Source organism: Gopherus flavomarginatus, chromosome 1 (genome assembly GCF_025201925.1).
Source record: "Gopherus flavomarginatus isolate rGopFla2 chromosome 1, rGopFla2.mat.asm, whole genome shotgun sequence".
Classification (NCBI taxonomy): Eukaryota; Metazoa; Chordata; order Testudines; family Testudinidae; genus Gopherus; species Gopherus flavomarginatus.
In genome coordinates, this window is record NC_066617.1 from 11,765,356 (window position 1) to 11,837,444 (window position 72,089).

The window sequence follows — 72,089 nt, forward strand, 5'->3', positions numbered from 1 at the left end:
TCCATTACTTGCGGCATTAAAGGAAATGAATTTTGTTAGTCTCTTTGGAAAAATCATTATCATAGAATCACAGAACATCAAGGTTGGAAGGGACCTCAGGAGGTCATCTAGTCCAACTCCCTGCTCAAAGCAGGACCAATTTCCAACTAAATCATCCCAGCCAGGGCTTTGTCAAGCCTGACCTTAAAAACCTCTAAGGAAGGAGATTCCACCACCTTTCTAGATAACCCATTCCAGTGCTTCACCATCCTCCTAGTGAAAAAGTTTTTCCTAATATCCAATCTAAACCTCCCCCACTGCAATTTGAGACCATTACTCCTTGTTCTTTCACCTGCTACCACTGAGAACAGTCTAGATCCATCCTCTTTGGAACTCCCTTTCAGGTAGTTAAAAGCAGGATGTTCTGCACCCTAGCAAAACTTCCACCTTGCACCCCTGCCCTGAGGTGCTCCCCCACCGGGGCAGCTCCCCCCCTCCACCCTGAGGCGCCCCCCCCCACGGCAGCTCCCCACCCTGAGGTGCCCCCCTTGTGGCAGCTCCCCACCCCCCACCCTCTGCCCTGAGGCAACCCCCCCGCCCCAGCTCACCTCTGCTCTGCACACAAGCACGAGCACCCCTAGCACGCCGTTGCTGCTTCACTTTGCCTGCCTCCCAGGCTTGCAACGCCTAAGCTGATTGGTGCCACAAGCCTGGGAGGCGGAAGAAGTGAAGTAGCTCACGCCTGCTCCGCTTCCTCCCTGAGCGTGCCATCGCTGCTTCACTTCTTCTGCCTCCCAGGCTTGTGGCGCCAATCAGCTTAGGTGCCACAAGCTTGGGAGGTGGGAGAAGTGAAGCAGCCATGGCGTGCTTGGGTAGGAGGCGGGGTAGGGGTGAGCTGGGACAGGGAGTTCCCCTGCGTGCTGCCCCCCCCTTACTTGTTGCAGGCAGCCATCCCTGCTCTTCCCTGCCCCAGCTCCCTCCGCCTAAATGCCGGTGGTGACCGGGGCTGCCGAAGATCTGACCACCGCGGTCGCTGCCAAAGAAAATGGCATCCCCCAAATCCTAGCACCCTAGACGACCACCTAGGTCGCTTAAATGGTTGCACCGGCCCTGAATGTCCCTACTTATACAGCCCAAAATGCTATTAGCCTTCTTGGCAACAAGGGCACACTGTTGACTCATATCTAGCTTCTCGTCCAGTGTAACCCCGGGTCCTTTTCTGCAGAACTGCTGCCAAGCCATTTGGTCCACAGTCTGTAGCAGTGCATGGGATTCTTCCATCCTAAGTGCAGCACTCTGCACTTGTCCTTGTTGAACCTCATCAGATTTCTTTTGGCCCAATCCTCTAATTTGTCTAGGTCCCTCTATAGCCTATCCCTACCCTCCAGCATATCTGCCACTCCTCTCACTTTAGTATCATCTGCAAATTTGCTGAGAGTACAGTCCACGCCATCGTCCAGATCATTAATGAAGATATTGGACAAAACTGGCCCCAGGACCGACCCTTGGGTCACTCCGCTTGAAACCGGCTGCCAACTAGACATGGAGCCATTGGTCACTACCCGTTGAGCCCGACAATCTAGCCAGCTTTCTATCCACCTTATAGTCCAGCTTCTGCAGACAGTTTTGAGGTTCTAAGATAAATCTTGGGAAGGCATGACTAAGAATATCCAGATTCAGGAATCCTTCTGTGACCTCTCTGGCTTCAGAGTTCGATCATGGAAATACCATGGATTCCTCCTGACACCTGCTCACAACTCCAACATGATCAACAACCATGAACCATGGAAGATTGTAAAGGATGAAGTGGGTAGGATTCAACCTGGAGAGCCCCAGAAATATCTTGGAGAAAAGGTGAACCACTGGGTAGGTCTTACAAAATCTGACAAAAGATTAAAATAAATGTTAAGGATAAATAAAGCACCTCTCAGATCAACCCAGAAGGTCCAAGCCCTCACAATCTGCATCGCTCCCAGATTAATCTATTTAGCTGGTCTCACAAACGCTCCCAAGTGAATGTTTATAGCCATAGATAATGTAATCAGAGAAGCAATAAGAGCATGGCTTCACCTGACTATTAAAATGTGCAATAAACTCTGTATTTCTGGGACAGAAATAGTGTGGTCTAGGACTGATTAAATTGGCTCCCCTCTATTCAAGTCTTTATCTGCAAAAAATTGCAGAATCTGCCAATCCCACAATCAAATATCTTGCAGCAGAGTGTGAACTGGAAGAGGACTACAAGAACAAATGGATCATTGCAGGAAAACTGGAAATATTAAGATCTCTGTGTGATGTTGCACTCCATATGCTTTATACAAATATGCTTATGAATGTGAATATGATGCAACTGGATTATGCTTTATGCAACAGGTCTCTTGTAAGGTATCATTACAAAGCCTATAATCTGCTGAGTGTGTTCATCCTATTTGTTTGCATGTATTATTTCTATGTCTGGAGTTAGGAGAATAAGATATAGACTTGTATTACTGATGTAAACATATTAAGTGGAAGCCATTGAGTGCTTCAGAATCAATTAACTATAAATGGCTCTGTTTACTTGCAAATCTTCCTGTATAGGTGTGGGCTAGCCCAGGAAGAATGGAGGCTGGGGTCTCACAGGACATGTGATCATGTCACCTGATACTGGAATCCATCTTAAACCTGGTGCTTTTCCATTTAGAAGGAGGGGTGAGAACCCAGAGAGACAAAAGATTCCTGTCTTGTGCAAAAGCTATAAAAAGTGGTTGGAGCAGGACAAAGAGGCTGCCAGTCATGAGAAACCCCCTAGTTACAACCTAAGATGTCTGCTGGAACTAACAAGGACTGTACCAGGGGAAAGGATTGGGCCCAGACTAGAAATGAGTCTAGTCTGTGAAAGAAGCTTCTTGGAACATCTCTGAGGGTGAGATATTACCTATAATCAGTTTCTTAATGTATTAGACTTTCGTGTTTTTGCTTTATTTTGCTTGGTGACTTACTTGTTCTGTCTGTTATTACTTGAAACCACTTAAATCCTACTTGTTATACTTAATAGAATCACTTTTGTTTATTAATTAACCCAGAGTAAGTGATTAATACCTGGGGGAGCAAACAGCTGTACATATCTCTCTATCAGTGTTATAGAGGGCGGACAATTTATGAGTTTACCCTGTGTAAGCCTTATACAGAGCAAACCGGATTTATTTGGGGTTTGGAGCCCATTGGGAGCTGGGTGTCTGGGTGCTGGAGGTGGGTAAGCTGCTGAGCTGTTTTCACTTGAAGCCTGAAGCTTTGAGGGGTATGGCCTGGGCCCTGGGTCTGTGTTGCAGCAGGCTAGCATGTCTGGCTCAACAAGACGGTTCTGGAGTCTCAAGCTGGCAGGGAAAACAGGCTCAGAGGTAGCTTTAACATGTCAGGTGACAGTCCAAAGGGGGTCTCTGTGACTGAACCTGTCACACCTTAAATTTATTAAAGGAAGTTGGTGGTCAAGTGACTTGTACCACAAGATTGAAAATGTATGGGAAGAAACACCTGCCAAGCAAATGTACCCTCTTCCGATTCCACACCACTGGGCAGACAATGAGTGTTTACAATGGTGGTGACTACCGTCTCTAGTAGTGGTGAAATCTCTACAGACAATACCATCAGTAATGAATGGATCTGTTCTGTTCTGAGACTCCATGTGGATGTGTGTTCTGTAGTGTGACCATGTGTCCCATTTTGGCCAGGACAGTCCCATTTTTAAGCCGTGTCCTGGGCATTCCAATTTTTTGTTGTTGTTGTTTGTTCCAAAACTGGGTATTTGTCCCATTTACTCTTGCCAGATGGGACAAATGTGCAGTTTTGCCAAAAAAGTGGGTCATGCCTCCCTAGTGGGGTGTGGAGGAATGTTCGGGGGAGAGGAGGTGTGATCTGCAATGCCAGTGATGCCAGCCCTGCACATGAAAAGGGGGACCCCCAAGGCCAGCCCTGTGAATGAGAGGGGGCTTGGGTGAGCAGCATGGGCCAGCCCCACACGCAGGAGGGGTGTGGCTCAGGTGAGGAGCGTGGGCCAGCCCCGCGTGCAGGGGTGGGGGTGGGTGTTTGGGCCAGCCCTGCATAATGTCCCATTTTCCTTTTGGGAAATATGGTCACCCTAGTTTTCCATCAGGGAGATTTTGGGACGTGGCACAGAAGAAGTAAAGGTGTCCTGTCATCACTGTTAATCAAAACCTGAGACTTGTACGCACATCCTAGGACCAGGGGCGGCTCTAGGCATTTTGCTGCCCCAAGCATGGCAGGCAGGCTGCCTTTGGCGGCTTGCCTGTGGAGGGTCCGCCGAAGCCGCGGGACCAGCGGACCCTCCACAGGCAAGCCGCCGAATGCAGCCTGCCTGCCGCCCTCGCAGCAGCCGGCAGAGCGCCCCCAGTGGCTTGCTGCCCCAAGCACGTGCTTGGCATGCTGGTGCCTGGAGCTGCCCCTGCCTAGGACAATGCTCATTTGTTTGAGGAGCAAGGATTAAAAGAAACAAAACACCATGTGACATCTTAACAAAGGAGGTGAAAAGACAAGAGGAGCAAATCTCATGAAATGCAGCTTTGAAGGAAAGATTGACATCTCTGAAAACCGAAACAAGTTTTCATAAAAGGCAAAGCTGTTTTGAGGATTCACATTATGAGATGTTTTGAGTATAAAAACACTGCATTGAAAGAAGCTGCCTATGAAAAGATGCAATACTGCATCCTTGTAGAATCGCAGATTAAGGACATAATGGGGGCCCTGGTTAACGGTCTCAGTTTCCTTGACTGGAGGGCAAATAGCTAAAGAGAAAATTACACTTCTTAGCAGAAACAGAACTTGGAGGACAAACAAGGATCAATCTGCTTGACAATTCAGCTGCAAAGCCCTTTTGTACTGAATCAATGTACTACAAGCCTTTGCCAATAATGGCCTGACCAAAATTCACTCTCAACTTTAACAAATAATTAACAAAAATTAATAACGACTTAAAGTGAAATCAATTATTTGTAATGTGGCAGTGCTTAGTAGCCCCAGTCATGGACCAGGTCACCATCATGTAGGTGTTGTACAGGCACAGCTCAAAGACAATCCCTGCCCCAAAGAGTTTACAATTAAAGTAATGAAGTTTCTTATTAAACCTATTACTCTCTAATAAATACGCTCCCTTTCATATCTCCACCTATCTCTTTGTATGCCTTTTTACCCTCCCCCAGTCCAGGGTCCCCAAAGAGCTCACATTTACCATGAGTGGAGAACCCTAAGCTGAAGTCTCCTATGAGTGAGAGTGAGGCGGCTGGTCATACAACATTCTCTGCATGGGGCCCTCAGTTGTGGAACTAGTTTCTACAGCTAGTCAAAAATAATCCACAATTGTTAACCTTTAGGCTGTGTCACAAGACCTATATTTTTACTTGCACTTTTGGAGAGGATGGCCTCACTGGGGATGGAAATTTTGGCATGGAAAGTCCCTTTTATTCTATTGTGTTAGGGGTTGAACTTTTCTGGAAGTTTTTTCTTTCAAGATGATGGCAAGGGTGGATGAGTGCCTTCTTTTTATGTTATGAACTAAACCTGCTGCCTATTAATTTAATCAGGTGACTTCTGGTTATTGTGTTATTTGAAGGGGTAAATAACTCTTCCTTATTCATGCTCTTCACACCATTCATGATTTTATCATATCCACCCTTAGTTGTTTCTTTTCCAAGCTGGACATTCCCACTCTTTTTAATTTCTCCTCATATGGAAGCTCTTCCATAACTGTAATCATTTTTGTTGCCGTTCTGTACTTTTCCCTATTTTAATATATCTTTTTTGAGATGGGTGACCAAAACTGCATGCGGTATTCACAGTGTGGGCATACCATAGTGGCATGATATCTGTGTTATTATCTATTCCTTTCCTAATGGTTCCTCATAGGCTGTTAGCTTTTTTGACTGCTGCTGCACATTGAGTGGTGTTTTCAGAGAATTAGTCACAATGACTCCAAGATCTCTTACTTGAGTGGTAACAGTTAATTTAGACCCCATCTTTTTGTATGTATAGTTGGGATTCTGTTTTCCAATGTGCATTACTTTGCATTTATCAACATTGAATTTCATCTGCAACTTTATTGCACTTCTGCATCAGGGAAAACATCATCTGCACAGCCGATCACTTACCTGGGGCCCAGAATCACCTGGCAGATCACCTCAGTAGGAATTTATCTCAGAACTATGAGTGGTCTCTGAAGCCCCATGTGCTGAGGTCCACCTTTGCAGAATGGGGCATCAGAGCTATCAACCTGGTTGCCACTAAAGACAAAAGAAAATGCCATTCATTTCGCTCTTGAGTGGGTCTCGGTCCAGGCTCCTTGACTGATGCTTGCCATCTGAACTGGCATTCAGCACTCATGTAAGCCTTCCCCCCAGTCGCAATTATCCCACGAGTCATTCTCAAAGGTGGGATTGTGCCAAACTGATTCACATTGCACCAGCATTGCCGAGACAGTGTTGGATCTCCAACCTCCTCAGTCTGCTGGTTTGTCCCATAGCTCTTCATCTTCATCCTGACCTCTTGACTCAGCACCATGGTTGGGTTTTGCATCCAGCACTCAGCACTCTACATCTCATGGCATGGATGCTGCATGGATAGATGAGGAGGAGGGATGATGTTTTGAAGCTGTCCAAACTGTGTTTCTTAATAGTAGAAAGCCCTCCACCAGAGCAGCTTATTTGGCCAAGTGGAGGCAATTCTCAGCATGGTTGCTAGCATAGGGAACTCAGCTGATGCTGGCCTGCGTCCAGGACATTTTGGAGTACCTGTTACACCTTTACTCTTCTGGTCTTTCGCTCAGTTTATTGAGAGTTGACTTGGCAGCAATCTCAGCATTTTATCTGCCCATCCAAGGGAAGTTAGTATTTTCAAACTCCATGGTTGTGAGATTTCTCCACCTGCCGGTGAAAGAGGCAGTTCCTTTGTGGGACCTTTATACTGTCCTAGTGGCTCTTATGGGACCTCCTTCCTTTCTGTCTTTGCCAGAAGACAGACTTCCTTCTTGCAATAACATCTGAAAGGATAGTGAGTGAATTATAGGCCTTGATGGCAGAGCCCCTAAACATAGTTTTCCAAAGACCTAAAGTTTTGTTGAAGGTTGTTTCTCAATTTCACCTGAACCAAGTTGTACATTTCCCAGTACTCTTCCCTAAACCACTTTTCAAATCCAGATAAACAGCGACTTCATATGCTGGATATCAGGCAACACTTAGCATTTTACCTGGGTAGAACTAGACTTTCTGTTCTTTCCCTTGTCTTTTTGTCTCCTACGCGGACCAAATAAAGGGTCAAGCAATCTCTATGCAGAGGATCTCCAGGTAGATAACTTCTTGCTTTACAACATCACATCAAGTACCTCGGACCACGCCTCTGCAGAGGTTACAAGTTCTTTTCACATGAGCCCATGTGCCACTGTTATAGTTCCTAAGTGATGTCTTCATACTGGACATTTGCAGGACTGCCACTTGGTACTTTTACCAAGCACTATGCCATTACTACCACATCTAGATCAGATGCAAACTTTGGGAAGGCCCTACTGCAGTTATTGTTTAAATGGACCCTCAGCCCCACCTACTATGAGTACTTTGTGTGAGTTGTCTGAGGCAAATGCACATCTGCATCCACTCAAAGAAGAAAAAATGGTTACTTATCTATACTGTAACTGTTCTTCAAGATGTGCATGCAGACGGGTATTCCATGACCCGCCCTCCATCTCCTCTGCATCAGAGTCTCTGTTGTTGATATACCTCTTCCTCGATATAACACTGTCCTCAGGAGCCAAAAAAATCTTAGTGCATTATAGGTGAAACTGCGTTATATTGAACTTGCTTTGATTCACTGGAGTGCACAGCCCTGCCCCCCCAGAGCACTGCTTTACTGCGTTATATCCGAATTTGTGTTATATCGGGTCGCATTATATCGAGGTAGAGATGTATTTGGTGTGAAGGAACTGAGGGTTGTCAGGGTGTTTCTGGCCAGGGCCACAGGGGATGAGCACCATCCCTACAGGTACTACTAGGCAAAATTCTCTGACTTCAGTGCACTGGGCATGCGCTTATCTAAGTTGAATACATGCTTGCACCCACAGCTCTAAGAACAACAATTACGGTATAGATGGTTAGGGACCAGGATGTAGGCGGCCTGGCCTAGTGGTCACAGCAGGAGTCAGGTTTAGTGGGCAGAGCAGGTGTCCAGGTTGTGGAGCAGAATCAAGGACAAGGCCTGGAGGAGAGGCAAGGATCAGGCATGGAGTAAGAACATGGTGGGAACTAGGGACAAAGGCCAGGGGGAGGCAGGAGTTAGGAGCAGAGCAGGAATCAGGAACAGATTGGGTGCAGAATACAGGAAGCAGGCACAAGCAGGGTCTGATGCAACAACACCACAGAATCACCCAGTTGCTTGGACAAATTCCTGTCCCTCCTTTTGGCTTAAATAGCATGGTTGGAGCAATCGGTGGAGCTTGGCGATTCTCCAGTCAGAGCTCCCATGGCTGGTGCCTTGCCTGAGGTGATAGTCCTGCTAGCTCCTTGGCCCACCAGGTTTCAGCAGCCATCAGATGCAATGGCTGTCTGGGAACCCTGATTCAAACTTTGAGTTTGAAACCTGGGCTATTGCACAGGTAACCAGAGTTGATATTGTACATCAGAAGGACCACCTAGCTGAATGGCTTTTGGGCCCTGGGAACAGGAAGGAAAAAGATCATTTAGAACCTACTGGATCCATGGCCAGCCACAGTGTCTGTCTGCTCTAAAAATTCGGAAGAGAAACTTACAGAGCATGAGACAAACACATCTGCAGCTTTAAAGCTGAGAGAGGTTGCACTGACAATATAAACGAGCCATCTGTTTCCATTTATCATGGACATGATAATGGAGCTGTTAGCTGAGCCTTCTTAGCAACCGTCTAAGAAGAAGTTCCAAACACCACCTCATCTCAAGACGGGCTGGGGCAAGATCCAGCAATATGGCAATGTTCCCATGAACTTTCACACTCCGGTCATTATTTTGTTGAGAATGGACCTATTCAAGTGACATCTGAAACTTTTAGTTTTCCACAGTGGATGTCAGACATTTCACTGATAAATACTATAAAAGAGTTTGGACCATCCACTACAAAATGGCGAAGCTCTCAGTTAGGCGCATTCCTGTGTAGTGGACAAAAGTGTTGTGTTCTCCATGCTGTCTATCTGCTTCAGCAGCTCCCAAAGCATCTAAACATCATGAAGAAGCTGGAAGACTGGAAGAATTTGGCACCTAAACTAAAGAAGCATGATGCATCAGAGGGTCATATGAACTGTTACTGAGCCTGGAGAGAACTGCACAACCATCTCAAGCTTTCTGTGACTATTGATGAAAAGGTGCAGCAGGAAGTTGAAGGTGAGAAACACTGCTGGCGTTTAATACTGTAGCAATTTCTACATGTCATGCTATTTCTTGGTGAAGTGTTGTTGAACACTTAGGAGACAGATGGAATGGAAACTTCCTGGGAGTGATTCAGTTACTGTCTAACGATGAGCCTGTCTTGGCAGATCGTTTGGATAAAGTGAAGTCAGGTGTAAATGTAAAATATCTTTGTAAAGACACCCACAAGAAGTTCATTCAACTCTAGGGTCAAAACATTAATCAACAAATTCTGGTGGAAGTGAAAACTGCAAAATATTTTGCATTGTTGCTCAGCTGTACACTGGATCGTTCTCATATGGAACAAATGTTTTTAATTCTTCAATATGTAAAAGCAGATGAAGAAGAAGCTCTATTAAAAAATATTTCAATGCATTCCTGTGTGTCAAAGCCACTACTAGAGGAGATAACTGTTTTGAAGCAGCTAGAAGACATGGGCTTAGAAGAATAGATTGCAGAGCCCAATGTTTTGATAAAAATTCAAACACGAGGGGCCAGGGCTGGTGCAAGGATGTTTCGCGCCCTAGGCGAAACTTCCACCTTGTGCCCTCCCCCCAACCCATGCCCCCACCCTGAGTCCCCCCCCGCTCATGGCAGCTCCTCCCCTCTGCCCTGAGGTGCCCCCCTTGCGGCAGCTCCCCACCCTCCACCCTGAGGCACCCCCACCGCCCCAGCTCACCCCTGCTCCGTGCACAAGCATGAGCACCCCGAGCATGCCATTGCTGCTTCACTTCTCCCACCTACCCGGCTTGCGGCGCCTAAGCTGATTGGCGCTGCAAGCCTGGGAGGTGGTAGAAGTGAAGCAGCTCACCTCTGCCCCACCTCCTCCCCGAGCACACCGTGGCTGCTTCACTCCTCCCACCTACTGGGCTTGTGGTGCCAATCAGCTTAGGCACTGCAAGCCTGGGAGGTGGGAGAAGTGAAGCAGCCACGTCGTGCTTGGGGAGGGGGCGGGGAGTTCCTCTGTGTATCGCCCCCCCCCCCCCACTTGCTGCAGGCGACCCTTCCCGGGCCCCCCTGCCCCAGCTCCATCCGCCTAAATGCTGGTGGCGATCAGGGTGCCGAAGAGCCGGCCGCCATGGTCGCTGCCAAAGAAAATGGCGCCTCCCAAATCCTAGTGCCCCAGGCGACCACCTAGGTCACCTAAATGGTTGCACTGGCCCTGCGAGGGGCAAGCACAAGGGTTTGCAGGCACAAATTAGAAACATTAACTCCTGTGCCATGCACATGCCTTGTTGTAGTCACTACTCGAACTTGCTGATCTCTGACACTGCTGCTTCTTCCCTTGAGTGGGAAATTTATTTGGTATCTTGGTGGATCTACTAAAAGGTGGGATATTTTTTAAAAAACACGGATATTTCCCTGAAACCTCTGTAGGAAACAAGACATGAGTAGATGCTACAAAAGCTACACATTAACCGCTACCCCATATTTCTGAGGCACTCCAGGAGCTACACGACTCAACCTCTGACAGTATGATTTACTCAGAGGCAAAATCACTAACAGAAACTGGCTATATGTTCTTTCATAGTAGCCCTCACTATGTGGTAAAAGGTGCTGAAAGAAATTAGCACAATTAACAAAAAGTGTCAGGGGAATTAGGGTGATCAGATAGCAAATGTGAAAAATCAGGACAGGGGGCGGGGAGTAATAGGTGCCTATATTAGAAAAAGCCCTGAATATCGGGACTGTCCCTATAAAATTGGGACATCTGGTCACCCTAAGGGGAATAATAGGGTTCTTAGTATGGCACTCAGATTAAGAGAAACAGCAGCAGCAACCTTCCAGTATTACTATGAAACATATTTTGATATAGCACTTGAGAGAGCCAAAGAAAAGCCAACTTGTGAGTTTGTAGAACCAGTATTTCCAGTTATTTGCTGAAGGAGACAGTGTCGGTGTAAACTTTTCTGAAACAAATTTTGAGGAGAATGACACTGCTTCATTGAGACTTAAGTTTAACGATCCACATTCTTGGCCTAATATGACGAACAAACTGAGGTGCTGTTTAGTGGAACATGGACCAGAGCAACGGAAAGATAGAGATTTCACTCTGTCAACCTCTAGTGACAGGAGGCAATTTAGTCATGACTGGTTCATTAAAACTTTACCTAATGGAGAAACTGTAGAGTGCAAATAGCTTATGTATTCAGAGACATGGAGACCTGTATTTTGTTACCACGGCATGCTCTTTGGAAAGAAATCACCATCCACTGCAAGCATCTGCACTGGAAATCCTGAGAGCAACTTCAGTGATTGGAAGCATTTGAACCCCATGGCAGGAGAACATGAGAACTCACCAGAGAATCATCAAAGTTATTTAAGTTGGAGGCATTTTGAGATGCATATAAAACATGGTGCTGGAATTGACAGTAGACTTCAAAGCACTATCTCAGCAGAAAAGGAGAAGTGGCGTATAATTCTAAATGCAATCATTTTCTGTGCCAAGAACAATCTAGCTCTTCGGAGTTCTAACAACATAATTGACCAGTCCAACTAGGGAATATTCCTCAATTTGCTTGAAATGTTTAGCCATGACAATCCAGGGTTAGCAGTTCATATTTCAAATCACAATAAGGAAAGAGTTTCCCATTTTTCACCAACAATTCAAAATGAATTTATGAACCTTCTTGGCAACACTGTGAGACAAGAATTAATCAGCAAAATCAAAGAGGCTAAGTACTATTCTATTATCTTTTTGCATTCTGGACACAAGGAACAACTCTGTAAAATAATCAGGTCTCTTAGGATAGCGGACGGCCAATGAAGTGTTGAAGAGAGTTTTGTAGATTTTATTAACATAACTGAGAAGATGGGTAGCAGTCTCACTGAGGAAATAGAACAGAAGCTATGCAATGATGGATTTGACAACGGAGCAAACATGGCTGGAAAGTATAGTGGCATGCAGGCACGACTGAAACAAGTAAACAATCTGGCTTGACTTGTTCCATGTGCAGCAAATTCACTGACGTTAGTAGGAATTCATGCAGACAGTTCCTCTGTGCAGATGGTATCGTTTTTTGGAACTGCTCAGAGACTTTAATTTTTTTGTTAGTTCCACAAGCAGATGGGAAATCTTAACCAATATTCTTAAAATCACAGTCAAAGGTCACAATGACACCAGGTGGTCATCAAAAGCCCAGGCTATCAAGGCCTTAAGTCAACAATTGCCGGGTGTTCTCCAAGCATTGCATAAAATATCTGAATAGACTTCATGTCCAGAAACAGTTTTAACAGCCAAGAGCCTCATGTTGCAAATTAATTTCAAGTTCATCTGCACTCTGCTTATGTGGGACTGAATTTTAATATTGACTATGTCAGCCAAGCTTTGCAAGCCAAATGATTATCTGTTGACCAAGCTGCAAAACTGATACATTGACTGTGGAGTGGACCGCAACATATGAATGATGAAGGGATTGATGCAATAATCAAAGATGAAGATAACCATGTTCAATCCATGGATCTTTCTTCAGAATTTTCTAAGAAGAAGAAGAATAGGAAGATAAGAAGACTGAACTATGATGAAGGCTAAGATGAAGATTTCAATATCACCTCTGAGCAGGCTTTCAAAATACAATTTGATAACGTTATTGACAAGCTGAATGCATAACTTCAGTGGCGATGCAAGACACTATCAGAGATCTTCAGACTTTGAGGTCCTTACCTGGCTTGCCTTCTCAAACATGCCTCTTAGTCAAATGAAAAAGTGTGTGACTGACTTGGCAATGAAGCACCTGCAGGATCTTCATGCAACTGAAATCATGACTGAAACTGAGAATTTCAAGTTCCAGGCTGTTGCCATCCTTCCAGATTGTTGTACAGCAACTCCACAGACTCTTTTTTGAACTTCATCCACATATCCCAGTATTGCAATAGCCTTGCATATTTTTTGACTCTCTCTGTCACGGTAGCATCTTGTGAATGGAGCTTCAGTAAGCTCAAACTAGTGAAGAATTACTTGAGGTATTCAACTGGACAACAACGTCTCTCCATTGAACACACTTTAACAAGCTCGAGCAACTTTGATGCTGTGATAGATGAGTTTGCAGTGTGAAGGCCAGGAGAGCTCCTCCATGAACAGCTTAAAAAAATCTATAATATGATTTGGTTACAGATTGACTCATTATTAACACATTTTCTTTTAGTTAAATGTATAAACAAAAATGCAGTTATGTCTTTCTGAATATGCTTCATGCCATTAAGTCATAGCAATATCCCTGTTTATGTTACAATTATTTTCAGTCCATGTTTATTTTTCAGTAACAATCAATGGGTTTACTTAAAGGTGATATAGGAGGATACTATAGGGATGTTAAAGGATAGTGTAAGAATTAATGTGGCACCTAAAAAATCGTACAGTAGCTTTTATTGTGTATGTACTGTACCCATCTGCAAAAATAAATTCATTATCATTACTCTATAATATCCTATCTCATATCATCTAAAAAAAACCAATAGGGGGTGCAAATATGCTTGCTCACTGCAGGCACTTAAATGCCTAGTTACAGCTCTGGTCCTTTGTAACATTTATCCAAGTAAACATCATTCCTTATAACCTTAATGTCAGTTAGAGGGTAGGAGAGTTAGGGCCCCTTATGACAGACTCACCTACACCATGACAAAGCGTTTCCTTGCATTCAAGCTCAATTTACACCTAAAGTAGTATCTAATATACAATTACTAGTGTTCTCTAATGCCTTGTGCAAATCAGGAGGGTTTGTGTATATATAATGTTAGTTTATATATAGATATATTAGAACTGGAAAAGATACAGAGAAAGACAACAAAAATGGTTAGGGGTATTGGAACAGCTTCCATCTGAGGAGAGATTAAAAAGAGTGGGAGTGTTCAGCTTACAGAGGAGACAGCTAAGGGGGGATAGGATAGAGGTCTATAAAGTCATGAAAGGTATGGAGAAAGTGAATAGGGAAGTGTTATTTCCTACTTCACAGAACACAGGAACTAGGGGTCACCTGATGAAATTAATAGGCAGTGGGTTTAAAACAAACATAAGGAAGTACTTCACAGAATCATAGAATCGTAGGACTGGAATGGACCTTGAGAGGTCATTTAGTCCAGTTCCCTGCACTCATGACAGGACTAAGTATTATCTAGACCATCCCTGACAGGTGTCAATGCACAGTTAACCTGTGGAACTCATTGCCAGGGGATATTGTGAATGCCAAATGTATAACTGGGTTTAAAAAAAAGAATAGATAAGTTCATGGAGGATATGTCCATCAATGGCTATTAGCCAAGATGGTGAAGAACACAACTCCATGCTTTAGGTGTTCTTAAACCTCTGGGACTGGGATGATAGAGGATGGAGCACTTGACAATGGCCCTGTTCTGTTCATTCCTTCTGAAGCATCTGGCACTGGCCACTGTCAGAAGACAGGATACTGGGCTAGATGGACCATTGGTCTGACCCAGTATGGCCATTCTTATGTTTTTCTATGTTATATCCTGTGATAAATGAAGGGAGGAGAGGTAGCTCCCTTTTATGGACACCCAGCCAGCCAGTAGCTATAAAATCCCTCTTAGTAGCTGTTCTCTAATTGCTCTACCTGTAAAGGGTTAAAAAGTCTGACTGCATGCATAGGTAAAAGGAAGTGAGTGGGCACCTGGCCAAAAAAGCCAATGGGAAGGCTAGAACTTTCTACAATTGAAACAAGACTCTCCTTTTGTCTGTTTGTTGTTGTTCTCCAGAGAGAGGTGGACAGAGCTGCAACTATGCTGTAAGAAACTCGTGGCTAAGTATGAAAAATCATTGGTATTATACCTAGAAACTACTCATTTGAAACCCCAGATATGTAAGTAGATCAGAAAATGCATAGAAAGATGTGATTAGGTTTATCTCTTTTCATTTCTTTATGACTTGTGGATTCCTCTGTGCATTTGTTTTGCTTGTAACCTTTAACTGGACCTCAGAAACTATTCTTGATGCTTAATCCTTGTAGTTGCTCTTTTTAAATCTAGCAATAGCCTAAATTCCCAGATGTGTTTTCTTCTTTTTGTTTTTTAATAAAATTTACCTTTTTTAAGAACAGAATTGGATTTTTGTGTTTTAAGAGGTTTGTGCATATGTTGTTTAATTAGCTGGTGACAACAGCTGATTTCTTTTGTTTTTCTTTCTCAGCTCTTCCCTGGATGGGGGATGAAAGGGCTTGAGGGTAGCCCACAGGAAGGAATTCCCAAGTGCACCTTCCTGGGTTCTCAAAGGGCTTTTGCACTTGGGTGGTGGCAGCATCTACCCATCTAAGGTCAGAGAAAAGCTGTAACCTTGGGAGTTTAATACCAGCCTTGAGTGGACAGTATTATTTGTTAGAGTCCTTGCAGGCCCCCACCTTCTGCAACCAGAGTGGGGAATCAGCCATGACACATCCATTAGACATTTAGAGAACATTGGCGTTTACCTCCAAGAATGAAGCCCTTCAGAGCCTTACCAAGACTTTTTATATTATTTGCACAGAGAATGAAGGGTGTCCCTATCTCTTACCTGAGGTACTGTCTCTTGAAGACAGAGGAAGCAGGACCACACAGGGGGCCAGGCTCTTATCAGATTAGGCTTTCCTTAGTGGAGTAAGAAGTGGAAGGATTATTGAATGCAATTGTTATGTTTAATCTAGTTAAATAAAAGTTTGGTGATTTTTCAAACCCAGAAGTTGGAGGCATAGTTAATGGGCAGGGCCCTCAAAATCATGTTAGGAAAGGCAGGCAAGGCTGCTCCATATTTATAGGCAAATGTCCTGAGAGGAAGCGGAGAGGGGTAAAAGTGCTGTAGGGGCGACCCAGAGACACTGGTGTTGAGCAAGGTACGTGCTCAGGAAGGAGCAGATCACAACGACTGCAAAATATCCACTTCCAAAGCACCTTAACTGAAGCGCACACAGAACCAATCACTTGAAGAAAGAGAGGTTACATATCTTGTATAGTAACTTTAGTTCGTCAAGATGTATTGTCCCTATGAGTGCTCCACAACCCACTCTTCTTCCCCTCTACTTAGGAGTCCCTAGCTTAGGTTGGGTTCCACAATGGAGAAGGAGCTGGAGTGGTGGTTGGTCCTGCACTGCCCTGTATACCCTTGGCATGGGGCACGAGGATAGCTCGGGTGTATGCATGAACCAAATGGATACTACTGGCAAAAAATTCTCTGGCTGAAGATGCATATACATCTAGAGTGGAACAACATATCAAGAAAAACTCAAGCTAATGTACATGATAAGTAACTTCTCCAGATCTACAACCTATTGTAATAATTCATATCCTCTTCACCTTCTTAATTCCTTCCTAAGTTCACCCTATACCCTTTATCTTCCTTTCTTTTCTTTGGAGGCAAGGTGTTGAGGGATTGTGTGGACTCTCTCAAGAGGAGATCAGCATGATGAACTCAATCCCTCGCCATTTTCTAAGCACCTTGCAACACCACCATTTGCATTCAAGCCTTCCTTTCAGAAGCTGAAAGAAGGAGAGACAGGAGAAGGAGAGGGAAAACGGTGACAGGAGAGGGCTAGACAAAAATCAAACTATAAATAGTAGGTGCTGAACTGAGGACTAGAAAGAGCAGTTCACTGATTACCATACTATTGTATCTGGTGCCTAAGTACTGGCCTATGGTGATGGATACTTTACCAATATCATAGACGGATAGACAAGCCCTGTGCCTGTGTTGCCTTTGCCTCTCCCCTACGCTGGGGTTCATCAGCCTTTAGTGCATGTTACAACAACCTGAAGATTGGCCAACCAGTGCCCTGGGTATGATGGCTCTTCTGTGCTGTTGCAAAAGCCAAGGGCATAAAAACGCACCAACCCTGCCTCTTCCCACCTGCAACACACCAGCTGTGTTAGAGTGTCCTGCAGGTACTGGTGTTGAGCTGGCTATCCCACCTACACCTATTAGGGGCTCTTCTACATCCTGAGAATTCCCTTGTGGGTCTGTTATGGTCCTTTTTCAGGTCTTTTATGCTAGCAGAGCTGGCGTCAATGAGCCATTACATGCTGATGAATTTGGCCCAAGAGACAGGATGATGTTGTTACGATCCTATTATCCTTCTGTACATGTCAGTGTTATACTGAGCCACTTGTTCTTTTTTTCTTCTTATGTGTAACATACTACAGCTGTACATTACACCTGGAGTATTTCCCTTTGATACCTTAACTGAGATGATGAAACATCAGAAAATTAGCAGGTTCGTCATCTGTGGTTTTCAGTTCCCAGATCAATCATTTTGGGTTTTCCACTTGCACGCACCATGATAATGGCTGATCACTTTTTTTTAATGGTTTCTGCATCTCTATAGACAACGTAACTGTCTTTGGTTTCAAATGTTCAATTTCTCTGTCTTGTACATCAGCATTTGTACGCTTGGACTTTGCATCAAGGAGGCAAATCTCAGCTCAACTTTGAAAACTTTTAGTCAACACTCTGGAAAGTAAACAGGATTAATTTTACTAACAGCTTTAGTGGCTGCCTGCCTAAGCAGTTAATATTCTCCACTCTTGTGCAGGAGACTTCATAAAAATCCTGGCTGCTGATCTTCAGGGCTGAATGGACTGCAGCAGCAATATGCTTAGTCCCAGGGCAAGAAAAAAAGAAGAAGATTTATGTCTCTTAGCAGAGACTTTGCTAGTTGAAGCAACCTAGATAGTTGCATTTGTCTACATGGATAGTGGTGGCAAACCAGGGTCACACTGTAAAGTCATGCACAATGAAGGAACTCCAAAAGAGACACAGAGGTCAGCTAGAGATAAGGTTTGTTTTTTCCCAAGTAAGATGAATAATTGCAGTTGTTCATGTCTAGGTGGCATGTAGTATCAGCTGGCTCACGGCGATGACTTCAGTGCCCTGGGAATTAGAACGTCTTCCCTTTATCAATGTCCTCACTGGGAGACAGCACAGGTTTTCCCTTAATCCTCTATTCCCGTAAAGAATCAATTGTTTCACATTCCAACTATGCAAACCATTATAATCTGACTCTTCAGTGTTAAGAATGCACTGTTTAGCATGCTGCACACGTTCATTACACACTCCCTATAGACAAACTGTGTTGCAAATTTGATAGAAGGTGTGTATAACAAACGTGACTGCATACATACAGACACTATGGTCAGGAAGCCATGGGGGACCAAATCAAGGACTTCCAGTTCAAACCCCTACTACTTGAGCAGCTACTAGGTAGCAGACTTTTATTCTTGATGAGACCAACAAGACATAATCACAGGCAATCAGATAGTGTCCTGCCTGTGCACAGGTGACTTTTGGATTTTCATCCACAAATTTTTTGCTGCCAGATTCTAATTAAAAGGCAGACAAGGGGAATTTCTGGTCAGGTATGAGGAATTGAAATGTTCTGGAGTCCTGCCACCTTTGGTTTTCAAATAAACCAGTCCGTTCAAGTCACCAAAAATCGCTGCTTCTCAACATTTTCTTCTTCTGAATGTTTTCATCAGGATTCTCTTGAGATACCTCCCATCACAATGTTCCAGGCCTGATCTTACAGCTGCACGGACACAACTGTTATGGTTGATTATGGGAGACAGGAAGATTAAAACAGTATTACGAGACAAGATAATGAAAACAAAGTTCTGTGTAAAGGGTGTGGCTATTGCTTAAATCCCACATTTTATAGATGTGTTGTTTATTTCCTCTCCGTGGGTGGAGGGCTTTTCATTTATTATCGCCAAATCTCCCCACAGTGCCCACAGGACTGACTGCTTTATTCTCCCCAGGTCTCTTTACAGTTTAGTTCTGTTTTCTGTGCGTTTGCTACAACACACACCCACTTCACGTCCCCCATTATGGTGTTTTGATGAACTGGGGCTATGCTATGTCTGTAGTACTTATGAATTCTGATGGATATTATGAAGTTGTATTATGAAAAATTGCTGTATCATCTCTGCCTATGTGTATGTGAGTCCACTGTTTGTAACAGGCCTGTTGCAGATATGTCCCAGACAGATAAAATTAGGAGATGCTTGGGACTTAATGACTCTCCTTAGGCTATGTCTGCACTACTGCGGTAAGTCGACCTACGCTACGCAACTCCAGCTACAAGAATAATATAGCTGGAGTCAACGCACCTTAGATCGAGTTACCACGGGGTCTACACTACGGGGTGTCAATGGGAGAAAATCTGCCCTTGACTTACTTTACTCTTCTCATCAGAGAACAGAGGTTGACTGGAGAGCCATCTGCAGTCGATTTGGTGGGTCTTTATTAGACCCGCTAAATCGACCGCCGGTAGATCGACCTCAGAGCATCGAGCCCTGCTGTAGTGTAGACCTGCCTTTAGGTGTAAACCTTTGGGACAATGGATCAGATGCATCATGAGAAAACTAGTGTCGCTGATTTCTCTGAAGGGAAGGCAGAAGGTAGGAGCAGTGGAAATTTATAAGAAGTAGAACAAAAAAGACCAGGTCACCAGGCAGGGTTTAAACAACGAAACACCCAGGAATGGGGCCAGACAGGAAGCAGAAATGTGAGGCAGGAGAGAGCAAAGTCACAGAAGCTGAGTAAGGGCCAAGGAGGGAGAGGTCACCCAGCATGTAGCAGCTCCGATCTCCAGGCCACCAGCCTGAGCTGAGCCCCTGCCAGCTTCGGGGGAGAAGGGGAGCAAGGGTGAGGCCTCGGGGCGGAGCATGCCTCAAGAGAGGTGTATAGTTTTCTTTAATGCAGTTACTCAAAAATATTCCTTGTCGCTCTAAAACACACCTCTACTAGGGTACCTGGGAGGAAGTGTCACTGCTTGAATCCCAACAGATGCATCACCACAACATGAGAAGCAGCTCAGTGAATCATCTATAGCAGCAGTTCTCAAACTGTGGGTTGGAATCCCAAAGTGGGTCATGACCTCGTTTTAATGGGGTCACCAAGGCTGGTGTTAGACTTGCTGGGGCCTGGGGCTTGGGGCCCCCCAGCCTGGGGCAGTGGGGCTTGGGCTTTGGCCCTCCTGCCCGGGTGGCAGGGCTTGGGCATTCTCAGACTTTGGTCCCCCCTCTGGGGGTCGTGTAGTAATTTTTGTTGTCAGAATGGGGTCACAGTGCAACAAAATTTGAGAACCGCTGATCTACAGTCATGGGTCCAAAACACCTTCCTGGAGGCAGGTACCCAGGTAGTGGACTTCCTGACTTGGATTATAAACTCTTGGGGCAGAGTCTTTTTGTTCTATTTGTACAGCACCTAGCAGGGTCCTGGCCCATGTCTGAGGATCCTAGGCACTAAGGTAATACAAATAAATAAATAAATAAATAAATAATAATATTCGAATAGATGTTTTTAAAAAAAATTAATTTGCACAGCGGACAGATTTTTTTCTGTTTCTTTCACTTTGTTCATGAGAAGTGCTATGTGACCTTTCTCATTTTCTCACTATAAGTTTCTATCCTGGAGCCCTCACCAATTTTCATGCACAGACATCAGGTTTCTAGCTTAGTGGTTTTGCTTATGACTACAACTCAGTCTAGCTGAAAAAGGAAAAACAAAATCCCTTCTGAGTATTTCCCAGTCCTGGCCTACATTTGTTTCTGTAAATTCTTCCTACATTTAAACATAATGAATCTTTAAAATGTTCATATTCTAAGTACTTTTTCCTAAGAGGAAAAAGCTGTAAGGCAATGGTATTTGAGAATTTAAATGTATCAAATGCTATTTATTCTTTCATCTTGCTTGGTAATTAGGCTGGCTGATGACTACACCTAATTCCTGGAACCCTTTTGTAATGGAGTCTTATGAAGCGGTAACTTCAGAACTGAGTAAGAACTTCTATAAGATCAGCCAACAAGTTGATATCAACCTAAACGTGTACAGTTGAGGGTAACAGTGTCTTCATTCAACTTATCTCTATCCAGATATACATAGCAACCTCGTGGAATGATAGAAGGCTCAGTAAACTGCTTCAGGTTCTGGCTTGAAAGTTGCAGAAGGTTTTAATATAGGGTCATCAATGCCTGTATTTTAAGACATTGTAATAAACAGAGATGACATAGAAATACTAGACTAAAATATATTGTACTTTCCATACGGCACATATAGAAAAGTGAATTATCCTTCCTCACAAATGTCTTCACCTTGTCTAATCACTGGCATATCCATGATGTTATATCCTGGTGATTGTCTCCTCTTTGGCTAGCTCACTTCCATAGTGTATCACTTCTCTCTCAAGTGATGTCTCCAATGCACAGATTGTTGACCAGCAGCTTCCATCTTTCACAGTCATGACAGAGTTATAAAACTTAGTCTTCTTTGAATGCCTGTCCATTTGGTAATGTTTCTGAGGTAACTGGGTTCTCTTTCTTCCTCCTCCTGGTTGGCCTTCAATGTTGCCTGATACTAGAAGTACTGACAGTGAGATTCCCTGAGATTGGAAACCTGTGTGTCCACAGAAAGATGTTTTTCTTTTATCTAGACTCTCAGATAGTTGTGGTCTTTTTAAATTCATCCTTCTCATCACCTCATCGTTCATACATTTTAGGTATCCAGCTAATTTTTAACATTCTTCTGTAATGGCAAAACTTGAATGCTCTGAGTCAACTCTCCATGTCATTTTTGAGTGTCCAGCTCACCCGTCCATACTGGAGGGTTGACTATATATAGCACCTCAGCAATCTAATATCTGTCTCTTGACTTCTTTGTCACATCTTCTATCTGACGTTATTAGACTTGGGGTTTTTCGTCTTCCTCTGGGGTATTTCGCCTTCCTCTGCAGCATGGGGCATGGGTCACTTGCTGGAGAATTCTCTGCACCTTGAAGTCTTTAACCCATGATTTGAGGACTTTAGTAGCTCAGACATAGGTTAGGTGTTTGAGACAGGAGTGGGTGGGTGAGATTCAGTGCCCTGCATTGTGCAGGAGGTCAGACTAGATGATCATAATGGTCCCTTCTGACCTTGAAGTCTTTGATTCTATGACTTTGTAAGTGGATGAAACTATTTGCTTCTTCCACCACTTGAGCATCGAGATCTAGCTATAAGCTACCATGTGAGTTACTGTGTTTACTTATTATCATACTTTTTGTCTAGCTAACATTGATAGTCATTTGTACTCCTGGCTGGCATTGTTCACAGCGATAAGCATGTTCTCAAGTTCTTCTCTAGTAAAAGTGATGCAACCTAAGCCATCAGCATATCTTATGTTGTGGATGTTTATGCCATTGAGCTATATGCCCTGGCTTAGCTTCTAAACTTTCTCCCCTTGTATCTTCTACGTATATGTTAAATAGTTGTGGAGGTTCAATATAGCAATATACTGTGTATAATGTGATAGCACAGCCCAGAGTCTGTTCATTGTACCCCTTAAAAAAGCTATATCATATACAGAAGAGTTTTAAAGGTGAACCCCAGGCTCAGCAGCTAACCCTGAGCAGAACGAGTTTGAAATGAGGCTTCTTACAGCTCTCCCCACAGCACACAGCTTTACTAAAATGGTCACTTGCTAGGTGATTGAGTCACACAGTGAAAAGGCAGTGAGGGTTATTTATAGAGTTTTAAGGGAAATGTGACATTTTTACCCCAAACATATCACTTTTTGGCCAACTGCCCTGTGTTTGAAGAGAGCAAAATGCCTAGCTGACCTTAGTCACACCCTATAGGGCAGGGATCTCAAACTCAAATCACCATGAAGGCCCCATGAGGACTAGTACATTGGCCCGAGGGCCGCACCACTGACACCTTTTCATATAAAGATATAAAAGCCCCCACTCTGCCCCCGGCCCGCCTCTTCCCATCCCTTCCCCGCCCCTATTCCAATCCCTTCCCCAAATTCCCCACCCCAACTCCACCCCCACCCTGCCCCTATTCCAAACCATTTTCCAAATCCCCGCCCCTGCCCCACCTCTTCTCTGCCTCCTCCCCTGAGCGCATGGCTCCCCGCTCCTCCCTGCCCTCTCCTGGAAAGTGCTAACTGTTGCCAAACAGCTGTTTGGCGGTAGGAAGCGCCTGGAAGTAGGCAGAGGAGCAGGGCCACAGAGCACTGAGGGGAGAGGGGAGGTGGCGGGTGAGGGGAGCTTGGTGGCCACAGGAAATAACTCCGAGGGGTGGGGAGCTTGACGGACTGCAGCAAATAACTCAGCGGGCCACGTGTTTGAGACCCCTGCTACAGGGTATGTCTACATAGCAATTAAACACCCATGGCTGGCCCAAGTCAGCTGACTCGGGCTCGCAGGGCTGGGGCTGCGAGGCTACAAATTGCTGTCCTCATGCACGGAGTCAAGGGTATAAAGAGGTGTTGCCACAGCCTCCAAGTTCCTTCTTGCCACCCGTGGCGAGAGTTGGAGCTCCCTGTAGCTCTTGAGCTTAGTTTTTCCTCGGAGTGCTGCTTTGCCGCATTATATCCAAATTCGTGTTATATCAGGTTGCGTTATATCAAGGTAGAGGTGTAGTTAGTTAGCTCCTTGGTTTCCTTTTTCTGCTTCTTCCTCCTTAAAAAAAAAAAGATTAGTTTTTGTTCCCCCGTTTTTCCTTACTTCCCCTCAGGGAAGCTACTCACTCATCCTGATGCCCAATTCACCTGGGTTTAAGCAGTGTGTCTTGTTCGGAGACATCTTCTCTATAACGGACGGCCACGCACGATGTATCCGCTGCCTGGAAGAGGGATGTGTTCCTCAGAAGTGTTCTCACTGCCTGGGTTTGAAGCCTAGAGCAAGAAAGGACAGGGACCTTAAACTCATATTAATTCTCATGGAAGGGTCCTTGCACCTTGTGTCGGACCCTGGTTCCTACTCTTCACTGGAGAGATCCTGACTCTCTGAAATGTCATCTATCGACCTTCCCTCCCCTCCGCCAACCAAGAGAAAAACATCCTCTGACCAGGCTGAGGGTAAGGAGGCTCCTTCCTCTGCTTTTGAGGCACATACAGCTAGGACGCTGTTCCCAGCTAGATTCATGGCTTCAATGGCTTCTGACAAGGGGCACAAATCTGCTCCCTGACTGACTACCTGAGCCCCTGAGAGTCAGTCTAAACAACTTTCTGTTGGTAGGGACTGAAATGGTCATCTACTCTACCTCATCCACGGCTCCAGGACCATTTCTGGCACTGAAGAAGCCGTCAGAACTAATGTCAGCACTGACATCACCACTGGCAAAACAGCTGGCCCCAGTGAAACCCTTGGCCCCGATGCTGCCCATGGCACTGAGTTACACAAATCCTTGGCACCGAAAAAGCCATCAGCATCGTCCCAAGCCCTAACTCAATCCGCAGCTCTGAAAAGCTCTCTGGCGCCATCTGCTGATTCTTTTAAATCTCAAACCTCGGCACCATGCTCCGCAAGCACCAATGAGAGCCTACCCACCACAGGAATTCATATATCTGTCAGACCTCACTATATCAGACACTCCAGATTCTTCATTCCTCAGACAGGATGTATCCCAAGTCTCACCCACTGCACAATCAAGACACTCCACACACTTTCCCACAGGGACGGCACCTTCTTTCCCTCGTGATGTCAAGGACGAGGAGGACAAATACCAAGAGTCTCTTGCCCCATCAATGTCAGGGCATTTGACAGTAACTTACCAGCCTTACCCTGCCACAATTCAGGGAACCCTGCCTTTTCTGGGACTCCCATGGATGCAACTACATATTCCCTTCCTACCTAATTGGCCATATTGAGATTCCTGGGCCCTGCCTATTAACGGTGCTCTACTTGAACCTGCGAACTTGCTTTGGAAGACTCCAGCCTCTATCCCACCTACATGCAAACAAGCGGATAGGAAATATTATGTACCAGCAAAAAACCCTGATTTCTCTCATGGGGAATGCAGTACAGGAGAAGGGCCATCAGTACCAATCACGATCCACCCATCCTGACCAAGATTGGAAGCACTTAGATATCCTGGGCAGAAAATCTAATTTGTCTGCTACCCCCCAATTTCGAATTACCAATTACGAGGCCTTTATGGCCAATAAAACTGTTTTGCACAGATCACATCCTGAGATGTTAACCATGAAGAATCCAGGCTGAAAAGTGAAGGACCTTTGGTTTGGGATGAAGAAGGCGGCCATGGTTCCGTGAGATCAGGTGTGGGTCTGATGGAACTGTCAATGAAGCCCTGATTGAGATGGTCAGCAGAGTGGAAAACCAATGATGGTGAGGCTATGCCAGAGTATCATGTGAGCACAATCCTGATAGAGTTTTAACAGCACTCTGGGTAGAAACAGAACTGGAGGGAAAGCACACATGAGATTGTCTTTCCGGGGCAACAGGAAAGCATCTGTCAGAGACTCTAGGCAGTGACCTACTCATGAACAAACTGATAACATTTCCTGTTGTCCCAGCTTGCAAACAAGTCTATGTGGGGAACACTCCAGATTTGGAAAATGTATTTGACTATATCTGTATGGAGAGATCACTCATGGTGACTGGTGAAATATCTGCCTGACTGTTCTGGACACTGGGAGGATTAGAGGTAGATTGAGTTGGAGATGCAAAACTCCCAAAGCATTATTGCCTTTTGGCATAGAAGTGTTAATCTGGCCCCATTATGGGCTTTTCACATAGAACATCCATGCTGTGTTGTCCATAAGAACTAGTAGGGATGGAAAGTGTGACAAGCTAGGTGAGTGCCTCTCAACTCTTTTACATTTATATGGAGACCCAAATCTTGGCTAGACCAGAGATCTTGAGTCTGAAGAGCTCCCAGATGGACTCCCCAACCAAGGGCAGAAGTATCTGTAACCAGAGTCAAAGTAGGTTGTGGGTGATCAAAGGGAACTCCCACACATACATTGGTTGGCTCCACCTACCAGTCCAAAGAGGCTAAGACTTCTGCGGGCACTCAAATGAACATGATCAATGGAAGATGAATCAGGGAATACACTGAGCTCAGCCAGCTCTACAACCTCAGGGTAAGTTCACACAAAAAGATGGACTCCTCATTCACAGGCACCTCTATGTCCCTGAGGCATGGCTCTGTTTGGAAGCCCTGTGTATTTGCCATGACATCCTTTGGGCTGGACACTGTAACCAGGCAAAGACCACTGTGACATTCTATCCCTTGAGGGAGCGTACTGTAACCCTCACATTCCTCATTTTCATACAGTTGTGATCTTAAATATAAAGCATGCCTTGTAAGGTATCAGGGGAAAGGTTATGATCTCCTGAAAGTCATTTCTCTATCCATATACGTGTATCATGAATGCATATGAAGTTATGAGAATTGTGTTGTATAGTGGTCACTAAAACATGCTATAAATTGGGGAATCAGCCAGATATTAGCTCCCCAGAGGTAACAGCAAGGAAAGTAACCTTGTCAGGGCAGGGTGTCAAACAGCCCATCAACAGCCATCCAGCAAGGGATCTACAATGCAATGACTCACCTGCCTGAGGCCACACCAGGGGAATTGCTCAATCTTTCTTGGAGAGACTTAGCAATGCCCCCCAGACATGCCTGAACTTGTGATCCCCAAGCACATGGACTTAGAGTGTAAAACAGACAGAGTTGACACATAATGGGCCCTTCTCCTGCCCCCACCTTCACTCAAACAACTAAGACACTGAGAAGAAGAGAAGACTCCAACAGAGGAGACTGGCCCAAGTTTAAGGAACACACCTATATATTAAGGACTGCAAGATCCAGTGGGGTAACAAAAACTGTTTAATCTAGATGTTGCCCAGTCTAATAGGGTTAAGAGTTTTATTTTGGTAACCACTCTGACTTTTTGCCTATCACTTAATATCACTTAAAATCTGTTTTTGTAGTTAATAAATTTGTTTTTTTATTCTACCTGAAGCAGTGCGTTTAGTTTGAAGTGTGTCAGAGACTCCCCTTGGGATAACAAGCCTGGTACATATCAATTTCTTTGTTAAATTGATGAACTCATATAAGCTTGCAGAATCCAGCAGGGTAAGGCTGGCTCCCAGAGTCAAGGATGACCTAGCAGATCATCGGCTGGATAACCCCAAGGGAATGTCACAACCACATAAAATCATAGAATGTCAGAGTTGGAAGGGACCTCAGGACACAGGCATAGGGCTGCCTCCATAATAAAATGCTTTAATCTGCCCTTCCTGTCTTTTTCAGTTCTGGGATTAAAGTCCCTGCAGATTTGGCACATGTCTCTGATGTGAGCTTCTCCTATGCACTTTAGGCACCTACAGCGTGGGTCGTGTCCCAGCCTGTTTCTTGAATGCATCACCAGGTTTGAAATGCAGGGACTGAGGCACGGCCTCTGTATCCCAAACCGGTGGGAACTGAAGTGTACAGTAAGTACACTAGTAAAAAAGGAATCCTACTGGTAGAAAACTACACTATGACTAAACTAACAACTATTAACAAGTACAAACTATATACAATAAAATATTATGAAAAACGGAAATGTTTGCAATAGCAAAATAAAATGCTATGACAACTGTCTCAAGTGGTAAGAAGGAACTGGGGTGGGGGGACGGCTCTGCTTTTTCTACCATCCTACAGTAGTACCAGGCAGCAGAGGGCACATGCACCACCCCAGTGGTTACCACTGAGGAAAAAATCTCCAATGATAGTTGTCATCGTATAATTCCCCACTCTGAACCTTAGCGTCCAAAAGATGGGGTACCAGCATGAATTCCTCTAAGCTTAATTACCAGCTTAAAACCTGTAGTGCTGCCACCAACCAGGAATTCCAGTGCCTGGTACACTCTGGTCCCCCCAAGACCTTGCCCGGGGAACCCCAAGGCCCAGACCCTCTGGATCTTACCACAAGGAAAGTAAACCCTTTCCCCCACCGTTGCCTCTCCCAGGCTTCCCCTCCCTGGGTTACCTTGGAAGATCACTGTGATTCAAACTCCTTGAATCTTAAACAGAGAGGAAAATGCACCTTCCCCCCTCCTTCTCTCTCCCCCTCCCAGACTCTCCCTGAGAGAGAAAGTAATCCTAACACAGAGAGAAATTAGCCTCTCTCTCCCCGTTCCCTCCTTTCTCCCCTCCAATTCCCTGGTGAATCCAGACCCAGTCCCCTGGGGTCTCACACCAGAATAAAAAAATAATCAGGTTCTTAAACAAGAAACTTTTAATTAAAGAGAGAAAAACAGTAAAAATTATCTTTGTAAATTTAAGATGGAATATGTTACAGGGTCTTTCAGCTATAGACACTGGGAATACCCTCCCAGCCTAAGTATACAAGTACAAATTAAAATCCTTTCAGCAAAATACAAATTTGAACTCCTTCCAGCCAAATACACATTTGCAAATAAAGAAAACAAACATAAGCCTAACTTGCTTTATCTACCTAGTACTTACTATTCTGGACATATAAGAGACTGTATCAGAGAGATTGGAGAGAAACCTGGTTGCACATCTGGTCACTCTCAGAACCCAGAGAGAACAACAACCAAAATCTAACAGCACACACAAAAACTTCCCTCCCTCAAGATTTGAAAGTATCCTGTCTCCTGATTGGTCCTCTGGTCAGGTGACAACCAGGCTCACTGATCTTGTTAACCCTTTACAGGCAAAAAAGATATGAAGTACTTCTGTTCTATTAACTCTTATTTATCTGTTTATGACAACAGTGCACTGGGTATGCACAAACCTGAAGTGGAATGGACATGTACAATCATTCAGAGAAGAACTTCTGCTTTGAGGACACCACAGGAGAAGAAGAAAAGCTGCTCTTTTCTCCAGTCTTTGGTTTTGAGGTCGAAGTATCCAGAGGTGTGATCTTTGTTGAAGAGCTCTCCATACTCTTGTGATTCAGGCCAAATTCTGAAGAGGGACACATCACCGTTTTGAATGCTCCCTCCAGAAAGTATTTCCCAAGGTGGAATTCCCTAGATTTGTTCTTGTTGGGAAAGAGGAACAAATGGAGCATTTATCCCTGATATGTCCCTCTTCCAAAGAAATTAAACAACTTGAGTATTTTTCACTCACTGGTATTACTGCCCTCTCAGTGGTACATTGCTTAAATCCTGGGAATACTCTCATTTTGAGAGGCAACTGGGATAAACCAATAAAAGAGAGGATTACTCACCTTGAGCAGTAACTGAGGTTCTTTGAGATGTGTGGTCCCCAGGGGTGCTCCGCTGTAGATGCAGCAGTGCCTTTGCGTTTGGAGTCAGAGACATGTATGTGCTGGGATTTGGGGGCACGCTCAGGTGGTTAAGACTGGTTGTGTCATCAGTGTGAACCTGTGAGATGGTAGAAATGCTCTTGCCGGCTTGGCATCAAGTAAAGTGCCAATGAATTCCAGTGTTTTCACTGGTGTTAGTGAGGACTTTTTGATAAGGAGACCCAGTTTTGTGAAGAGAGTCATTGTAGTATGGACTGCTAGGAATGCCTCATTCTTAGATGACATTTTGAGAAGGCAATAAATGGAAAAATGGTGATGCCTTGTTTTCATAGGAAGGCAATGACCACTAAAACTGCCTACTAGGTACGCTTACCTGTTGACGTGGAAAAGATTCTTCTTCTGGTCTCAGGGAAAATGTGTTTCTCCTGGCTCCAATACAACGTGTGCTGGACTATTTGTTATACCTGAAGCAGCAAGTTCTTGCCATGAGCTCCATCAGGAGGCACCTAGGAGCTATCTGTGATTTTCACTCACTGCATAATAATCACTCACTTTTCTTCAATTCCATGTCTCTTGGGATTTTGGAGAGTCTTGACCACTTATTCCCCCAGGTAGAGGATCCTGTTCCCCCTTGGGACTTAAACCTGGTGCTAGAAAAGCTAATGGGTTCATCCTTTGATCAAATGTTTGTGTGTTCGTTTCTTCATCTTTCAATGAATGTAGCATTTTTGGTGGCAGTTATCTCTGTAAGGAGAGCAGGAGAAATGAGACCCCTGGTATGACCTACTATATACAGTCTTCTACAAGGATAAGGTATACTTATGCCTTCATCCAAAATTTCTCACCAAAGTGATTTCTTACTTCCATATCAATCAAGCAATTTACTTACCAACTTTCTCCCCTAAGCCTCATGCTCATAAGGATGAGGAAAGATTCCACATGTTGGATGTTAGGACAGTGTTAGCATTCACTTGGATAGGACTAAACTATTTAAGTCATACTCACAACTGTTCATGGTGGTTGCAGACAGGACAAAGAGTCTTCCGGTTTTATCCCAAAGAATGTTGCCATGGATTTCCTCCTGTATACGTCTGTGCTATGACATGACCAATGTAACTCCACTGATCAAGGTACTAGCACAGTCAACAAGGTCACATGCAGCTTCTGAAGCCTTTCTAGCTCGTGTATATCCTTCTCATGATGCCATCTCGCAACAGTCTAGAGATTATACTAGATTTGGACATGTAGTCCTTCAATTATTACTCAGGTAGACTCTGATCCCACCTCTGGAGTGAACTGCTTGTGAGTCACCTGAAGTGGAGTGGACATGTGCAATCAACTTGAAGAAAAAACAGTTACTAATCTGTTCTGTACCTGTTTGTTGAAATGAGTCTCATACATCCATTCTACGACTTCCTGTTCCTTCCCCTTTATATTGGAGTCTGTCCTGTAAGCAGAGCCAACAATGACACTGTAATAGATAATGTAATAGACAATGTAATAGATTCATCCACCATGGGCTGGGATACTCAGCTTCAACATCTTCAAGCTCAGGTGTTACGGACAACTCAAGAGACTATGCTCCATATAAATATCATGGGAACTTCGAGACATCTGTCATGCCTGCAACACATTACTTATCACCATCAGAAACCAAGTGGTTTAAGTTCTGGCTGACAACACCACTGTTATGTTTTGCCTAAAGAAGCAGGAAGGTGCAAAGTCAAGTTGGCTTTGTCAAGAAGCAATTAACTTGTGAAATTTCTGCATAAAAAACAATGTTTCTTTTAAGGCATTTCACCACCCAGGCGTGGGAAACGCCTTAGCAGACACTTAGAGCAGTGGTTCTCAAACTTTTGTACTGGTGGCCCCTTTCACATAGCACACCTCTGAGTGCAACACCACCTCCCTTATAAATTAAAAACACTTTTTTATATATTTAACACCATTATAAATGCTTGAGGCAAAGCGGGGTTTGGGGTGGAGGATCCCCCCTATCAGGGTCCCAGAGATTCAGCTCCAGCCCAAACATCTACACAATTTTACAGCCCCTCAGCCTTGGGCCAGCTGTGGGTGTTTAATTGCTGTGTAGATGTACCCTTAGATAATAGTGAGATTTCCTTTAGCTGTCAAAGGCTGTTGGTCCTTTGAGGCTCATGTAGCTCAACTAAGACCAACTGTCAGTACCTTGGTGCCCTCTAGAACATTGTGTTCCAATTTCTTGATGACAAGGGAGGTAAGATCCCCCACAAATTGTCACCATAGTGGACAATTACACGAGAACAAAAAAACTTCCCTCGCATTTTAATTAGTGTTAGAGCTGGATTGCATGCTGCACTTTTGCTCTTTGGGATGAGTCCCCTTCTAAAGACTCTGCCCACATCACATTCCAGTCCCCAAAGCAAGGTTATGAGGGATAAAAAGTAAAGATGACATGCCCTGATGAATGCACTGCTCTGCACTGCAACGAGTCTTTGATGATGATGCATATAAAAAGCCATGCAATTCAAGCCTAAGTTTTATATCTACATTTGACTTGGGCTAAAAGTTGGAACAAGCCAGACCCTGAACAGCGTTATAATTAATTATATTGCATTTAAAAACAGTGGAGAAAGTGACACACAGTTGGGAAGATTATTTTGGGAATGAGAAGAAACGATTATTAATTGCTTGTCATCTCAAAATATTATTTTGAAGTGCATGTCATTTCCTTCACTTCAGCATGCTTTTGTCCAGAGTTCTTATATTTTGCTGTAATGAAAATTTAATTTCCATTGTTGAAAATGTTAATTCTGGTAGAAAAGACAGGTCACGATCTAATATTAGCCTCCATGGTTGTTTTGACTTTAACCCTACTAAACTCATTCTTAATTTTGTCTCATGAATATTTATGAGCAAATCCAGAATGGGCTATGATAGATGCAACATTTTGCAATGCTCATATGAACTGGACTTTCTGAGAGTCATGTGGTGGTCAGTGTGTTTTTCAAATCTTACAAGTCTCAACAGTTACAGTGGTGAATTTCGAATTTATGACCCAAAACCGGACAAATATTTGAAGAAAAAAGATTTTGGCAGTTCCATATCTATTTGCAGTGATGAAGCTCAACATAAAACTAAGGAAGTGAAAGTGGTAAATGGACACTTCTGTGAGAGCTATCTGCAATATAGATTTTCATCTACAGGGGAACCATCTTGCCTTCTTCCACAATGTCTTGTGTGTGGGAAGAAACTCTCAAACAATGTCATGTTAAGCTAAAACTACACCTTACAAGCAAATAGCCATTCCTTGCCAATAAGGACATACTTGTTTTTAAGTGTTTGAGGGATCAGAATGAAAAGGAAGTGCGATGGATGATAGGCTGTGCAACTGTTTCTGACAAAGTGCTGGAAGCAAACTATGTGACATGAATTTTACCAACTCACAAAGAAATTGTGAGAGGAATGTTAAGTGCACAGGCAGTCAAGGACATTGAAAAGTTCCCCTTTCAGATAACACAATAAGTTGCCGCATTGGTGACATATCGGGTGATATGAAGATGATCGTCTAAGAAAAATTAAAATCAATTGGAAAATTTGCATTGCAGCTTGATTAATCGACAGATATCAGTGGCCATGCTCAACTCTTGGCTAATATAAGGTATGTTGATAGAGATAGTATCAAAGAAAATTTTTTGTTTTTGGTATGAAAAAGTAGCCAAAGGAACAACAGAAATATTCCTCTTAGCAAATGCAGCAGATCTTGCTGGCGGTATTTTGGTCAATGTCATTTGAGTATTTGGAAAGTCTGGCAGAAAATTCAGTTTGAGATTTCCACCTGGGCTAAGACCCAGTGCAAAGTGCTAAGAATGTTACAATAGCTGCTCAAGGTCAGCTTGCCGAGTTAAGGCACTTTGAAAATAAAGTTGGATGACAAGCATGGGCAGTGGGTATAATAGGCCAGGGAAGGCTAAGCGGCTCAGCCCACTCTCGGCGAGGGCTCAGCCCAGCGCTGGGGCCAGGCCAATGGCTTAGGCCGATGTGGCTGAGGTGAGCGGGCCGGGGATCCTCCTGTTAAGGGGTGAGGGTTTCGGGGCTACAGCATGCAGGGGGCAGGGCCTCAGGCAGAAGGGGCAGGGCCAGTGGACTTGCCTCCCCAAAGCTGGGGTTCACCTGCCGTCTATGATGACAAGCCATTGGACTCTTTCTGGATGAAGGTGGCAGGCAAATATCCTGTCATCTCTGACGATGCCATCTCCATTCTGTTGCCCTTTTCAACAACATACCTGTGCAAGCTAAGTTTTTCAAGCCTGACTAATCAAGAACAGAGCATCTGAGGTCGGTGGAGTTAGAGCTCAGAGTAGCCCTCTCAATATTTCCTCCCAGGATTAGACGACTGTGAATCAAGACAAGCTCAGATGTCTCATTAACAGTTATTTATTTTAATTTTTTAATATAATTTGTGATCATTCAGCACAGACTGTGAATCACAGTGTGCAGCACTGCTCTATTCATCAAATTCAGGGCAGATTTTGAAGTTGCATTCCGTGTCAGATAGTCCTAGGCTTGGGTCTCTGACTTGGAGTTTGGCTTTTGATGTTGCTCACTTCCAGAGCCATACAAAAGAAAAAATGCCTCCAAGATGAAAAGGTAATATCATAGATCTTGATACATAATAATATCCTTAGTTGGTGTTTCTTGATTGGTACAACTTTTGTATTATTTGTTGTTCATCACATAATAAAACAATTTTGTTTATTTGGCATCTTGTTGGTGTGAATGTGTGAGGTGACTGAAAATACTTGTCACAGTCTACAACAAAGTTAAGGATATTAGAGTCTTCATTGTTTGGGGGAAAGGGCTTTACTCTCAATACTTCCTGACCCCGAAATCAAAAGAGGGTCTCCGGCCTATTTTAGATCCAAGAGAGTTAAATACATTCTTGAAGAAAGCAAAATTCCAGAAGGTCACTCTAGCTTCCATCATTTCTACCCTGGAGCCAGGGTATGTGGCTCTCGATTTAAAGGTTGCTTTCTTTCATGTGCTAATTCATCAGAGCCACAGAAAATTTCTAAGATTCCCTAACAGCAGTTTCCATTATCAGTTCACAGTGCTCCCTTTTGATCTCTCGGCTGCCCCTGTGTAATTACAAATTGTATGGCAGTGGTAGCCGTGCTTCTTTGGAGGTCAGCAGTCCACATCTTCCCTTACCTGGATCATGGCAGATAAGAGGTCAATCCAGTTCGCAGGTGTTATCTGGCATGAACATAATCAGATCCATGTTCAATGCACTCAGACTGCTGGTCAACACAGAAAAGTCAGTCCTGTCTCCAGTACAGAAAATGGAATTTATTGGGGCAGTTCTGGAGTCTACAATGACAGCTGGGGACAGCTCCACCCTTTGTCTGTGCGAGGCAGCAGAAAGTGCTCGTGCCGCCCTTACAGGTACAGTTAAGGGAAAACTCTCAAACAACCGTGCACTGGAGCACACGAATACCTACAGCGGAGTGGACATGTGCAACACATCTTGAAAAACAACAGGTATGGAAAGGTTAGTAACCATTTCTCAGTTGTTTTGCTTAACATTTTCAACAAGTCTTATGTGATTTAGGCTTCTCAGTCACTTTTGAAAATGGGGCATAGGTGCTTTGGAAAATGTTACAACCTGTCTTGTGATGTTTCAGGAAACACCTTTGTTTTCCAAAAAATTCTCCCATATCTTGATTTGTTTCTATTTCAGTATTGCCACGCTAAAAAGGTGGAAAATCATGAGTCAAACCACCCACCAAATCAGGAGACTGGCTCCCCAAATCTTCAGTATAAAAAATCAGGGACCGGCAACCCTTTGGATCCCTAGGCCCACACTTGGAACAGCAAACAGCGGCCAGTGGGAGCTGCAATCAGCCGAACCTGCAGATGCTGCAGGTAAACAAACCGTCCCAGCCCGCCAGCGGATTTCCCTGATGGGCCGTGTGCCAAAGGTTGTCAATCCCTGATATATATGGTGGGTTTTAGTCTGTCTTACAATTTTTGAACTCCCTTGCCTACCCCCAGTGTGTGTGTGCTTGTGAGAGACAGTCTTTCCCTCTCCCAAATTCATTGAGCAAGGTGATTTTGGCCCCCTCTGCAGGAACTCTTGCTGCTGCCTCATAGTGCAGAGCTTTCAGTGTCTCCTCAATATTCTGATTAATTCTGTGCTCCCCAAACACATCTCTGCTCCATGGGTTCTTCATCCCACTCCCCCTCACTTAGGCCTATGGAGCATCTGCACAGGAGTCCTCTTCTCCTCTCTAAGGACTGAGTGGAGGCAACTCCAGGGGTTCTTCACTCTCTTCCAGACCTGGTATTGCCGGGAGTCAGAGGGAAGAAGCAGAATGGCCCATTTTTGCAGAAGGGATGGGGAGGAATAAAGCCACTCTAAGCAGTTGGACTCCTTCTGCTCCCCTCCTGTGAGAATGGTGTTGGCTGTTTCCCCTCCTCTACCCAAAATGCCTCTAGGTTCTGGCAGGGGAGGGATCATGCAGATCCCTACATCAGCTCTGATTGGCTGCTCTTCCCTTGGAGTTGGGGAAGTGGGGGAAAGCAGCTAATCAGTGGAGGTTTTCCCCCTGACCAGGCTACAGTTTGCACGGGGGCTAGAGTTTCTAGCATCATTGCCAGACAGGCTCTCCACCCACCTACCCAAAAAACCACTCACTATTAAGTTATCAAGGTTGGCAACACTGTTTTCTCATCATTACTGTGGCAGCCAAGGAATACCCTGACACCCTGCTTTGGCAGCATTTTTCCTGTAGCAAAATGGTGTTTTTTTTGGAAAGTGGTAACATTCCTACTGCGGCCTAGGGGTTACAAGGCAAGCTTTCTGTGACATTCTATATCTTGGGGGAATGTACTGTAACCCCACATTCCTCATTTTCATACAATTGTGATCTTACATATAAAGCATGCCTTGTAAGGTATCAGGGGAAAGGTTATGATCTCCTGAAAGTCATTTCTCTATCCATATACTTGTATCATTAATGCATATGAAGTTATGAGAATTGTGTTGTATGGTGGTCACTAAAACATGCTATAAATTGGGGAATCAGCCAGATATTAGCTCCCCAGAGGCAACAGCAAGGAAAGTAACCTTGTCAGGGCAGGGTGTCAAACAGCCCATCAACAGCCATCCAGCAAGGGATCTACAATGCAATGACTCACCCAGGGCCGGCTCCAGGCCCCAGCACGCCAAGCTCTTGCTTGGGACAGCATGCTGTGGGGGGCGCTCTGCCGGTCGCTAGGAGGGTGGCAGGTGGCTCCGGTGGACCTCCTGCAGGCGTGCCTGCAGAGGGTCTGCTGGTCCCGCGGCTTCGGTGGAGCATCCGCAGGCACACCTGCGGGAGGTCCACCGAAGCCGCTGGACCAGCGGACCCTCTGCAGCCACGTCTGGGGGAGATCCACTGGAGCCACGGGACCGGCAAGCGGCAGAGCACCCCCCACGGCATGCCGCCGTGCTTGGGGCAGCGAAATGGCTAGAGCCAGCCCTGGACTCACCTGCCACACCAGGGGAATTGCTCAACCTTGCTTGGAGAGACTTAGCAATGCCCTCCAGACATGCCTGAACTTGTGCTCCACAAGCACATGGACTGAGAGTATGAAACAGACAGAGTTGACACATACCGATGTTACCGGAGTTGCCCATTACTTTGGGGTACGCTCATTTATTCAGATTACTCTTCTGGGGATGGGGATTCTGTAATTCTATCAATGTCCTGCTTTTGTGTCACTTGTGTGTTCATATGAAGCTCTACTTCTCCCTTCTGCAAGTTTCCTCCCAGTGGAACTATCCTGCAGGACCTAGGTTCCCTAGGGCTGGGTTTCTCCAGCCCCAAAACTGGATGAGCACACACCCACCCACACCTACGTTAACAGAGCAGCACTTTCAAGCTGTTACCCTTATGCATCCCAGATTCAGCATGTCCCTATCCCCACTTTCACAACACAATTGTACTGGCAGTAACCTACTTGATGAGCAAACCCCACAGTTTTCTGGGCGCTGCAGGGATCTTTAGCTTAGGTAAAAGAAGCGTTGCTGTAGAATGCGAGAAGTATGGATAAGAAGCTGGAAGAACTGGAAGTAGTAATAAATAAATACAACTATGACATTGTTGGCATCACTGAAACTTGGTGGGATAATACACACAACTGGAATGTTGGTGTGGATGGGTATAGTTTGCTCAGGAAGGATAGACAGGGGGGAAAAGGGAGGAGGTGTTGCCTTATATATTCAAAATGTGCACACTTGGACTGAGGTGGAGATGGACATAGGAGATGGAAGTGTTGAGAGTCTCTGGGTTAGGATGAAAGGGGTAAAAAACAAGGGTGATGTCATGCTAGGAGTCTACTACAGGCCACCTAACCAGGTGGAAGAGGTGGATGAGGCTTTTCTTAAACAACTAACAAAATCATCCAAAGCCCAAGATTTGGTGGTGATGGGGGACTTCAACTATCCAGATATATGTTGGGAAAATACCACGTGGCACAGACTGTCCAATAAGTTCCTGGACTGCATTGCAGACAACTTTTTATTTCAGAAGGTTGAAAAAGCTACTAGGGGGGAAGCTGTTCTAGACTTGATTTTAACAAATAGGGAGGAACTCGTTGAGAATTTGAAAGCAGAAGGAAGCTTGGGTGAAAGTGATCATGAAATCATAGAGTTTGCAATTCTAAGGAAGGGTAGAAGGGACTACAGCAAAATAGAGACAATGGATTTCAGGAAGGCAGATTTTGCTAAGCTCAGAGAGCTGATAGGTAAGGTCCCATAGGAATCAAGACTGAAGGAAAAAACAACTGAGGAGAGTAGGCAGTTTTTCAAAGGGACACTATTAAGGGCCCAAAAGCAAGCTATTCCGATGGGTAGAGAAAATAGAAAATGTGCCATGAGATCTTGCATGACCTACAAAATAAAAAGGAGTCATATAAAAAATGGAAACTAGGTCAGATTACAAAGGATGAATATAGGCAAACAACACAGGAATGCAGGGGCAAGATTAGAAAGGCACAAAATGAGCTCAGACTAGCTATGGGAATAAAGGGAAGCAAGAAGACTTTTTATCAATACATTAGAAGCAAGAGGAAGACCAAGGACAGGGTATCAAGTATCAGAGGGGTAGCTGTGTTAACAGACATGCAGACATGCATGCAGACATGCATCTGACGAAGTGGGTATTCACCCACGAAAGCTCATGCTCCAAAACGTCTGTTAGTCTATAAGGTGCCACAGGACTCTTTGCTGCTTTTAAGGACAGGGTAGGCCCACTGCTCAGTGAGGAGGGAGAAATAGTAACAGGAAACTTGGAAATGGCAGAGATGCTTAATGACTTCTTTGTTCTGGTCTTCACTGAGAAGTCTAAAGGAATGTCTAACATAGTGAATGCTTATGGGAAGCGAGTAGGTTTAGAAGATAAAATAAAAAAAGAACAAGTTAAAAATCACTTAGAAAAGTTAGATGCCTGCAAGTCACCAGGGCCTGATGAAATGCATCCTAGAATACTCAAGGAGTTAATAGAGGAGGTATCTGAGCCTCTAGCTAATATCTTTGGAAAGTCATGGGAGACGAGAGAGATTCCAGAAGACTGGAAAAGGACAAATATAGTGCCCATCTATAAAAAGGGAAATAAAAACAACCCAGGAAACTACAGCCCAGTTAGTTTAACTTCTGTGCCAGGGAAGATAATGGAGCAAGTAATTAAAGAAATCATCTGCAAACACTTGGAAGATGGTAAGGTGATAGGGAATAGCCAGCATGGATTTGTAAAGAACAAATCATGTCAGACCAATCTGATAGCTTACTTTGATTGGATAATGAGTCTTGTGGATAAGGGAGAAGCGGTGGATGTGGTATACCTAGACTTTAGTAAGGCATTTGATACGGTCTCGCATGATATCCTTATCGATAAACTAGGCAAATACAATTTCGATGGGGCTACTATAAGGTGGGTGCATAACTGGCTGGATAACCGTACTCAGAGAGTAGTTATTAATGGCTCCCAATCCTGCTGGAAAGGTATAACAAGTGGAGTTCCACAGGGGTCTGTTTTGGAACCGGCTCTGTTCGATATCTTCATCAACGACGTAGATGTTGGCATAGAAAGTACGCTTATTAAGTTTACAGACGATACCAAACTGGGAGGGATTGCAACTGCTTTGGAGGACAGGATCAAAATTCAAAATGATCTGGACAAATTGGAGAAATGGTCTGAGGTAAACCGGATGAAGTTCAATAAAGACAAATGCAAAGTGCTCCACTTGGGAAGGAACAATCAGTTTCACACATACAGAATGGGAAAAGACTGTCTACGAAGGAGCATGGCAGAAAGAGATCTAGGGGTCATAGTGGACCACAAGCTAAATATGAGTCAACAGTGTGATACTATTGCAAAAAAATCAAATGTGATTCTGGGATGCATTAACAAGTATGTTGTAAACAAGACACGAGAAGTCATTCTTCCGCTCTACTCTGCACTGGTTAGGCCTCAACTTGAGTATTGTGTCCAGTTCTGAGCACCGCATTTCAAGAAAGATGTGGAGAAATTGGAGAGGGTCCAGAGAAGAGCAACAAGAATGATTAAAGGTCTTGAGAACATGACCTATGAAGGAAGGCTGAAAGAATTGGGTTTGTTTAGTTTGGAAAAGAGAAGACTGAGAGGTGCCATGATAGCAGTTTTCAGGTATCTAAAAGGGTGTCATCAGGAGGAGGGAGAAAACTTGTTCACCTTAGCCTCTAATGATAGAACAAGAAGCAATGGGCTTAAACTGCAGCAAGGGAGATTTAGGTTGGACATTAGGAAAAAGTTCCTAACTGTCAGGGTAGTTAAACACTGGAATAAATTGCCTAGGGAGGTTGTGGAATCTCCATCTCTGGAGATATTTAACAGTAGGTTAGATAAATGTCTATCAGGGATGGTCTAGACAGTATTTGGTCCTGCCGTGAGGGCAGGGGACTGGACTCGATAACCTCTCGAGGTCCCTTCGAGTCCTAGAATCTATGAATCTATGAATCTATGAATGAATGGGGGAAGCTAAAAACACAAAAGAGTAAAGTTCAGCGAGAGAGAGAAGCAATCAGCTTAACGATAAGAGTTATTTATTGAATAATAGCGATAACTACACAAGGAGGGCTAAACCAACATAACATACATTATTAAAGGTTAATACTTAAGGTAGAAAGGAAAATGGAGAGAGAGAGAGAGAAAGAGAAGGGGATCTCACCGCTCCCTGAAGCTTGAACTGGTTGGAGTTCCCAGATAATGCTGGTAATTGAGGGTCCTGAGGGCTGGAAACAGGCAGAATCCCCAGCACGATCAGTCAGGAGAAGATGAAGTCCCAGTGGAACTGATGCAGAGTTTGGATCTAAGCATCAGAACACTGACTAGAGGGTGAGTAGGGATTTTTGTAGAGAAAATACAATTGTTCAAGGGAGAACAATAGATTTGTTTATGGGTGAGCTGATGACTCAAGAGTTTTCTTTATGTAAGCAGAGTCAGGATGAGCTCTACCCTGACATCTGGTGGAAAGAATTTCAGAGAGTGTATTTGCATAGGCACGCCTACTCCATCCCAGGCTGCCGAGCTGTGGGCCTGCTTTGTGACAGAAATGACTCAACCTCAGTTGAGTGGTACTTGCTAGACAAGGGACATGGGTTCCAAAACCCAGTGAATTAAGAGAGGCTGGGGACAGATATCTGTGCCTGGTGGTGCAGTCTCCTTGTGGAGCCAGAAGCACCAGTTCCACTCTCTCCACTGTGGAATGTCAGAGTTGATTTTTTTTTATTCCCTCAAGAATCTAGATACAGGTTACTGAGCTGAACTCACTTTGGGCTAATGGTGCACTAGCACTGGGGCTCCCCTACTAAGAGCTGAGATCACTAAGAGTTGAAATCACTAAAGAGCTGAAATTACTGAGCTGAGAGCACTGAGTACTGTGCTAACTAGTGGGGGAGCCTGAAACTATACTGTGGAACAGAGCAGCTGGCGGAGTGGAGCAGTTTGTGGGGATGGCTGGAGCGGATCACGGGACAGCTGGTGGAGCGGAGCAGCTGGCAGAGCGGAGTAGCTGTGGGATGGGTGGAGCGGCCCACAGAGCGAGCGGAGCCGAGCAGTTTGCAGGGAGAACTGGAGCAGCTCATGGAGCAGAGCAGTTGGTGGAGCGGAGCAGTTTGTGAGGACGGCTGGAGGAGCAGAGTGGAGCGGCTGGTAAAGCGGAGCAGTTCGTGGAGAAGGCGGAAGCAGAACCCACGGAGAGGCAGGGCAGTTGGCCCCGGATCACGTAAGGTGCTCCTTTCTACCCAGGCTGGGGGGAGGGACCTCTACAGATAAACTCTCGAACTCTGGAGTGACATTGACCAGAGACTTTTGGGTTGTTGGACTTTGGGGTGATTGGACTTAAAACCCTAAGGGGAAAAAGGACATTGCCAAACGTACTTGGAGGTGGGTTTTTGTTTATGGTTTGTGTTATAACCCTGTTTGTGGTGTTTCTCCAATGGAATGCCGCATTGATTTCTTCCTTTATTAAAAAGATTTTGCCATACTCAGACTCCGTGCTTGCGAGAGGGGAAGTATTGCCTCCTAGAGGCGCCCGGGGGGTGTGGTATGTAAGTGTCCCAGGTCACTGGGTGGGGGCTCGAGCCAGTTATGCATTGTGTTACTGAAACGGAACCCCTGGATACTGAACCCGGCCCTTGTTGCTGCCAACTCAGAGGGGCAGAAGGGTTACATTTAGACTAGACAAAAAGAGCTGATCACTCTTGGCTATGGGTTGAGGTCTCTGTTATTTCCAGTCTAGCAGTTAGCAAGATAGGGATGTACATTTTTATATTATAGAATAGAATTTGCATGGAGACTTCCTGGGAGGGTTTAAAAGCAGATGGCTTCCAGAAAAGGGGAGCTCCCTGCCCACCTCTCAGAATCCAGCTCCAACTATATTTAAAGGTAAAGAGAGTTTTTCAAAGGCAATGAGAAAGCTGCATACAGGGCTTCTACATATAGGGCCAGACAAGGCAAGGATATAGACAAAATAAAAGAAAAATTTAGAGCTAAGATCAAAGTCTGGCTGTGCATTAAAAAACAAGATGGCCCCTGTTTAGCGCTCCCCTGGGGGAGCTGGTGGGCAAAGAGGAGAAGAATCTGCAATGCTGCTAGCAATTAGGGAATTCAGATGGAGATGTACAGCGAGAGAAGAGACTCATCTCCTCTCTTCATGATATACATAAGTCAATAATTGGAATTAAAGAGTTTGGCCAGAGAAGAAATTAAAGTAGAAGCTCTGCAGCAAAGGTCTGATTTAATGGAGGAAGAAACCTTTGAGAGGGACAAAGCTCTGATTTTTCTCAATACAATCAAGTAAAAGAAATCCCAGCATCAGCACCAAATAACGGTCCCTTGGCTCAGCACACTTATGTGTTTAGGGTTTTGATTGGAATAACTGAAAAGATTATTGTCAGCAAATAAACTTTGCCAACCACAAGACAACAAGAACATTTTTAAGGAGTAATATTAGGGGATGGGCGAGTGACAGCTCACCGCCCATTCTGTATTTAAAAACAAAAACCAGAATCCCAACATGAGAAGGTTCTATTTAAAATTCAGTGTCATAATAGTCTGATTGCACTTGCACACACCAGCTAAGCTCTAACATAAAATTCTTGTTCTTCGCCAGGGAAATTTTGTTTTTATGGTGCAGAGAGCTAAAAATAATTACCTAGATTTTTCTCTTTAAACCTTGAAAGCTTTTCATCTCTTTCCTCCCCTCTTCCCAAGATTGTGTCTGTAGAGACACTTAGCCGAGAAGTGCCGGAGATCATGAGGGATGGTACGGTCATATGGTGGCAGTGATGGAATGTGTTCTTCACAACGTTCTAGAAAAGTGTTGGTTAGTAATAAGTCAGGGCACAACAAGAAGTAGGCAGGTGGAGAGCATTTCACACATTCAAAGCACAGTTCCAGTAATAACTGATCATCAGAACACCTCTAAATCAAGCTTCAGTCTTACAATTTTGCAGATTGGGAAACTGAGTCACAGAGCGGTTACGTGATCGTTGTAGATCATACAGCAAGTCAACAGCCAACTTCAGGTTCAAACTCGGGGATCTCCAGATCACAGGGGCAAGTGTGCACCACATAGAGGCAATTGCAGGTATGAGCTTCAGTATAGTTCAAAGATGGTATATATTTGAAGCTTAATCATTTTATTATTAACAAAACTATAATACCTGCACTAATGGAACAAACAGAGGCCATGCTTAACCAGAAACAGTGAGCCTGTCTATTTTTCCCATTGTCTATCTGGGTTCATATAAAAAAACCCATCATGAACTGTGAGGTTGTGGCTTTGAAATCTTGAACATAGTTGTACTTGATAGCACAAAGAGGGACAAACACCATTTTTTAAAAAAATAACAATCCATGTAGCATTAAAGCACTGCAATGATGCAACTTAGCATTTATCTTACACTTTGTACATGCAATGTGTTTTTAGGGTGGTATTAATAATATACTAATCGGGAAACTGAGGCAGAAAGATTAAATGGTTTGCAAGTGGTCTTGTAATGCTGACAGACCCCAGTCATCAGCGGGCAGGATCAAACCGTGGACCTCTGGAGTTAGTGGATGAGCCTCTACAGTCTGAGCTAAAAACCAACTGCCTGTTAAGCAAACTCATTTTCTCTCTCTTTTTAAGTGGTCTCAGTGCCACTAGATGGGCCAGAACACCACACGCAGAAGGTGTGTGGGTTACAGTCGCACAACAGGTAGTTGTCAAAACTGAGATTAGCACTCAGATGATCTTAGCTCCTATTACTGTTTAACAAAAGTGGTATTCTTATCAGTAGAAACCTCTTCCCTTCCTCCCCCCCGCAAATAGCCAGATTTGATATTTCTTGGAGACATTTTCTTCTTATAATTGGAACTGGTACTATATAAATTCCATCATCATACATCAGAAAACCAAGTACCATCCAGCTACTGTCCTGTTGAACAGAGATTCCATCTCTATAGCTAAATACAGACTTTTTCTATTTTTAGGTTAAGTGCCTGCTCCTGCTAAAACTTCACTCTCTGTATTGATACACACCTGAAATGAAACTGCTATGGTGTAAGTAACTGCAACGTAGTATGTAGTGTCAAGCCACTTCCTACAAACTAAACTACAGCACATTTTGCAAACTGCATGGCTTCCTGGATGAGGGTTACTACTAATATCTGAGCAGAGGAACTTTATTATCTCAAGTATATTAAGGCAGCAAAAGAATGATTTGTTGACCACAGAAAAATGTCAGCTGTGGCCTCAAAATGGCTTTCCCTCTCTCCGTCATAGTGCAAATGACAGTGAAAGCCCCTTAGCCTTTGAGAAATCACCTCCACTTTCTCAATGTTGTTTAGAAAACATATGAACAGGTTACATGGAGCTCACTTTCTTTGTGATACAGGGCATGCTCTGCTCCATTAAGATGACTAGAGATGAAAAAGCCAAGAGACCATGTTGTTGCTCTCTGGAAAGTAAAACCTGGTTTACTATTGCTTGATTGTTGTAGATTAACTGAAACCCTGACCGCTTTAAGGAAAGAAATTAGTAGTTTAGGAAATTCCGTATTCTAAGGAAGTAAGCAGCTTTCGTGCCCACAAACCAACTAGAAGCAATCCAGAATAGGTACATGAGCTTTTTCGTCTGAGTAATGCATGGCCTCTCTAACCCATCACTGTAACAGTAGGCAGATCAAAGGATCCTTGCAACTTGTCTGGCCTAAATAGTTCTAAGACATCTGCATTTTCCTGTAATGCTAGGAAATCTAAAATTAGAAATAGCAATGTTGGTAAACCCTAAAATCACCTGCAAATGAATATGAGTTTCATGCTCGTAGTTGAAAGACAGTCCCTGTTCATTAGAGATACTAGTCATATTTATTGTGATTTTTTCCCTAATCAAGAAATGCTATTTATTTATCTCAAAAGATTTTAATAGTCCTGCAGCAAATCCTGTAAGTTTATTTTGGGTTAAGGAGAAGACCCCAAGAGTTGCTATTAGGTTATGCATGTTCAACAACATGAGTTGGTTGCACTTCAGGAAAAGGTTTGAAATGTACTAGTATGTTCTGAGTTGGAACTGGTATGTTTTCAGTGCCAAATATCTTTAAATAATATGGTGCATACATATGCAATTTTCTCTTCTGAAATTCCCATGAAGTCTCAAGACCAGAGGTGAAAGCTCATGAATACCCCACATGATATAGGCAAAGAATGTCAGATGAACTGAAGACTTCACTGTAGAAATAACTGGAATTGCTCCTCAGTATTTGTGAGCTTTACAGAAGACAGACTGTGTGTCACGGAATAGTTAGATTATGCTGCTGCCCCAGATCCCTCGTAAATGGGGGACGTGACATCTCGTGGAGGTTTTATCTTTACTGGAGAATTGCATCTTGAAAGATTTTCATCTTTTTATTAAATGAATCAATTTAAGGGCAAAATTATGTCATTGTTCCCAGCATGTTTTCTAGAGGATGCATTTAACAATGTCTGTGTGAAATGTTCAGAAACCAATATGTAAATAGGGTCAGTAGGGAAATGAGTCAAGTTCTGTATATCCTATTCTCTGCATTACTGTGCCCTGGGATGCAGGGTGAGAGCTAATGCTGACAGATCTGCGCTTATCAGAAACCTTCCTTAGAAGAGTGGAAATACCAAGGGCTGTCAAACCCTTGCATTTTGTGCTGAATTCTGTAATTTAATTATGTGCTTAACTTCAAAATACACACTAGAAACCGATTGAGCGGGTATTTTCCATGTAGCTACCACCTTCTTTCCTTCACTTCCTGGACTTATTTTGAATGATTGTCATCTCTTGTACATTGTTATTCTTGTTTATAATAGAAATCAGAGGTCAAAATCTAGCTTGTTAATAAAGTCTTTCCCCCTTCATGTTTGTTACTGTAGCATTGACTGTGAGCTCCATGGCTACAGGGATTTTTATTTTTTTAATGTAACCGATTCTTGCAAACAACTGTAACAAAGAGAGGGCATGCCAAATCCCAGGTCAACCTTTTTAATCATTGTTTCTACAGTGTTTGAGGTGTCCTATTATAGTGGGCTGGCAACACTATTATAGTTAAGGTTGAGACTAGCTCACTGTTTAACAGCTGAATTTTCTAATTTTATCCTCTAGTTTCTAGCTCTCCTATTATTGTAAATTCAGCTGTGTGCAAGAGTTTATGTTGCATAGTTCATATGGCATAGGGCAGAGGTTCCAGGCGCAGGTGTGACTCCACTAATTAGGTGCCTGCACCCTGGAGAAGACGCACATGTAAGGTGAGGTGGGGGCCTTGGAGAGATTAGGGAGTGGAGGGAATTTGGGATCTGCAGGGCTGCGGCGGGCAGAGATGAAGGCAACTTTCCCCAGCTCCAGGTCTGCGGCTGTGGGGGAGAGACTCCTCCGCCTTCCCAGTCCCAGCTCGGGGGCTGCTGCAGCAGGGGACAGAGGGCACATCCGTTGCATTAGAATATTAAGACACCTGATATTAAAATATGAGTTGTGTGCTTTTATCTGTAGAACAAAAAACATTAATTATTACATTTATTTTATATAGCGCTTTATCCAAAGTGCTTTACAATAGTTAGCTAAGTGTACAAACAAAGTTGGAAAGATCATTAAGTGGGCTGCCGAGACCCTCAGCAATTTTCAAATGGTCCACAAAAAAAAAAGTTTGAGAACCACTGGCGTAGGTTTTTGGAGCAAATATATATATAATATAATCTCCTGTTAAATCTGTAGTATAGTTAACAGTCCATTCCATGACTACAGAGTCCAGGCCAGACTTTAGGGAGACCCTCTGTGATGACACTAAACAGTGCAGGCTGAGCAAACTGCTGCCTTGCAATTGGTGTGGTCATTTATACCTGTGCTAAGTGAGTGTAAAAAGCACTACCAAGCAGAGCTCTCTACTCACATACCTCACTGTGGCATTTTACCCTCATTTTGCACAGGTGGAAATGACTACACTTGGCACAAGCATGTGCTGAATCAGTTTAGACAAGCTAGAGAGCCAGCAAACACTATGGTATGTCTGGGTCCAGTAACCTGAACTAAAAACAAATCACCCGAATATTCATTACAACCGAGACTTGTCTCTTTTCTACCATGAGGGGCACTACAAACCTATTTCTGCCACAGCTTTCCAGTGCTGATCTCCTCTGCTACTGTTAGCCTCTGCTCTTCTGCCTTCTCCATTCATGTGTAAAGCATCTGTGTAAGTTAGATTGAAAACTCCTCAGGGAAAAGATTCTTGTTATCGCTCATGTTTTCATAAAGTGCTATATAACCTCCAGGGTGGTCCCCACTCTAAGCCCCTGTCATGGAGTGTGAGGGAGACAAGGCCCTGCCTGCCCCGGCTTCCTGCGAGTCACCATGACTCTCAGCCAGCCAGTAAAACAGAAGGTTTATTTAGACGATAGGAACACAGTCCAAAACAGGTTTGTCAATACAGACAACAGGACGCCCTTTAGTTAGGTCCATCTGGGGCCCCCACGGAGGCCACAGCCCTGTTGGTCGGGGCACCCCTCTTTATTTTCCAGCCAGCTCCAAACTGAAACTTCTTTCAGCCATCTCCTTTCTCCCCTTCCCCTGGCTCCTCCCCCAGCCTTTGTGTCCTTTGTCCAGTTTCCTAGGCAGAGGTGTTACCGTGCCTCCAACCCCTCTCCTGGGTACTCATGTTACATGATCAGGTATCCTCCCTTCCCCAGTGCAGGCAGTCCCAGCAAAACTTCCCAGGTTAATACTTCCCCTCAGCAATCTAATAACACATCAAGAACATTCCCACTTCATCACAGCCTCCTGAGCCAAACATTCCCAGCTGTGGAACAAAGGGCATCTCTACATTGCCTCTGTGAGTGAGCCTCCCAGCCCAGGAAAAACAGGTTTAGGCTAGCGTGCTAAGAATAGCAATGTAGGTGCTGCAGTTTGGGTTGTCAAGTCCACTCCTCACAGCTTGAGAGCCCAGGCTGCAGCACCAAACCAACATCTATGCAGCTATTTTTAGCACGCTAGCATGAGCTCAGTTATCACAAGCCTGTCTGTGGGGCCGGCCGGCTTGCTCCCAGAGGCAATGTAGACACTGAGCGGCTCAGTGATTTGCCCAAAGAGGGAACTGAAGCCAAGTGATCTAAGTCCAAGGCTAGTGCCTCAACCACTGTTCCGTTTCAGCCCAGTGTCACAGAGTCCCCGGGCGATGCTCTGGAACTGCTCCCCACAAAGCCAGTCAGGACTTTGGGGAGCCTCCTCTCCCTTGGAGCAGACTATCTTTAGGGCAGGGAGCTCACACATGGCATTCAGCATGTGCCCCTCCATGTGCTTCCCACAGCAAGTCCACCCAGTCAGGGTCCTGGGGAAGCCAGAGGGTCCTGCATCCCCACTTTGCAGTCAGACATGACTCAGCCAGCCAGTAAAATGGAGGTTTATTTAGATGACAGGAACACAGTCCAAAACAGGTCTTGTCAGTACAGACAACAAGACCCCCCCTTAGTTAGGTCCATCTGGGGTCCCAGGGAGGCCACAGCCCCGCTGGGAGGCCTGAGCCTCCTCGGGGCTCCCCTCCATTTTCCAGCCAGCTTCCAAAAACTCCCAAACCCCTTCCAGCACCTCCTCTCTGGGCTGTGTCTCTTTCCCGGGCTAGGAGGTCACCTGATCTCTCTGTCTCCAACACCTTTAGCATCCCCTTGAAGGGAGGAATGGCCTGGCCATTAGTTGCTAGGCGACAGAGGGTCGTCCAGAGCTGAAACCCCCACACAGTATTCAGAGGGAACATTAAAACCAGTCCCACTTCATCACACCCAGCATATGGTACTTGTTCTCCCTGAGGTTAATCTCAGTTTGGGGAGCCCATGTTCTAGAGAGGCTAGACAGAGGATTCAGAAGCAGCAGCAGACTCCTTGGGGAAGTGAACCGTAAGGGTTTTTGGGTTGGGCCGTCTCAATTTTGCCACAGGGTTGGCCCCTACCACCTTTGGGGAACGTATTTCTTCATTTCTGAAGAGTGAGGCTCTCTATGAATTATTTACTCAAATGTTTTGTGGATAAATCTTCAGAGCTGCCAGCTGCGTACTGTTCCCTTTTATGTGTCACTTGTGCTTGGAAAGAAACATACTATACTGTACGTTGCAGTTTTAAACTCTGCATCAAAACCTTGTCACAGTTAGTGCCCTCAACCCACAAAAGAGGAAATCGGAGTTCAGATTACCATGGTGCTTGGCTGACAGTATCATGTTGACATCTTACTGGAAATACCCATGTCAAATTTCCCCACTCGTATTTTGGACACCTTTTTAAAAAAAAAAAAAATTCCCTCTAGTCACATACACAAAATGATCCTTTAACTAATTCCCCATCCACTTGTCAGATTTCGTATACACAGCAGTAAAAATCTTGGAAGGAAGACCCCTAAGGAAAATAGGTGATAAAGGAAGCAGTGTTTTCATGGTGGTATTCCTTCTAAGACAATGTCATGATCATAGACAGCTGCAGCGGCACAGGAGTCAGCAAACAGAGCTGTAAACAGGGGAGTTTGAGTGGGACTTCTGTTGGAGGAGAAGGAAGCATGTGACTAAGAGAACCAGGCAGAGGAAAAGATGGGTCAGTGAAGGAGAAGTAGAGCTCAAGAACAGGTTCGGGGAGTTGGAAAATGAAGAAGAGGCACAGCAGGTGGTGGCTGAAGGTGAGAGGGCAAGGAAGAAGAGAAGAACAGCTAGTCCTATAGGAAGAGGGGAAGAGACAGTGGAGATAACAACACCAAATATGAGCCCCAGGAGGATACGGGATGGGTTGCGGAGGATTGCAAGGGTGAATAGGAATCGAGAGGACTTGCAGCCAGAGGGAACAGGGGATAGACTAGAGAATCACACCGTCACCAGGAAAAGACAGGTCTACGTGATTGGGGACTCCTTACTGAGAAGAATAGATAGGCCTGTAACCAGAGCTGATCCAGAAAACAGAAGAGTGTGCTGGGTGCTAAGATATGGGATGTGGACCTGAGGCTCAAGAGGATCCTAATGGGAGCTGGAAACAATCCACTGATTGTCCTTCATATGGGAATGAACCATATGGCTAGATTCTCACTGGAACATATCAAGGGAGACTATGCCAGGCTGGGGAAGACGCTTAGGGAAATCGAGGCTCAGGTGATCTTCAGTGGGATTCTTCCTGTTCCTAGAAAAGGGCAACAAAGGTTTGACAAGATTGTGGCGATCAACAGATGGCTCAGGCAGTGGTGCTATAAGGAGGGCTTTGGGATGTATAGCCACTGGGAGGCAATCATGGATAGAGGACTGTTCTCTCAGGATGGACTTTACCTGAGTAGGGAGGGAAATAAACTTCTAGGATGGAGGCTGGCACAACTGATTAAGAGAGCTTTAAACTAGGAATTGGGAGGAGATGGTTGGGAGATGTCCAGGTAATCTCCATGCTGGATTTTAACATTGAGAGGGGAGAAAATGAAGTAAGAAAGGATACCGTCATGGGTAGGAGAATGGACTTAAGGAGGAAGGGTTCTGTAGATACAATTCTAATAGGTGATACTGGCGGTAGAACCTCTGGGCGTAATTGGGTAAAGAATGTGAGTGAAGCCGAACAGCAAGAATTAAGATGTTTGTACGCTAATGCGATGAGCCGAGGTAACAAAATGGAGGAACTAGAGTTACTGGTACAGGAAGTGAAACCGGATATTATAGGGATAACAGAAACATGGTGGAATAGTGGTCATGACTGGAGTACAGGTTTTGAAGGGTATGTTTTGTTTAGGAAAGTCAGAAATAAAGGCAAAGGTGGTGGAGTAGCATTGTATATCAATGATGAGGTAGACTGTAAAGAAATAAGAAAGGATGGAATGGATAAGATAGAGTCTGTCTGGGCGAAAATCACATTGGGGAAGAAAGCTACTAGAGTCTACCCTGAGATAGTGCTTGGGGTGTGCTACAGACCACCGGGATCTGATCTGGATCTGGATAGAGACCTTTTTAATGTTTTCAACGAAATAAATACTAATGGGAATTGTGTGATCATGGGAGACTTTAACTTCCCAGATATAGACTGGAGGACAAGTGCTAGTAATAATAATAGGGCTTAGATTTTCCTGGATGCGATAGCTGATGGATTCCTTCACCCAGTAGTTGCTGAACCAACAAGAGCGGATGCCATTTTAGATTTGGTTTTGGTGAGTAGTGAGGACTGCATAGAAGAAGTGGTTGTAAGGGACAACCTTGGTTTGAGTGATCATGAGCTAATTCAGTTTAAACTAGATGGAAGGATAAACAAAAGTCGATCTGGGACTAGGGTTTTTTATTTCAAAAGGGCTAACTTTAAAAAAATAAAGAAATTAGTTAGGGAAGTGGATTGGACTGAAGAACTTGGGGATCTAAAGGTGGAGGAGGCCTGGAATTACTTCAAGGCGAAGTTGCAGAAACTATCAGAAGCCTGAATCCCAAGAAAGGGGGAAAAAAATCATAGGCAGAAGTTGTAGGCCAAGCTGGATGAGCAAGCATCTCAGAGAGGTGATTAAGAAAAAGCAGAAAGCCTACAAGGAGTGAAAGATGGGAGTGATCAGCAAGGAAAGATACCTTATTGAGGTCAGAACATGTAGGATAAAGTGAGACAGGCCAAAAGCCATGTAGAGTTGGACCTTGCAAAGGGAGTTAAAACCAATAGTAAAAGGTTCTATAGCCATATAAATAAGAAGAAAACAAATAAAGAAGAAGTGGGACCGCTAAACACTGAGGATGGAATGGAGGTTAAGGATAATCTAGGCATGACCCAATATCTAAACAAATACTTTGCCTCAGTCTTTAATGAGGCTAATGAGGAGCTTAGGGATAATGGTAGGATGACCAACGGGAATGAGGATATGGAGGTAGATATTACCACATCCGAGGGAGAAGCCAAACTTGAACAACTTAGTGGAACAAAATCGGGGGGCCCAGATGATCTTCATCCAAGAATATTAAAGGAACTGGCACATGAAATTGCAAGCACATTAGCAAGAACTTTTAATGAATCTGTAAACTCAGGGGTTGTACTGTATGACTGGAGAATTGCTAACATAGTTCCTATCTTTAAGAAGGGGGGAAAAGGTGATCCAGGCAACTATAGGCCTGTTAGTTTGACATCTGTAATACATACGGTCTTGGAAAAAATTCTGAAGGCGAAAGTAGTTAAGGATATTGAGGTCAATGGTAATTGGGACTAAATACAACATAGTTTTACAAAAGGTAGATCATGCCAAATCAACCTGATCTCTTTCTTTGAGAAGGTAACAGATTTTTTAGACAAAGGAAACACAGTGGATCTAATTTACTTTGATTTCAGTAAGGCATTTGATATGGTTCCACATGGGGAATTATTATCTAAATTGGAGAAAATGGGGAACAATATGAAAATTGAAAGGTGGATAAGGAATTGGTTAAAGGGGAGACTACAACAGGTTGTACTGAAAGGTGAGCTGTCAGGCTGGAGGATGCTTACTCGTAGCAGACCCAAAGTTCTTTCCCTGCTTGTGAATTAAAACAGCAATGGCCCTTTACTGTACATAGACAAGTACTGTACAAGTGTTGTGGGTTTCCCTCAAGACTGATTTTAGGAGGTTTGAATCCTGCTGAGATTTTGATCTACCAGCTGCTTCAAAGAGGTGATTGAAGTCTCTAGGGGAATGTGCTTTTAGCTTTAAGGGAGAGCGAGAGAATATGCCCACAAGACATTTCTAAACCTGCATACCCTTTAGTTTTAATCACCCCGACAGTTTGTGGTGAAGCATGTGGTTAACTATTTCAGGTAAAGTAGCTTCTCTAGAAGCCACAGTCTGCTACTAGATTGTTAAAGGATTTGCCTTGTATAGTGTAAAGCTGCAGGAGCACTGAAAACGTTAAACAGTTCAGATCATTTGTACACAATGGGTCTCTTTACCTTCTTCCTCCCTTTCTGCCTGTGTGCTCACTTGCTCTCAGCTTTCACTAAGGCAGGAGGGTACAAAGAAGGAAATGAAAATAAGGAAAGCAGCAGTAGGTGACAGGGTAAGTGAAAAGGGAGCAATGTGGAGTATGATATTCTGCACGGGTTTTAGAAATCGCTGGTCTCCATGATCTGGGGTAATGTCAGCAAGCCTCATCTTGGGAATCGTGTAGGAGGCAAAAAGAATTAAAGATGGGAGACTGTCTCGCGCTTAAGGCCCTTTCCTAACCCTTCTTCTCTGTGGGGGCAAGTGGTTGCATTATTCTTTGTTGTCAGAGGTGGTGGGGACAGACATCTCAGCAATCTGTGGTATTAAAAGAGAAATGGCCACTTTCTACAATATTTGTGTTTGTCTGTCTCTTTCTGCATGTACCCAAGGCCCTCTGTCCACTAAACACCCCCTTTTCTGGGCAGGATTACTTCTCTAATGGCTCCATCAATTAATTACTTGCCTTCCTAACACAGCACCACATACCAAGGTAGCCCTCCAGGTCCTGAATCCCGTCTGTGAGTTCCATAAGCTTCAGGCACTTTGAGCAAATAATTCCAAAACTTTACTGGGCCAATGCATTCATCTAACATTGACCCTGCATTGGAGCCTGATTGTGGCTCCCCCACCAGCGTTTAAATGACCCATCCTAAATAATGCTAATCCCAAAAGGTTTCAAGACACAAAAACTTCTTTGTTAGTCCTCATCCATCCTCCCACCCACAATAGCCTGTGCTGGTGCAGCCCCCAGCATTGTCTTACATGCTTCCCCAAGGAGTTTATGAAGGAGCTATCAAGAGACTCAAAGAGATTGTAAAAATTGGTGATATGCCCTGACCTGGAATACTGTATTTGGTTCTGCTCATCCTGTTTCACAAAGGATGTAATAAAACAGAGGGAGTTCAGAGATGGGCAACAAATGCATGAGGTACTTGTTTACATAATGATGCACAATTAACATGTGGAACTCATGGTCACATGATATTAATTGAGCTTGTCAGGAAGTGAAAAAAGGATCTGTCATTTATAAAGGTAGCAAGACAAGCATGTGGTCCAGGCCATTGCCAGAGACAGACAGCTGGACTTGGTGGATCAGTGATTTGCGAGGGTATGATAATTCCTTTGTAGAAATGTACTTCCATTTACAATTCACTGTAATATTTTCTACACAGTGCTTTTTAACAAAATCTACTAATCACATGTAACCACTGGAGAATGAGCCAACTGAGGAAATACATTATCCCTTCTATGGGCAAACAGAAGACCGGGTACTTTGCATTAAGTACGGAAGAGAGTAATCTATCAATATTTACAGCATAGCACATACACATACAATGCATACATCATAATCTGTTTTAAAAAAAACACTTTATTCACACTTCAGTTTCATGCAGGCCTCTAATGGTCAGAGTAAAGGTTAAAATTTCTGTTCGTAGCTGGATTGCAGAGCTATACTTATTTTACTGGGAATGTGTGCTGTGAAGACAATGGATTATGATGAAGAATTCTGCTTGGGTGTCATTTGCTGATGCCTTACATGTTGATTGCCCTGCTTTTAACAGATGTGTTTGTTGAGTGTATTAGGTTAGCAATCTTAACTTTCTCACAATGCAATTTAAAAAGAAATTCTAAGGTTCTTATTACATGTAACTCAGTTCTGGCAGATATATAAATGAAGGCTAAATATCAATCATATTTTTTAAATTATGTAGTTATTTAAATTCTCCAGGAACAAGTAAACACCAGCATGCTAGAGAAATTCCATTTTTAATTTTAAAATTGCATTATTTTCAAATGAAATTCACATTTTTAAGTGTCCAGACTAAAGTAAATGAATTTGTATTATCCATAGAATAATGCAAATTTGAAGCTTAATGTTAAATGGTTGTTCTGGTGGGATACTGGTTTCTTTTTTGGCTGACACACATCTATTGAATAGGGCTGAATGAAGACTCTGCTTTCCATAAACTCCTGTTAATTGATTGATTGTTTGGTTGATGTAACTGGATTTCCTAGATCTTGAAACAAACTAAGAAAAAGGTGCTGCAGAAACTGTACTGTTTCACATTGGGTGATGGACTGGAATCAGATGTTCATGGTAAGTATCTGCTTCAGTTGCTAGGGATCGCAGGATTCTGGACCTTTAACTGCCGGACCAGGACTGGCACAGCTGGAGACAGGAGGAGCACAGAGCCTTTGTGGATGACTGGACCCAGGAACCACAGCAGCTGGAGCCAGATAAGACTCAATGCTAGAAGCCTTTTTATCACTGGAAGAATCAGGAACCGATGAAGGATGTCCAGATCTAACAGGTACTCAGCTGCCTCTCTAATGGACAGCACCTGACGTCCGTGCATGCAACTGTTATATATTCTGTAAGCGCGCAAAAATTCTAAGCAGAGTTAGTTGAGCTAGTTCCATGGGTGACCGTTTATTCCCAGAGTTACTCCATTAAACAATTGCATTAAGCACCTAATTAACAACAAACACGAATTTACCCATTACAATCATGCATAGATTAAAACACAAACATATAAACTGGTAAACCACATTGCAACATAACCAGGAAGAAGAGGTGGATGAAGCTTTTTTTAAACAACTAACAAAACCATCCAAAGCACAGGACTTGGTGGTGATGGGGGACTTCAACTACCCAGACATCTGTTGAGAAAATAACACAGCAAGGCACAGATTATCCAACAAGTTCTTGGAATGTATTGGAGACAATTTTGTATTTCAGAAGGTGGAGAAAGCTACTAGTGGGGAGGCTGTTCTCAATTTGATTTTGACAAATAGACAGGAACTAGCTGAGCATTTGAAAGTGGAAGGCAGCTTGGGTGAAAGTGATCATGAAATAATGGAGTTCATGATTCTAAGGAATGGTAGGAGGGAGAACAGCACAATAAAGACAATGGATTTCAAGAAGGCAGACTTTAGCAAACTCAGGGAGTTGATATGTAAGATCCCATGGGAAGCAAGTCTAAGGGGAAAAACAATTGAAGACAGTTGGCAGTTTTTCAAAGAGACATTATTAAGGGCGCAGGAGCAAACTATCCCACTGTGTAGGAAAGATAGGAAGTATGGCAACAGGCCACCCTGGCATAACCAGGAGATCTTCAATGATCTAAAATTTAAAAAAGAGTCCTACAAAAAGGGGAAACTAGGTCAAATTACAAAAGATGAATATAAACAAATAACACAAGTACGTAGAGCCAATATTAGAAAGGCCAAGGCACAAAAGGAGATCAAACTAGCTAGAGACATGAAGGGTAACAAGAAAATATTCTACAAATATATTAGAAGCAAGAAGAAGATGAAGGACAGGTTAGGCCTGTTACTCAGTGAGGGGGGGAAATAAGAACAGAAAATGTGGAAATGGCAAAGCTGCTTACTGACTTCTTTGTTCTGATTTTCATCAGGAAGGTTGGTGGTGATTGGACGTCTAACATAGTGAATGTCAGTGAAAATGAGGTAGGATCAGAGGCTAAAATAGGAAGAGAACAAATTAAAAATTACTTAGACAAGTGAGATGTCTTCAAGTCCCCAAGGCCTGATGAAATGCATCCTAGGATACCCAAACAGCTGACTGAGGAGATATCTGAGCCATTAGCGATTATCTTTGAAAGTCATGGAAAATGGGAGAGATTCTAGAAGACTGGAAAAGGGCAAATATAGTTCCAATCTATAAAAAAGGAAATAAGGACAATTCAGGGAGTTACAGACCAGTCATCTTAACTTCTGTACCCAGAAAGATAATGGAGCAAATAATTAAGCAATCAGTTTGCAAACATCTGGAAGATAATAAGGTGATAAATAACAGTCAGCATGGATTTGTCAAAAACAAATCGTGTCAGACCAGTCTGATAGCTTTCTTTGACAGGGTAACAAGTCTTGTGGATGGAGGGAAGTGGTAAACATGGTATATCTTGACTTTAGTAAAGCTTTTGATACTGTCTCACATGACCTTCTCATAAACAAACTAGGGAAATGCAACCTAGATGGAGCTACAATAAGATAGATGTGAAACTGGTTGGACAACCATTCCCAGAGAATGGTTATCAGCGGTTCACAGTCATGCTGGAAGGACATAAAAAGTGGGGTCCTGCAGGGATCAGTTCCGGGTCCAGTTCTATTAAATATTTTCATCAATGATTTAAATAATGGCAGACAGCGTACACTTATAAAGTTTGTGGACGATACCAAACTGGGACTGGTGCAAGTGCTTTGGAGGATAGGATTAAAATTCAAAATGATCTGGACAAACTGGAGAAATGGTCTGAAGTAAATAGGATGAAATTCAATAAGGACACATGCAATGTACTGCATTTAGGAAGGAACAATCAGTTGCACACATACAAAATGGGAAATGACTTCCTAGGAAGGAGTGCTGAGGAAAGGGATCTGGGGGGTCATAGTGGGCCACAAGCTATATATAAGTCAGTATAACACTGTTGCAAAAAAAGCAAACATCATTCTGGGATGTATTAGCAGGAGTGTTGTAAGCAAGACACGAGAAGTAATTCTTCTGCTCTACTCCCTGCTGATTAGGCCTCAACTGGAGTATTGTGTCCAGTTCTGGGAGCCACATTTCAGGAAAGATGTGGACAAATTGGAGAAAGTCCAAAGAAGAGCAACAAACATGATTAAAGGTCTAGAAAACATGACCTATGAGGGAAGATTGAAAAAATTCAGTTTGCTTAGTCTGCAAAGGAAAAGACTGAGAGGGGACATGATAACAGTTTTGAAGTACATAAAATGTTGTGACAAGAAGGAGAGAGAAAAATTGTTCTTCTTAACCTCTGAGGCTAGGACAAGAAGCAATGGGCTTAAATTGCAACAAGAGAGGTTTAGGTTGGACATTAGGAAAGCTTCCTAACTGTCAGGGTGATTAAGCACCAGAATAAAGTGCCTAGGAAGGTTGTGGAATCTCCATAATTGGAGATTTTTAAGAGAAGGTTAGACAAACACCTGTCAGGGATGGTCTAGATCAGGCCTGCACAACATGCGGCCCGGGGGCCGCATGCGGCCTACGTGGGCTCACTGTGCAGCCCGTGGGAGGTGAGTAGGCAAGCAGTGGATGAGGGAGGGGGGCTGAGGAGGCGAGCGGGTTGGCAGTGGCAGGGGATGAGTAGGTAGGGGGGCTGAGGAGACAAGCAGGTGGGCAGTGGCGGGGGGTGAGTAGGCAAGCTGGGGGACTGAGAAGGTGAGCAGGCAGGCAGTGGCGGGGAGTGAGTAGGCGAGCCGGGAGACTGAGAATGTGAGCAGGCAGGCAATGGCGGGGGGGGGCAGGTGAGCCGGTGGTGGGGAAGGAGGCGGCTGAGGAGGTGAGCAGTGGCTGGGGGTGAGTAGGCGAGCCGGGGGCAGGCTGAGGAGGTGAGCAGGCAGGCAGTGGCGGGGGGCGGGGGCAGGTGAGCCGGCGGCTGAGGAGGAGAGTGGGCAGGCAGTAGAAGGGGGGCAGGTGAGCCGGCGGCAGGAGAGAGGAGCTGAGGAGGCAAGTGGTGAGTCGGTGGCTGACCTGTTCTGATCTGATCTGGCTCCCATCCCCTCTCCAAGGGTTGCAGCTATCTGGAGATGCTGCCTTCCATGCCTTCCTCAGTCACACCTCATTCATTCAACAGGGCAATTGATTACAACGTTGGGGAAGATCTTATTCTACTTCTAGCAAAAAGACATTCTTTTACCTTAATTTTACTACCTTAGAGGCCCGCTATAACATATTACCAAGGTTCAATACCACTGTTTCGGTGGGGCGGCGCTGGGGAAGGAGGTTTTGTTTCCACGGGGCGGGTGGCTCTGGGGGTGTGTGTTTTGGCAGCGCTGGGGGCATTGTTTCTGCAGGCCAGGTGGCGCTTGGAGGGGAGGGTTGTGTTTCAGGGGGGCTGGTTGGCACTGGGGGGGGTTCGGCGGCGCTGGGGCGGGTTTGGTGGGGCCAGGGGGCGGGTTCGGCCCTTGGCTGTTTTTTTAAAGTAATATGGCCCTCGCCATTTTACGAGTTGTGCAGGCCTGGTCTAGATAATACTGAGTCCTGCCATGAGTGCAGGGGACTGGACTAGATGACCTCTCGAGATCCCTTCCAATCCTATGATTCTATACATTAACAGTGAATAACATACAGTCTCAATAGAAAAACTATTCTTGAATAAACAGTTCTCTGTTTAAGCTCTATGAATAGCACTTGCTTGGCTCCAGTCTCCTGAGAGTTAAGGGTTAGTCCATGGACTACAGCAGGTCTGGATCTAACACTAGAGAAATCTGGGGAATTCAAGTGCCAAATATTAGAAATAATGGGAAGGGAAGGATAGAAAAAATTCCTGCACTCAGATTCCTGAGGGAATGGGATTCTCTCTGTACAGATGCACTGGATTACATGTGGATTACATAGCAGATATGCCACTCTCTATCTGACCTAATCATGGCGCCCCCCGCCCCTGGCACCCCAATGCTCAAATTCCCCTCCCTCAGTGTCCCAGATACAGCAATCAAGTACTTCATACCATGCAGCGTTGCCAACTAGTGGCCACACGTACTCATTACACTTAATGCAACCTTTGTTCCTAGAGAGAGTCACAGTCAGCCTTTCCTTGACTTCCTCTGTTCTGAGGGCTTGTACACATTAGCGCTTACTTTAGTATCACTTAAGTCACTCAGGGGTGTGGAAAAGCCACCTCCTGAGCAACATAAGTTACACCGACATACGCACTGGTGTGGACAGAACTATGTTGGTAGGAGAAGCTCTCCTGCTGACATAGCTACCGCTGCTCAGGGAGGTGGAATAATTATGCAGGCAGCAGAGCTCTCTCTCATCAGCACAGTGTTTGCATTAGAAGTGCTACAAAATCAGCACAGCTGTGCTGCTATCGTGATTCTAGTGTAGACTAGCCCTGAGAGACAGCTCCATACGCCACTTTAGTGGTGTAGGAGACCTTTCCAAAGGAGCCTCCATTGAGCTGGAACATAATCAGAGTGTGTGTCACCCTACCCAGACCTGTCTTTAAAAGGGGGAACAAAGATGACCAGGGGAACTATAGACCTGTCAGCCTAACTTGGATACCTGGAAAGATACTGGGAACAATTATAGTAAACAATCAGTTTGTGAACACCTAGAAGATAATAGAGTTAAGGAACACCCAGCATGGATTTATCCTGAACAAGTCATGCCACACCAACCTAATTGCCTTCTTTGACAGTGTTACTGGCTTAATGGATAGGGGAAAGCAGTAGAAGTGATATCGTGTTTTAGTAAGGCTTTTGACACAGTTCCAGATGGCATTCTCATAAACAGACTAGGGAAATGTGGTCTAGATGAAACTACTCTAAAGTGGGTGCACAACAGGTTGAAAGAGGGTACCAAAAGAATATTTATCATTGGTTCTTTGTCAAACTGGGAGGGCATTTTTAATGGGCTCCTGCAGATGTCAGTTCTGGGTCAGGTACTATTCAATATTTTCATTGGTAATGGAGTGGAGAATATGCTTAGAACATTTATTGATGACACCAAGCTGGGAGAGGTTGGAAGCGCTTTGGAGGACAGGGTTCGAATTCAAAATAACCTTGACAAATTGGAGAAATGGTCTGAAATGAAGATGAAAATCAATAAACACAAGGAAAAAATCAAATGCACAACTACATAATTGGGGAATAACTGGCTAGTCAGTAGCACTGCTGAGAAGGATATGAATATGAGTCAACACTTTGATGCAGCTGTGAAAAAAGACAAATATCACTCTGAGGTGTATTAACAGAAGTGTTGTATTTAAGACATGGGAGGCAATTGTCCCACTCTACTCAGCACTGGTGAGATCTCACTTGGAGAATTCAGTCCAGTTCTGGGCACTGCACTTTAGGAAAGATGGGGACAAATTGGAGAGAGTCCAGAGAAGAGTAACAAAAATGATAAAAGACTTAGAAAACCTGACCTATGGGGAAAGGTTAAAAATGTTTAGTCTTGAGAAAAGAAGACTGAAGTCTTCAAATATGCTAAGGGCTACTATAAAGAGATCTGTGATCAATTGTCCTCCATGTCCACTGAAGGTAGGACAAAAAGTAATGGATATAATCTACAGCAAGGGAGATTTAGGTTAGATATTAAGAAAAACTTTCAAGCTGTAAAGGTAGTTATGCTCTAGAATAGGCTTCCATGGGAGGTTGTGGAATCCTCTTCATTGGAGGTTTTTAATAACAAGTTAGACAAACACCTCTTAGGGATGGTCTCGGTTTACTTGGTCCTGCCTCAGGGTAGCGGGCTGGACTAGATGATCTCTCAAGGCCCCTTCCAGCCCTGCATGTCTCTGATTCTATATCTTAGAAGTGTAGTTTTCTAAAGCCAGGCCCCCAATCACTGCCACTTTGGCCTGGATTTTCCCAGGTCTATGTTGTCAGTAACTACCGGTGTGGTGCTCTGCTCTTGTTCGATGATGGTAACAGTCAGTTGCATGTGTGTTCCCTCTGCGTGCTGCCCCAGCTCTGCGCAGATAGCTGACACAGCAAACCCCAAGAGAAGCCCCAAAGATCACAGACCCTTGTAAGGTACGAAGGAACCTGAACCAGGTTAATTGTCAAACGAAGCACAGTTATAGTTTCCTATGGACTCTACAGGACATACTACGAATATGTGCCCCCTGGCAATGGACACAGGTCAGTCAGTGGTGGGACTTTCCACTGCCCCCTAGGCTGGACAAAGATGCACACTCTGGGACCTACTTTTATACAGTTACAGGACAGATTACTCATCCCTACTGACACATTAGGTACAGCCCCTTGGCTCATTAAGGTGCTGTCTCCTCTCTGATCATGTTGTTCCAGACAAAGAGATCTATCCATCATGCTGTCCTGTCTTTAAGATGCACTTGCCTCTTCCTTGTTATGTCTGTGGAGTGTCCTGATGTCATCTTGGCACAAGTTCCTCTTCTCACCACTTCTGTGAGTGAGGCCTGCCTCTGGCTCACAGCCCAGCTTTTGCTTAGCAATGCCTGGAAGTACTTTGGTTCAGGCTTCAGGCCTCAGACTAGGCCTCTGACACACGAGTTTATGTTTCAGGGCCTCATCTTACTACAGTCTGTTTTTTGTCTCTCTATTTAAACATGTGACATCCATTTGCAGTAATGGAACAAGTGCAATACCCTCCCTGGTTATCTAAGATCAAAGTTATTCTAAGCCCTCCAACCATGTACTGTTACCCTTATGCACCCTCTTTCTCTTTTCAGAAAAATATCTCACAGTCTCACATGTAACTGAGCTTGCTGAGTTCACAATCAAAAGATACGTGGTAGGCAGTAATGGGCATTACATCTGTGAAGATGGATATCAAAGGAAACCCAGGCAAAGTGGTCTTATTGACTGTACAAATGAATCTGGGCACATCTGCTAGTTCTACAGATCCTTTCAATGTATTATTCATGGTAGGTATGAACACAGGAGTCTTAATTTCTGCTATGGAAGTACATTGATTTATGTCAATGAATTACGCTTTTGCATTACTACCTTTAATTTCTTGCCCACGCAAATCTCCCACTAGTGTCCCATTGACTTCCACTCACACTACAAAACCTAATATAAATAGAGATATTGACATGGAATTAAAATAGGAACATAGTACCAAAGGGGACCTCGTAGGTCATCAGGTCCAGTCCCCTGTTATCACAGGCAGCTCCATCATATAATCCTGTTCATACATTTATCATCATCTGAGACAAAGTATTTAAAAAACCTACATAGTTATTATTTGAACATTATCTGTAGACCTATAGAAACTCAACAATGCTGGGTCAGTGCATGAGAATGAGACAGAGAAACTGTCCAGTTTAGTTTCATTCTCCAAGCTGAATGAAACTGAAAGAGTGAAAGCAAATCACATAGAAACCTGACTGATAGGGATTCATAAGATACCGACTAAAGTATTATCCTATTAAAAGTAACAGATGAGTCCCTATTACTCTCCCATTCTGGACATCCTTGAACATTGGGGTAGTTTGGATCCGAATCTATAACCAAACTTCTGCTTAATCAATCAATCTAGGCATTTTTACCATGCTCGTCATCATGTCTGAGCAGACTGAGACTCAGGCCAAGCTCTGAAATCAACGGATAATAGGCAAATTTCTGAATGGAATTATCTATTCATTAGAGATATTTATATTTACTATTTATTTTCTTAGGACTGACCATGAAATTTGCAGTGTAATGAGGGCGAAGACACTATTCCTGTTCCGTGGAGCTAATGTTTCTAAAACCATACTAATCAATTCAACCTAACCAATAGCATGCCAGAAATGCTTCTTGACCTGTGTAGGGAAAGGATGGATTTAACATATTTGTGTTAAAGTGAAAGCATGGCGACACTTCTATGTTTAACAGATTATGCTGTGGAATAGTCTCCGGAAAAGTGGTCAGATCCACATAATTTATTATTAGTAGTAGTATTACCACAGCACCTAGAAGCCCCAGTGATAGACCAGGACCCAATTGTTCTAGGTGCTGTAGAAACTACAGAACCACAAGATCACACGCCTCTGGTGTTATCTTTGAAGTTTTCTAAAAATGCACTGCTACACTTACTGGGAGTTGGAGTAGATGACCTAATAGAATTTTTCCATCTCCAACTTGTATTAATCTGTCCATAATCCATTCCATAAAACTGATGTTTCTTATAAGGCTCTTCTTAGATAAATGCTGCAAAGCATTTACACCTGAGATGCACGATGTTCCTTATGACAGATTTAAAAAATGCAGAGCACTACAGGCAGATGAGACAAACAAACAATCTGCTTATCTTGGGTTGAGATCCCCAAAGCCACCCTTTTTAGCCAGGCAAGAACAGAATTGGCTGCTTCCACTAATGAGGAGATTGTGACATTGTATCAAGGGATCTCAGGCCTTTTCAGTTATGTGGTTTGATCTTTACCCTCTGTCAAGGTTACCACCAATTCCAGCATCTCTCAAGAGTGAATCTAATAGCCTGTGGGATACAGTGAGACAAACACTGCTTCGCCAGGGCTCATATTCTTATTAGTTTACAGGCTAGTTGCTACGGGCTAATCCTCTAGCTTGGTCTACCGTACTGGCACAGGAAAAAGGATGGTCTCCATGTAGGACACACACTATTCCTTTTTACACCAATGAGGTGAATTCAGTGGGACTGCACAGACGTAAGTAAGGGTATCACCAAGTCCAATATCTTGTGAATCATAGATCATGTATATTGCCAAGGATATCACAGTGTTAGCTGCCTCCAATGAATGCAGCCAACTTAGAAGTTCACACTTCAGTGCAATGCTTTTTCTACTTATTTTTCATTTGCTTATATCTTTTTTGCTGCTGCTTGGGTTTATTCTCTTCAGGCCACAATAGCCACCTCACATCTCTTGACCTATTTAGCTGCTGTTTGGACATTTGTTTTGCTGTTTGCCTGGGGACCATTAGCAATGAGGCAAGGAGATTTTATCACCAGGTCTCTCTCCAACACCTTGGCCCCATTGCATGGTCACTCTGGTTTAAAACACCCTCTGACCTGGTGCAGCCACAAAAGCTATTTTTTGAATATTTCAAGTTAATCTGGCTCTATGATCTGATACAGAGAACATAACGCTGTCCCTGTGATACAAATCTAAAAACACCACATGAACGCATTTAACTGTGAAACTATTTGCTTTACCAACAAACAAAAAGGGAGGATTTAGGCTAAAAAATAAAAACAAAAATCAGGAAAATTTCCCAGTGCTGAGACGCTGTGTATTAGACTATGGACTAGTTTCCCTAGAGCAATGAGGAAAACCCTGTTTCTTGTGATTTTTAAACAAGATTGGACAAGACATATGAGTATGTTCTACAGAGAGTAATTCTGCATTTACCAGGGTTGGGCTCCGTGCTTAATTTGTAATGAAAGAAGTAATGGGGCTCAAGCAACTTTTTTACATTCTGAACTGATGCAACAAGCCCACAGATGCCGGGGCTATGAACTGCTAAGCCCAGAGGGGCAAGGGCTCAGGCCTGGCAAGCCCTGGCACAAATGATTGGACTGGACAATCAAATGGAGCTTTTCCATTCCTAACTCCTACGATTCTATAAAATATCACCTTGTCTAACAGAAGAGATGAAACAATCTTCTCCACAGGGGATCACAGATCTACTCTGCCCAGACCTTCATGTCAGTCAGAAGCAGAGTTACTGAGAACCCAGTAGCCACGGTCCAGTCTGACATGAAAGATAAAATAAGTATAGTCATTAATTACTGTAACATTTCGTCCATTGACTTCCATGGGAGCAGAAAACGGCCAGTGATGAATGCTTTCAAAAATCCCACCCTTTAATGTTTTGTATTAGACAATATTTCGTAATCATAGATTCAGAAACTGTTGCTCCTATGTGATCTAATGGCAGTATTTTTATATCACTCAGAATAATTGGGAGAGTCTGGTTTTCCCCGCAGAAGCACATTGCAGCAAATTGCACTGATCTTATAATATCCACAGTGGGGTACAAGTAGTATCTAGATAACTGCCTGCCTCTTTTGGATCTCTTTGGTTATTGTGGGATGCCCAGGCCCATTGTGACAGGGTATCCCATGGGGCAGGAATTGCATTTTAAGTATTTGAGTGGTTATAATGCTTGACCCCTCCTGTTTCCTTTTTGATTATATTACATAATTTTATTTTACTTGTTATAAAACTGACCCTTAAGGGAAAAGCGTCATTGGCTATAGCTGTTGCCATTCCATGGACTTATGCAGGGCCTTTCAGATGGGAAATCTGCATCAGGTGTGTCCATTCCACTGACAGTATCCTAGGCACATAATAAAGGAATACTCAATAAACCCAACTACTAAAGTAATGGCAGGACTCCTGTATTTTAATCCCTGAGACACCGAGAGCACCACTTCATAAATCACTCCCCTGAGCTGTCAGCTTCTTGCACGAAGCAGGAGGGGATTACCACAAAGGGAATCGAATGTGCCAACTTGTGGCTAGACAACAGAGCTGACTAAGTCAGTTATCAGACTCCCTCATCAAGCAACAGGACTTGCTATGTCTGCACTTCCCATACGTTATCTCCGGCAAGTCTCAGAATGGGTATTTTGTGGACTGTAGGCAGCATTAGGTGAGGTTCTCTGGTCTGTGTTATGCAGGAGGTCAGACTAGATGATCATAATGGTCCCTTCTGGCCTTAAAAACCTAAGGATCTATAAGGTGAGTTAGAAGGTACCCTCTTCCTAGGCAAGGTAATAGGAACCATGCTAAGCCTGTCTCAGCTGGAAGTGCCTCACTGCATATCTTAAAGGATGATATTTAAAGCAACTGGTTATCAAAGCATTCAAAAAATTAGGAGCTGAATACAACACATGATGCAAAGAAAGAATTACATCTTCCACTGTCACCAAGTGGAAAGAAAACCACATCCATTTTGCACTCAAGGGAGCGCTATGTAGCTTCAGTGAGAAGCAGGGGGTCCAGAGTCACAGTTCTCTACTTAAACTTGGCCCACAGTCCCAGATACCTGGATGTTTTTGCTAAAATATTTGGCAGAGAAATAGTTAACAATATTGATGTTTAAAGCCCAGTTCTGCTCTCTCTGAAGTCTGAGTGACAAATCTAGACTTTAATAAAAGTGTCTCTCTGGGAAAGCTCTCATAGCACTGCTCTCTATGGACTAGAGGCAGGCTGCAGTTAAAAAAAAACCTAATATCATTGGCTGACAGTGGTCACTATCGGTCATATAACTGAGCTGGGGTCTGGCTGGGATTCCAGCAGGTGTTACAGAACAAATTTCTTAGTTCTTGTGCAGTAGATGCACTACAGGCAGATGAGACAAACAAACAATCTGCTTATCTTGGGTTGAGATCCCCAAAGCCACCCTTTTTAGCCACAGATGAAAGCTACAGGAGTAGAAAAATAATGCTCTGTCTCATTAAAGTCAGTAAATCAGGAAATGAACAGCACCACAGATGTTTACCTCTGGATCTCTCTGATCTTTGGTTTCTTCTTATACATATGAGCTCTAGCAGAGTAAAGAGCATTGCAATGGTGCTGAGATATTACTATGTCCCTCTGCATGGGAAAGAATGTTAGTTCATATCCTACTTCCAACAACTCTTTCTCTAAATGAACTGTAGAGAAACCTTCTTTCCTTTAGAACTGTAGTAATCACTCAAAGTCATCTGCTAACAGCTTTGATTTTTGGGTCTTAATAGCTGCTGCCACTATTGCCTTCCTGATTATTGTCTTCATTTAGGGTGGGTCATTGTAAAGAAACAATAGCAAGCAGCACCGCATCAGGGTTTTGCAGCATCCCCTTCTGTCACCCCTCTTGCTAACTGGGTTTGTGGGGCTGTTCAGGGAGCAGGTAATCAGGAAATATGGCTTGCAAGTCTTCAGTACCCAGTTCTATATTTCCATCTCTTCTAACCCTGAAGATGCAGTGGGGCTTCTTGCCCTGTGTCAAAGGAAATTGAGGCCTTGATAACAGCTAACTGGCAAGGCTCAACCCAGATAAGGCAGAGATAATAGCTATAGGATGGAGGAAACAAGACACTATATCCGAGTCCCTTATAAATGTCTGTCTTTTTTCCACCCGAGGCTTGTAGTCTGATATCCCTAGCTGTTACTGGATTTTTCAGGTGATAGTGGCTGCCAAATGTCCCTCTTATCACCTGTATTTGGCAAGGAGGAGTGTCCTCTGCTTTTGGAGGAGATACATGGCCAGTTCTCCATGCTTTTGACATCTCAAGGTAAGATTTCTGCAGTGTGATCTGTGAAGGGCTGTACCATCAAGCCCTGTGAAAATTGCAGCCAGGACTGCATTCCATGGGTAGTCTCATCCACTGGCTCCTGACTGATTGCCAGTTTAGACAAAACATAAATATTATCACTTTCGAACTCCTTCGAACAAACATGGAATTGGTCACAAACATCATCTCCTTTTCCCCCCTCTATAAAGAGACTTCCAGTGAACTGCTGCATTCTAACCCAGGCCTATGAGTTTAACAATAGAATCACAGAAATGCAGGGCTGGAAAGGACCTCGAGAAGTCATCAAGTTGAGCCTCCCGTGCTGTGGCAAGGCTAAGTAAATCCTAGATCACCCCTGACAGGTGTTTGTCTAACCTGTTTTAAAAACTTCCAGTGATGGGGATTCCACAGCTTCCCTTGCAAGTCTATTCCAGAGCTTAACCACCCTTTTAGTGTGAAAGTTTTTCCTAATATCTAACCTAAATCTCCCTTGCCGCAGATTAAGCCCAGTACTTCTTGTCCTGCCTTCAGTGGACATGGAGGACAATTGATCAGTCCTTTTTATAGCAGTCCTTAACATAGTTGTGATTGGTATTAGCTTCCTCTTCAGTCTTTTCTTAAGACTCAACATGCCCATTTTTCTTTAAAACTTTTCTTTTTCGTAGGTCAGGTTTTTAAAACTTTTTTATCATTTTTGTTACTCTTCTCGGGACTCGGTCCAATTTGTCCACATGTTTTCTAAAGTGTGGTGCCCAGAACTGAACCCAGTTCTCCAGCTGAGGCCTCACCACTGCTGAGTAGAGCAAGACAATTACTTCCCATGTCTTACATACAACACTCCTGTTAATACACCCCAGAGTGATATAGTCTTTTTAGCAGATGTGTCATACTGTTGACTCATATTCAATTTGTGATCCACTGTAACTCCCCATATATTTTTCAGCAGTGACTAGCCAGTTATTCCCCAATTTTGTAGTTGAGCATTTGCTTTTTCCTTCCTAAGTGAAGTATTTTGCACTTTTCTTTGTTGAATTTCATCTCGTTGATTTCAGACCAATTCTCCAATTTGCCAAGGTTGCTTTGAAGTCTAACCCTGTCCTCCAAAGTACTGTTAATGTGTTGCTACAGGAGGAGGAGATGTGCTGAAAACAGAGACTGAGGGGATGAGTCGGATCTCAGCAGCAGCTGCAAACAGCAGACATGGAGAATGAGGAGAAACAAATCCAGACTAAAATTCAACATGTGAAGGAGGCAGCAGCTATTCCCCCTTAATATTTGGTCTGGTTTGCTAGAAGTGAGATAGCTATGCTTTTAGAGCTGGGTAGGTATATATGGAATAAGGACCAGAGGGTGTGCACAGAATTGTCATTAACAAAGAAATGCATTCACTTTAATTTCACGTGGTTACTATGTAGCTATTCAGAGGAATTTTACAGTTAAACCATCTGAACAATTCAAAGTATTAACATCAAATTGAAAGTGTCACTGCACCCAAGCCCTACCAGCCTTGAGGAGACTCTATAGCAGTTGCTCCAGAATAATAGAGTGCGTGACCTCCCCAATTCCTCAGTCATCTGGCCTCAGCCATCCAGTGGCCCAGTCTCATAATTTTTGGTCAAAGGCCCTCAGTAGCATCCCCTCTGATGACCATGAGAAGAGGAAGGCTGCCCTCCTTTGGCGGGGACATAGTACTTCCTACCCACCCTTTTGCAAGTCAGCAGAATAGAGGCCGGGGTCTGTCATATGGTCTCTTCTGGTTCCATAATTGCATCATTAATGGACAGAGCAATTTTGGAAGTTCAGAAAGTTTGCAGAATTTGGACCAGTTTATGTTGGTTTGTCTGAACTTCCTCCAACAGAATGTCTTGGCTTTGGGCAACTTTGTTGAACAGTTCCTGGAACTGTTTGAAGTCATCTGCCATGGTAGGAGGCGGTGGCATGATTGCTTCATCCGGGGAGGAGGAAGAATTATGTGTAGGAGATGTGAGTTTCTGATCTGGGCCTGGTTCAGTTTCATCCCCAATGTCCTGAGCATCCAACGTCTGTGGGATGGGGGATGTGGGATTTGATCTCAGCTTGCCTCTATGAGCTGTGGGTGGTCTGGAGTGATGGCCCTTGTAAGCTGCCCAATGTTCCCCTGGTTCCCACTGGATAGGGACAGTCATCAGCGGGTACAGTCATGGGGCTCCATACTATGGTTGAGCCGCCTGACTATAGGAGTATTTAGGTCCCATATGCCCCCAAGATTGTCTTCGTTCACTTGGAGATGACTGATGTGCTGAGAAGGTGCACGGCTCCTGTTCGTCATCATCTTCACTAGATGAATGTAAAGCAGTGGGTGAAGTATGTGGACTCACGCTATAATGTTCAGGAGAGCCCTTGGTACCAAACAAAAGGGATTGCTGTGCCGAAGAGACAGTTAAATCTCTATGTTGCAGCAGATTCTGCGGTGTATGTGGTGCCATTGCCAATGGGGGCACTCTCATCGGTGCCGACTATGGTGCTGTCAGATGCTCTGGCAGTTTAGTCGGTGAAGTCAGTGCTGATTTCGCTTTCTCTATCGATGCTGACTGTGATGTCGGTGCCAGAGGCGGAGGCATGCTGCCTGAGGAGACGCTCGGCACCACGTCCCTCACAGGGGAGGTCGGTGCTGTGGAGGAAGCATGTCTCCTAAGTCTCTACGTCTCCTTGGCTCGGGACTCAGCGGTGCCAGAGGTGTCCGGAGCATTGTAGGCACTCACCCAAGCATGTGTCGGCATCGGGGGTCGTGACCTGGCAGGAGACCACCTTTGTTTCTGTGGTGCTCTCTGCAATGATATTTGCGCCCTCTTCCTCAGCCTTTTAGAGGAAGGCATGTCCCCTTTCGTTGGAGGGAGGGTGCCCAGAGAGGTGGTCCATTGGTCTGTGCCTGTTCCCTGTCATTCCATGCTCTCGTCTTCAGGTTACTACAGTGGACACATTTTTGCAGGATATGCGCCTCACCAAGACATCGGACACACAGCGAATGTCCAACAAGCATTGCTTTGCAGCAGGAGCCGCATCTCTTAAAGCCTGGGGAGACAGGCACCTTTAACAGCTACCCAACCTCACTGAGGGGAAACTATGGGGAGGGGGAAAACCAGGAGAGATTAACAGTTTCTTTTTTTGTTTTACTACCAAAACTAAAACTAAAGCTAACTATAACTTTCTAACTGACTAACTAACTACATTAACTATTATTTCCTAGGGTTTGGCAAGAGTGGTGAATGTTGCCCCAGAGCTCCATCTTTAGCCGAGAACAGTTGAGAAGCAACTGGAGGGATAGGGTCATGTGCGCACTAGATGCAGCACCAGCAGCACTGTGAGACACCTACTGAGCACGCATGACCCACATGGACACTGCTACAGTAAATCTCTGATCAACGGCACAAGGATGCACTGACACCTGACGTGGAGCACCACAGGGACAGCACTCAGAGAAGAAGCTCAGTTTCATATTTTGCCCCAGGTCCCCAAAAAACCCTGAGTGGCACTGACAAAGTTGCTTAAGCAACTGGGGAATCTGGGAGAGCTGGCATTAGACTCAGAGGCTAGGCAGTTTCACTATGGGAGTCTCAGCCCTCAGAAGGGGGTGCTAGAAAGAGAATCTGCACCTTAAGACCATGCCAAGAAATCCAGAGCCAGAGGCTGTAACTGGACTCTGTGCAGACTCAGTAACCCAAAAGCACATGGGTCCACTGTGTGGAATCCAAACACAGCGGCTTGACCAGGGTTCAGAGTGGGTAGCCGTGTTAGTCTGTATCAGCAAAAAGAACTAGGAGTCCTTGTGGCACCTTAGAGACTAACAAATTTATTTGGGCATAAGCTTTCATGGGCTAAAACCCACATCATCAGATGCATGCAGTGGAAAATACGTAGAAAGAGATATATACACAGAGAACATGAGAAAATGAGTGTTGCCATACCAGCTATAACGAGACTAATCAATTAAGGTGGGTTGTTATCAGCAGGAGAAAAAAAACATTTGTAG